General features: G+C 46.2%; 1 protein-coding gene across 1 annotated transcript; it reads left to right on the top strand.

Annotated features, from left to right (window-relative positions):
* Positions 1-672: 672 nt before the first annotated feature.
* EEF1AKMT3 (EEF1A lysine methyltransferase 3) lies at positions 673-57,389 on the top strand. Its single transcript, XM_069758606.1, has 3 exons — positions 673-988; positions 11,883-11,994; positions 56,806-57,389. Exons 1-3 carry the CDS (start codon positions 776-778, stop codon positions 57,186-57,188), a joined length of 708 nt encoding a protein of 235 aa, XP_069614707.1. The 5' UTR covers positions 673-775; the 3' UTR covers positions 57,189-57,389.
* Positions 57,390-63,328: the final 5,939 nt, after the last annotated feature.

Here is a 63,328-nt window from a genome sequence, read left to right on the forward strand (position 1 = left end):
TTTTCCGCTCCTCTCATATGTCCGTAAAACACGCTAGTGTGACGCCGGCCTAAGGATGAAATTCATCTTGCATCTCCGCAAGATAAATAGACATGCTGTGGTCTGTAGAGTCGCGCCGCATGTCCATCTCCATGGGTGAGCTGCGGGCGTCTGTGAACACCTAATGAGCATGGGATTTCTTGAAATCCCATCCACAATGCTGTAGCATCTGGATGCAGTGGGTTGAACGCTGTGCAAGTAGGTAGCGTTTAGGCTACGTTCACATTTGCGTTGTGCGCCGCTGCGTCGGCGACGCAACGCACAACGCAAATAAAAACGCACCAAAACGCATGCAAAAACGACGCATGCGTCGTTTTTTGCAGAAATTTGGACGCAAGAAAAATGCAACTTGTTGCGTTTTCTGCGCCCGACGCTTGCGGCAAAAAAAAACGCATGTGTCGCACAACGCATGTCCATGCGTCCCCCATGTTAAATATAGGGGCGCGTCGGGAAACGCTAATGTGAACGTAGCCTGACCGCCAGCACATACCCATATAGGCCGCAGCTGTCGCCTGACAAGTGTCACACATCTGTCCAAAATATTCATCTGGCAGTGACCGGTTGCCTTGACGACTGTACAGCCCATCATGGCTTTGCCTGTAAAACCCCTCAGTAACTAAACCACGTTGTCTCAATAAGGGGTTAATACATTCTAAATAAACCTGCAAAAAAAGAACGTTGCAGCCTCCCTGTAGTGCTCGCAGCTCCGCCACCTCTCACCTGCGAGGCTCGGCCTATGGGGCACCGCACAGCAGGCACAACCAGGAAGCCGCAGTCTGCAGCCATGGAGGAGGAGAGCGGCCTGGCTGACGAGCTGCCGCGGGATGTCTGCGCGCTCTTCTCGGACACATACACAGAGGAGAGCGGCTATGAGTTCTGCGGCCGAGAGCTGCGGATCACACAGCACTTTGGCGCCAATCTCGGGGTAGCTGCGCCGGTGTGGGACGCGGTGAGTACACAGTACAACGTGGAGGCGGCGAGCGCCACATGCGGGGGACGGAGGCGCGCTCTGCCTGCGCCACATGCGAGGAAAGGAGCCGCGCTCTGCCTGCGCCACATGCGGGGGACGGAGCCGCGCTCTGCCTGCGCCACATACGGGGGACGGAGCCGCGCTCTGCCTGCGCCAAATGGGGGGAAAGGAGCCGCGCTCTGCCTGCGCCACATGCGGGGGACGGCCATAGGGACGGAGCCGCGCTCTGCCTGCGCCACATGCGAGGAAAGGAGCCGCGCTCTGCCTGCGCCACATGCGGGGAAAGGAGCCGCGCTCTGCCTGCGCCACATGCGAGGAAAGGAGCCGCGCTCTGCCTGCGCCACATGCGGGGAAAGGAGCCGCGCTCTGCCTGCGCCACATGCGAGGAAAGGAGCCGCGCTCTGCCTGCGCCACATGCGAGGAAAGGAGCCGCGCTCTGCCTGCGCCACATGCGGGGGACGGAGCCGCGCTCTGCCTGCGCCACATGCGGGGAAAGGAGCCGCGCTCTGCCTGCGCCACATGCGAGGAAAGGAGCCGCGCTCTGCCTGCGCCACATGCGAGGAAAGGAGCCGCGCCCTGCCTGCGCCACATGCGGGGAAAGGAGCCGCGCTCTGCCTGCGCCACATGCGGGGAAAGGAGCCGCGCTCTGCCTGCGCCACATGCGGGGAAAGGAGCCGCGCCCTGCCTGCGCCACATGCGAGGAAAGGAGCCGCGCTCTGCCTGCGCCACATGCGGGGAAAGGAGCCGCGCTCTGCCTGCGCCACATGCGGGGAAAGGAGCCGCGCCCTGCCTGCGCCACATGCGAGGAAAGGAGCCGCGCTCTGCCTGCGCCACATGTGGGGAAAGGAGCCGCGCTCTGCCTGCGCCACATGCGGGGAAAGGAGCCGCGCTCTGCCTGCGCCACATGCGGGGGACGGAGCCGCGCTATGCCTGCGCCACATGCGGGGAAAGGAGCCGCGCCCTGCCTGCGCCACATGCGGGGAAAGGAGCCGCGCTCTGCCTGCGCCACATGCGGGGGACGGAGCCACGCTCTGCCTGCGCCAAATGGGGGGAAAGGAGCCGCGCTCTGCCTGCGCCACATGCGGGGGACGGCCATAGGGACGGAGCCGCGCTCTGCCTGCGCCACATGCTGGGGACGGAGCCGCGCCCTGCCTGCGCCACATGCGGGGAAAGGAGCCGCGCTCTGCCTGCGCCACATGCGAGGAAAGGAGCCGCGCTCTGCCTGCGCCACATGCGAGGAAAGGAGCCGCGCTCTGCCTGCGCCACATGCGAGGAAAGGAGCCGCGCTCTGCCTGCGCCACATGCGGGGAAAGGAGCCGCGCTCTGCCTGCGCCACATGCGGGGAAAGGAGCCGCGCTCTGCCTGCGCCACATGCGGGGGACGGCCATAGGGACGGAGCCGCGCTCTGCCTGCGCCACATGCTGGGGACGGAGCCGCGCCCTGCCTGCGCCACATGCGAGGAAAGGAGCCACGCTCTGCCTGCGCCACATGCGAGGAAAGGAGCCGCGCTCTGCCTGCGCCACATGCGAGGAAAGGAGCCGCGCTCTGCCTGCGCCACATGCGAGGAAAGGAGCCGCGCTCTGCCTGCGCCACATGCGAGGAAAGGAGCCGCGCTCTGCCTGCGCCACATGCGAGGAAAGGAGCCGCGCTCTGCCTGCGCCACATGCGGGGAAAGGAGCCGCGCTCTGCCTGCGCCACATGCGGGGGACGGAGCCGCGCTCTGCCTGCGCCACATGCGAGGAAAGGAGCCGCGCCCTGCCTGCGCCACATGCGGGGAAAGGAGCCGCGCTCTGCCTGCGCCACATGCGGGGAAAGGAGCCGCGCTCTGCCTGCGCCACATGCGGGGAAAGGAGCCGCGCCCTGCCTGCGCCACATGCGAGGAAAGGAGCCGCGCTCTGCCTGCGCCACATGCGGGGAAAGGAGCCGCGCTCTGCCTGCGCCACATGCGGGGAAAGGAGCCGCGCTCTGCCTGCGCCACATGCGGGGGACGGAGCCGCGCTCTGCCTGCGCCACATGCGAGGAAAGGAGCCGCGCCCTGCCTGCGCCACATGCGGGGAAAGGAGCCGCGCCCTGCCTGCGCCACATGCGGGGGACGGAGCCACGCTCTGCCTGCGCCAAATGGGGGGAAAGGAGCCGCGCTCTGCCTGCGCCACATGCGGGGGACGGCCATAGGGACGGAGCCGCGCTCTGCCTGCGCCACATGCTGGGGACGGAGCCGCGCCCTGCCTGCGCCACATGCGGGGAAAGGAGCCGCGCTCTGCCTGCGCCACATGCGAGGAAAGGAGCCGCGCTCTGCCTGCGCCACATGCGAGGAAAGGAGCCGCGCTCTGCCTGCGCCACATGCGAGGAAAGGAGCCGCGCTCTGCCTGCGCCACATGCGGGGGACGGAGCCGCGCTCTGCCTGCGCCACATGCGGGGGACGGAGCCGCGCTCTGCCTGCGCCACATGCGGGGGACGGAGCCGCGCTCTGCCTGCGCCACATGCGAGGAAAGGAGCCGCGCTCTGCCTGCGCCACATGCGGGGGACGGAGCCGCGCTCTGCCTGCGCCACATGCGAGGAAAGGAGCCGCGCCCTGCCTGCGCCACATGCGGGGAAAGGAGCCGCGCTCTGCCTGCGCCACATGCGGGGAAAGGAGCCGCGCTCTGCCTGCGCCACATGCGGGGAAAGGAGCCGCGCCCTGCCTGCGCCACATGCGAGGAAAGGAGCCGCGCTCTGCCTGCGCCACATGCGGGGAAAGGAGCCGCGCTCTGCCTGCGCCACATGCGGGGAAAGGAGCCGCGCTCTGCCTGCGCCACATGCGGGGGACGGAGCCGCGCTCTGCCTGCGCCACATGCGAGGAAAGGAGCCGCGCCCTGCCTGCGCCACATGCGGGGAAAGGAGCCGCGCTCTGCCTGCGCCACATGCGGGGGACGGAGCCACGCTCTGCCTGCGCCAAATGGGGGGAAAGGAGCCGCGCTCTGCCTGCGCCACATGCGGGGGACGGCCATAGGGACGGAGCCGCGCTCTGCCTGCGCCACATGCTGGGGACGGAGCCGCGCCCTTCCTGCGCCACATGCGGGGAAAGGAGCCGCGCTCTGCCTGCGCCACATGCGAGGAAAGGAGCCGCGCTCTGCCTGCGCCACATGCGAGGAAAGGAGCCGCGCTCTGCCTGCGCCACATGCGGGGAAAGGAGCCGCGCTCTGCCTGCGCCACATGCGGGGGACGGCCATAGGGACGGAGCCGCGCTCTGCCTGCGCCACATGCTGGGGACGGAGCCGCGCCCTGCCTGCGCCACATGCGAGGAAAGGAGCCACGCTCTGCCTGCGCCACATGCGAGGAAAGGAGCCGCGCTCTGCCTGCGCCACATGCGAGGAAAGGAGCCGCGCCCTGCCTGCGCCACATGCGGGGAAAGGAGCCGCGCTCTGCCTGCGCCACATGCGGGGAAAGGAGCCGCGCTCTGCCTGCGCCACATGCGGGGGACGGAGCCGCGCTCTGCCTGCGCCACATGCGAGGAAAGGAGCCGCGCCCTGCCTGCGCCACATGCGGGGAAAGGAGCCGCGCTCTGCCTGCGCCACATGCGGGGGACGGAGCCACGCTCTGCCTGCGCCAAATGGGGGGAAAGGAGCCGCGCTCTGCCTGCGCCACATGCGGGGGACGGCCATAGGGACGGAGCCGCGCTCTGCCTGCGCCACATGCTGGGGACGGAGCCGCGCCCTGCCTGCGCCACATGCGAGGAAAGGAGCCGCGCTCTGCCTGCGCCACATGCGAGGAAAGGAGCCGCGCTCTGCCTGCGCCACATGCGGGGAAAGGAGCCGCGCCCTGCCTGCGCCACATGCGGGGAAAGGAGCCGCGCTCTGCCTGCGCCACATGCGAGGAAAGGAGCCGCGCCCTGCCTGCGTCACATGCGGGGAAAGGAGCCGCGCTCTGCCTGCGCCACATGCGGGGAAAGGAGCCGCGCCCTGCCTGCGCCACATGCTGGGGACGGAGCCGCGCCCTGCCTGCGCCACATGCGGGGGACGGAGCCGCGCCCTGCCTGCGCCACATGCGAGGAAAGGAGCCGCGCTCTGCCTACGCCACATGCGAGGAAAGGAGCCGCGCTCTGCCTGCGCCACATGCGAGGAAAGGAGCCGCGCCCTGCCTGCGCCACATGCGGGGAAAGGAGCCGCGCTCTGCCTGCGCCACATGCGGGGAAAGGAGCCGCCCTCTGCCTGCGCCACATGCGGGGAAAGGAGCCGCGCTCTGCCTGCGCCACATGCGAGGAAAGGAGCCGCGCTCTGCCTGCGCCACATGCGGGGAAAGGAGCCGCGCTCTGCCTGCGCCACATGCGAGGAAAGGAGCCGCGCTCTGCCTGCGCCACATGCGAGGAAAGGAGCCGCGCTCTGCCTGCGCCACATGCGAGGAAAGGAGCCACGCTCTGCCTGCGCCACATGCGGGGAAAGAAGCCGCGCCCTGCCTGCGCCACATGCGGGGAAAGGAGCCGCGCTCTGCCTGCACCACATGCGGGGGACGGCCATAGGGACGGAGCCGCGCTCTGCCTGCGCCACATGCTGGGGACGGAGCCGCACCCTGCCTGCGCCACATGCGGGGAAAGGAGCCGCGCTCTGCCTGCGCCACATGCGAGGAAAGGAGCCGCGCTCTGCCTGCGCCACATGCGAGGAAAGGAGCCGCGCTCTGCCTGCGCCACATGCGAGGAAAGGAGCCACGCTCTGCCTGCGCCACATGCGGGGAAAGAAGCCGCGCCCTGCCTGCGCCACATGCGGGGAAAGGAGCCGCGCTCTGCCTGCACCACATGCGGGGGACGGCCATAGGGACGGAGCCGCGCTCTGCCTGCGCCACATGCTGGGGACGGAGCCGCACCCTGCCTGCGCCACATGCGGGGAAAGGAGCCACGCTCTGCCTGCGCCAAATGGGGGGAAAGGAGCCGCGCTCTGCCTGCGCCACATGCGAGGAAAGGAGCCGCGCCCTGCCTGCGCCACATGCGGGGAAAGGAGCCGCGCTCTGCCTGCGCCACATGCGGGGGACGGAGCCACGCTCTGCCTGCGCCAAATGGGGGGAAAGGAGCCGCGCTCTGCCTGCGCCACATGCGGGGGACGGCCATAGGGACGGAGCCGCGCTCTGCCTGCGCCACATGCTGGGGACGGAGCCGCGCCCTGCCTGCGCCACATGCGGGGAAAGGAGCCGCGCTCTGCCTGCGCCACATGCGAGGAAAGGAGCCGCGCTCTGCCTGCGCCACATGCGAGGAAAGGAGCCGCGCTCTGCCTGCGCCACATGCGAGGAAAGGAGCCGCGCTCTGCCTGCGCCACATGCGGGGAAAGGAGCCGCGCTCTGCCTGCGCCACATGCGGGGGACGGCCATAGGGACGGAGCCGCGCTCTGCCTGCGCCACATGCTGGGGACGGAGCCGCGCCCTGCCTGCCCCACATGCGAGGAAAGGAGCCACGCTCTGCCTGCGCCACATGCGAGGAAAGGAGCCGCGCTCTGCCTGCGCCACATGCGAGGAAAGGAGCCGCGCCCTGCCTGCGCCACATGCGGGGAAAGGAGCCGCGCTCTGCCTGCGCCACATGCGGGGAAAGGAGCCGCGCTCTGCCTGCGCCACATGCGGGGGACGGAGCCACGCTCTGCCTGCGCCACATGCGAGGAAAGGAGCCGCGCCCTGCCTGCGCCACATGCGGGGAAAGGAGCCGCGCTCTGCCTGCGCCACATACGGGGGACGGAGCCATGCTCTGCCTGCGCCAAATGGGGGGAAAGGAGCCGCGCTCTGCCTGCGCCACATGCGGGGGACGGCCATAGGGACGGAGCCGCGCTCTGCCTGCGCCACATGCTGGGGACGGAGCCGCGCCCTGCCTGCGCCACATGCGAGGAAAGGAGCCGCGCTCTGCCTGCGCCACATGCGAGGAAAGGAGCCGCGCTCTGCCTGCGCCACATGCGGGGGACGGAGCCGCGCCCTGCCTGCGCCACATGCGAGGAAAGGAGCCGCGCTCTGCCTGCGCCACATGCGAGGAAAGGAGCCGCGCCCTGCCTGCGCCACATGCGGGGAAAGGAGCCGCGCTCTGCCTGCGCCACATGCGAGGAAAGGAGCCGCGCTCTGCCTGCGCCACATGCGAGGAAAGGAGCCGCGCTCTGCCTGCGCCACATGCGAGGAAAGGAGCCGCGCTCTGCCTGCGCCACATGCGAGGAAAGGAGCCGCGCTCTGCCTGCGCCACATGCGAGGAAAGGAGCCGCGCTCTGCCTGCGCCACATGCGAGGAAAGGAGCCGCGCCCTGCCTGCGCCACATGCGGGGAAAGGAGCCGCGCTCTGCCTGCGCCACATGCGAGGAAAGGAGCCGCGCTCTGCCTGCGCCACATGCGAGGAAAGGAGCCGCGCTCTGCCTGCGCCACATGCGAGGAAAGGAGCCGCGCTCTGCCTGCGCCACATGCGAGGAAAGGAGCCGCGCTCTGCCTGCGCCACATGCGAGGAAAGGAGCCGCGCTCTGCCTGCGCCACATGCGAGGAAAGGAGCCGCGCTCTGCCTGCGCCACATGCGGGGGACGGAGCCGCGCTCTGCCTGCGCTACGTGAAAGATAGATACAAATATTTGTTATCGCTGCATTAGGAAAAGACCAGTTTATCAAAGTATAAAAGTGAAAGGCGTAAAGAGGAAAAAATCCATACTAGCTAATTAAAAATTGTTTTAGAGCAGAACTCATTTAAATATCTCAAGCCATGGATGAATTCTGTGTCGGAACATCAACCTTGTGAAAGCTTAGATGGCTCCACCAGGGTCTTTCCCGATGTTTTCTTGATAGTATCAAGCCATCGGGGTGCTGGTCTTTCGCTTCACCTTGTTCCTTTTATTCTTGCGACCCTCATGTCGTCCAGTGATTGTTCTATTCATATGATGTGTCCAAAGTAGGCGAGTCGTAACTTGGTTTGATTGTTTGTTCTTCTAGCCACCCATGGTATTGATAATTACTACAGAAAAGACCAAACTATGTACGAGCCGTGTCTTCGTCGCCAGTGAAAAGTTTCTCAATTTGAAGGCCTTGTCCAGTGACTTCATTGTTAATTTTATCATAGCTCTTCTATTGACTTCTGATGTCATTACTGCATCTTGAGTGATGATTGATCCGAGTAGCTTGAAGTCCTTTACAACTTCCAGTTCATCGTTGTCCATCTCAAATGTTTCCTGGTCATACCTGGCATTAGTCCATATCTTCGTCTTCCTTGTGCTAAATCTTTATTTCTAGTTTTCAGTAAGGGCTCATACCCATTTGCAAGAAAGAAAATGAACGAGTGCCATGCGAGTGTCTTGCGAGCACAATGCGATTTTTCTCACACAGCATCCATATGATATCCGTATGACATGCGTAAAAACATCAGTTCAGGGTGCAAAAAATAATTCCCTCACACAGCCCCATATCCCGAAAATTGAAAGCGTTATGGGTCTTGGAAAATGGCGACACAAGAAAAGTTGTTGTTTTTTATTAATTAAAAAAAATGTACTTAAAAAAAAAAGAAAACTACACGTTTTCTATATTGTTGGGCCTATGTTACCGTATTGGTTAAAAAAAAACCCATCCCTTGAAGAAAAAAACCCAAATTGCACTTGGAAGTTTTTTCCTGTTTTCCAATGCATCACATGATAAAATGAATGATGTCATTCAAAAATATAACTTGTCCAGCAAAACCAAGCCCTCATACAGCTATGTGGATGGAAAAATAAAAAAGTTATGGCTCTTAGAAGAAGGGGAGGAAAAAATGGAAAATCGCCCTGGGGTGAAGGGGTTACAGTTATATTTGATGAAACGGTTAAAACTAAAATTTGGAAAAGCTACATTGTTGAAGAAAACAGAAAATTAACCAAAAGACAAAAGGTGCCAATGGCTTGAATTTGTTACAAATTAAAAAAGATCACGATTTGAGAGTTATTCACACCAAAAACTGGTGGAAATTCAGTAAGGCTACGTTCACATTATCGTTTCCCGATGCAGCGTCGGGAAACGCTGCGGCGACGCATGCGTCATGCACCCCTATATTTAACATGGGGGGCGCATGGACATGCGTTGTGCTGCGTTTTGCGACGCATGCGTTTTTTTGGCCGCAAGCGTGGGGCGCAGAAAACGCAGCAAGTTGCATTTTTTTTTGCGTTCCAATTTCGTCAATAAAGGACGCATGTGTCGCAAAACGCAGCGTTTTAGCGTGCGTTTTGTTGCGTTTTTGTTTGCGTTGTGCGTTGCCGATGCAGCCCCGCACAACGCAAATGTGAACGTAGCCTAAATTGGACTCTTGGTGATTTTCCTCCGGTCTTTGTCAGTTTGCGCCAACTGTTTGAAAAATGAGCAGAGCTTGCCTGGGAGGTTGTGTTACGATATGGAATATCCTAATTTATGCCACAACCCCTCCCGGGCATTTGACAGCCCCAGCCAGTCAATGTACCGGAGAGTGATCCGCCCCTGCACCATCCCAATGGCGGGAAGCGAGGGAGACTATAAGTCCATTTTATCCCTGTAGCCACTCTTACAGGCAGCCAGCCTCACAGCATTATTTTGCTACAAATTAACCTACATGTGCAGGTAAATAGCGTTTTTGTACCTTTTTAAGCTTTTTTCACTGCCAAAGACCTATATAATACATCCCGACTTCAGTCATTGCCAGGCCTTCATGGCTAGCGATAGAGATCTTGGTATCGCAATAAATGAAATGACCACATTGCTATCACCGCTGAGCCCAGCTCTATGATGAGACCTCACCAATGCATGGAAACACCAAGGTATGGGGAAGTACAGGGCTGGGCCATATGTTCCTTAATTCTTCACACGCAGGACTATAATCTAGTGTAAGCCGAGCGGTTGTTACAGAAGAATTCATTCACATGGGATTTTTTATACTGAAAACTGTCTACAAGTCATCTCTCGTTATTTTCAGTGAGACATCTACATTGCCATCCATACAGCCACAGATTTTTCTTCGACAGTTTGTAAAACTGATTCAATAAGTGACATATTAAAGTATTTCCCACTTAGATTCTGTCCAGGAAAGTGCAGCGGGTAACCGTCTGTACGTGGAACAGCCCCTCTACATTGGGCTAATCTGTGCGAGTACCTGTGCCAGTGTGGAACAGGTGAACATGGCCTAAAAACTCTCTGCCTAAACATATTAAATCAGAGCACCCAGCCAAAGGTCTCATTCAGGCTTCCATTTTTCATAAAATGCTATAGCTGTGATGTTCGCTGTCATCACATAGTCTATGGGCATGTTCACATTTCTGTTTTGTATGCGGACAGTTAGTGCCCCCCCCCCCCCTCCAAAAAAAAAAAAAAAAGGGACGCACTTTGCAATTGACTCACTTCATGGAAAAAATGCTAGCACTCGGATGATGTCCATGTGGTGTTCAAGTTTTTTTATTATATTGTAAATGGGTAGAAGTATTGGGAAAAAAAAATTGTATAAAAGTAATAATAGTTGACACATTGTTGGCAAAAGTTAACACGGATCAAAAATCAGATGCAGCAAAATAATGACATTTTTTTCCTCCTTATTCGCAAAAACAACTGATCTGAATTGGGTCATTCAAGGACAACCCTGAGCTGCTATCTGGCCTCAAATTGGCAGTCATTAATGGGACTCTGTCACCAGGTTTTTTCCTAAATGAATCTGAAAACAGCTTGATGTAGGGGCAGACACCCTGATTCCAGTGATGCCACTGCTTGCTGCAACTTTGATAAAATCACAGTTGCAGAGCTCTGTATTACACCACCCACACCACTGATTGTCAACTTCCCGGGTACACTGAATATAGGTTTACTAGTCCGCTAGAGATAATCTGATAAAACTGATTTTATGAAAACCACACTAAGCAGCTCAGTAAGTGACACATCACTGGAATCAGGGTCTCTTTCTCAGCTTCATGCTACTATCAGATAAAGGTGGCAAAAACTTGGTGACCGATTCCCTTTAATGCTTAGGATATATTAGAAGCTGATGAACCCTGCATGTAACTCTTCAGGTGGGTCACACATTATTAATAAAGCAGCATATTTAGGCCAGTTTGCCGTGAATTAGTGGCTCACAAGATTTCTAATTTTTTTTTTTGTATAACTAATTTCCTGTAATTTAATCTGTGAATAAAATAAAAAAAATCAAAATAAAAAAACTACTTTTTTTTTTTTTAATTATATTTTCATTAAAATATAATTTAATTTACTAGTAGATCGCCCATCCCAGGACGGTGACTGTAATAGAAAATGCATCCACTTCACGGCCGTCTTCTTGTCATGAAAATGATTGGCGTAGGTGTGCGCAGAAGATGGTGAGCTCTGCCCCTTCTGCCAGCTTGGTGCCGCACACATCATCCTGCTTCATTGTGGGTGCTGGTTAGTGTTTCAGGAGCCGCTCTCCGCCACACTGCTGAGTACAGGGAACAGTGGAGTGAGTTTGGGTGAGACATCTTCCTCTCTTTTCAGTGACATCACGCTGGCCTTTCCTGACTGATTTCTGCTGACTCTGATTCTGAGTGCTGACTCTAAGGCTATGTGCACACGTAGAATGGTCCACTGCGGATTTTTCCGCAGCGGATTCGATAAATCTGCAGGGCAAAAACGCTGCGTTTTTTTTCTACAGATTTATCGCGGGTTTACCGCGGTTTTTCTGTGGTTTTTACTGCGGTTTTACAACTATAGTAAATATTATAGTAAATGGTCCTTTCGGTGCAAACGTCCGAATCACATCTTGTAGGGGCTTTGGACACAAGCCTTGACAGGACCACTGAACATGAGCAAAAATACAATGTGAATTGGGCCTTAGGCTAAAAACTGCGTCTTTAGGGGGTTAAGACCTCACAGTGCTATCCCTGTTATCAGTTGTGCCACATCCTATTGTGCAGAGAACACCCAATATTTCTCATTTTTCTCTTTCAGGCTTTGTATCTTTGCACCTACTTTGAAGAACAGAAACTGAATTTCCAAGGAAAAAAAGTCATTGAGCTTGGTGCCGGGACTGGTATAGTGGGCATACTGGTATCATTACTTGGTATGTACAGTATAAGTGATGAGAACAAATGAACATCCGACTTGTTATACAGTCATGGCCAAAAGTATTGACACCCCTGCAATTCTGTCAGATAATACTCATTTTCTTCCTGAAAATGATCGCAAACACACATTCTTTGGTATTATTATCCTCTTTAATTTGTCTTAAATGAAAAAACACAAAAGAGAATGAAGCAAAAAGCAAAACATTGATCATTTCACACAACTTCAAAAATGGGCCAGACAAAAGTATTGGCACCCTCAGCCTAATAATTGGTTGCACAACCTTTAGCCAAAATAACTGCGACCAATCGCTTCCGGTAACCATCAATGAGTTTCTTACAATGCTCTGCTGGAATTTTAGACCATTCTTCTTTGGCAAACTGCTCCAGGTCCCTGATATTTGAAGGGTGCCTTCTCCAAACTGCCATTTTTAGATCTCTCCACAGGTGTTCTATGGGATTCAGGTCTGGACTCATTGCTGGCCACCTTAGAAGTCTCCAGTGCTTTCTCTCAAACCATTTTCTAGTGCTTTTTGAAGTGTGTTGACCCAATGACCCACATTGTCCTGCTGGAAGACCCATGACCTCTGAGGGAGACTCAGCTTTCTCACACTGGGCCCTACATCATGCTGCAAAATTTGTTGGTAGTCTTCAGACTTCATAATGCCATGCACACGGTCAAGCAGTCTAGTGCCAGAGGCAGCAAAGCAACCCCAAAACATCAGGGAACCTCCGCCATGTTTGACTGTAGGGACCGTGCTCTTTTCTTTGAATGCCTCTTTTTTTTTTCTCCTATAAACTCTATGTTGATGCCTTTGCCCAAAAAGCTCTACTTTTGTCTCATCTGACCAGAGAACATTCTTCCAAAACGTTTTAGGCTTTTTCAGGTAAGTTTTGGCAAACTTCAGCCTGGCTTTTTTATGTCTCGGGGTAAGAAGTGGGGTCTTCCTGGGTCTCCTACCATACAGTCCCTTTTCATTCAGACGCCGACGGATTGTACGGGTTGACACTGTTGTACCCTCGGACTGCAGGGCAGCTTGAACTTGTTTGGATGTTAGTCAAGGTTCTTTATCCAACATCCGCACAATCTTGCGTTGAAATCTCTTGTCAATTTTTCTTTTCCGTCCACATCTAGGGAGGTTAGCCACAGTGACATGGGATTTAAACTTCTTGATGACACTGCGCACGGTAGACACAGGAACAGTCAGGTCTTTGGAGATGGACTTGTAGCCTTGAGATTGCTCATGCTTCCTCACAATTTGGTTTCTCACGTCCTCAGACAGTTCTTTGGTCTTCTTTCTTTTCTCCATGCTCAATGTGGTACACACAAGGACACAGGACAGAGGTTGAGTCAACTTTAATCCATGTCAACTGGCTGCAAGTGTGATTTAGTTATTGCCAACACCTGTTAGGTGCCACAGGTAAGTTACAGGTACTGTTAATTACCCAAATTAGAGAAGCATCACATGATTTTTCGAACGGTGCCAATGCCCTTGTCCACCCCTTTTTTATGTTTGGTGTGGAATTATATCCAATTTGGCTTTAGGACAAGTCTTTTTTTTTTTTTCATTTAAGACAAATTAAATGAAGATAATACCAAATAATTTGTGATTGCAATCATTTTCAGGAAGAAACTGAGTATTATCTGACAGAATTGCAGGGGTGTCAATACTTTTGGCCATGACTGTATATTGTATAAGACTTAATATGAAGTGATACAAATATGACTAGAGTTGGGGGAAAAAAAGTAAAACCACACTCACACTGTGCAATTATGACCCCAATTTAGTTTTTTTTTTCTGTTGAGGCAAAGCCAAATATATATATATATATATATATATATCTCTTTTTGTACTTTAATGTTCACTTCTTACTTTGGGTGAAAAATAAACAGAAAAACATCATCAAACTGCTTTGTACGGCCTGGATCTAAGTCTGTTCACATCAGCACTGGGCGCTCTGTTAGATTTGCAGTTCAATCATTTTTGACAGACTCCTTGACAAAATGGGACAGATCCTACTATGAGTCAGAAGTGTTAAGGTACCGTCACATTAGACGATATCGCTAGCGATCCGTGACATTGCAGCGTCCTGGCTAGCGATATCGTCCAGTGTGACAGGCAGCAGCGATCAGGCCCCTGCTGTGATGTCGCTGGTCGGGGAAGAAAGTCCAGAACTTTATTTCGTCGCTGGATCTCCCGCTGACATCGCAGAATCGGCGTGTGTGACGCCGATTCAGCGATGTCTTCGCTGGTAACCAGGGTAAACATCGGGTTACTAAGCGCAGGGCCGCGCTTAGTAACCCGATGTTTACCCTGGTTACCATCGTTAAAGTAAAAAAAACAACCACTACATACTTACCTACCGCTGTCTGTCCCCGGTGCTCAGCTTCTCTGCACTCCTCCTGCACTGACTGTGAGCACAGCGGCCGGAAAGCAGAGCGGTGACGTCACCGCTCTGCTTTCCGGCTGACCGGCGCTCACAGCCAGTACAGGAGGAGTGCAGAGAAGCAGAGCGCCGGGGACAGACAGCGGTAGGTAAGTATGTAGCGGTTGTTTTTTTTTACTTTAACGATGGTAACCAGGGTAAACATCGGGTTACTAAGCGCGGCCCTGCGCTTAGTAACCCGATGTTTACCCTGGTTACCGGCATCGTTGGTCGCTGGAGAGCTGTCTGTGTGACAGCTCTCCAGCGACCAAACAGCGACGCTGCAGCGATCCGGATCGTTGTCGGTATCGCTGCAGCGTCGCTTAGTGTGACGGTACCTTTAAGAAAACATTGATGGTTTCTGAAGCTTCTGCCAGCAAGCAATCAGTTAAACAAAAGGTCAGCACACAAAGGCAGTCTGTGTGTTTTTTCCATATTATTTTTACTGACCCATTAATTTTAAAGGGTGAGTTCTGTTCAGCCCAGTGTAGGAAGCGTTTTGTTTGTCCTTTGTTGGCTATCAGTCAGAGAAAAACCTTAACATTTAAAGGGAACCTGTCACCCCCCTCAAGCGTTTGTAACTAAAAAAGCCAACTTGTGCAGCACTAATGCTGCATTCTGACAAGGTGGCTCTTTTAGTTACAAATGTCTGCACACGCTGAAATAAACACTTATAAAATGTGCCTCCACATATCCTGAAATCGTCCCGGGGACGGGACTTTCCTTCCTAATTAGACGCAGCACAGCCGTCACTCCGCAGCTCTGCGCGCCGCCTTCTCTTGCTGCATTATCGTCCTCAGCGCCTGCGCTATAAGTTTTTTCTTTTGTTTTTTTTTTTCCGGGCATGCGCAGTTGCGCTACCCTTTGTACTTACAGCACAGGCGCCGGGACGATAATGCAGCAAGAGGAGGCGACGCGCAGAGCTGTGGAGTGACGGCTGTGCTGCGTCTAATTAGGAAGGAAAGTCCCGCTCCCGGGACGATTTCACGGTATGTGGGGGCAAATTTTATAAGTGTTTGTTTCAGCGTGTGCAGGCGTTTGTAATTAAAAAGGCACCTTGTCAGAATGTAACATTAGTGCTGCATAACGTGGCTCTTTTAGTTGCAAACGCCTGAGGGGGGTGATAGGTTCCCTTTAAGTAGCCCCCTAGGAGTATCGTTTCTCCTTGCAGAGAGTGACATGTTAAGCATGCCGAGGTGAGGAGACTTGAAGCCGCAATGCTCCTCTGGGAAATATGCAAATTGTCTCTTCAGAGAGGAAGAGGACTAGAACTCTAGTGCCACCTACTGGAAGTAGTGATCCTAACAGTCAATGTCGACCCTTTAACGAGCCTTGTCACATGACAAGGGTCGACATTGAGCTGGCCTGTGAAAATGTTATTTATGATCTTCATCTACAGGTGCAGCTCACAAAATTAGAATATCATCAAAAAGTTAATTTATTTCAGTTCTTCAAAACAAAAAGTGAAACACATATATTAGAGTCATCACAAACAGAGTGATCTATTTCATGTGTTTTTTTCTGTTAATGCTGATGATTATGGCTTACAGCCAATGAAAACCCAAAAGTCATTATCTCAGTAAGTTAGAATACTTTATAACACCAGCTTGAAAAAATGATTTTAACATCCGACATGTTGGCCTATTGAAATGTATGTTCGGTAAATGCACTCAATACTTCGTCTGGGCTCTGTTTGCATCAATTACTGCATCAATGCGGCGTGGCATGGAGGCGATCAGTCTGTGGCACTACTGAGGTGTTATGGAAGCCCAGGTTGCTTTGATAGCAGCTTTCAGCTCGTCTGCATTGTTGGGTCTGGTGTCTCTCATCTTCCTCTTGACAATACCACATGGATTCTCTATGGGGTTTAAGGTCAGACAAGTTTGCTGGCCAATCAAACACAGTGATACCGTTGTTTTTAAACCAGGTATTGGTACTTTTGGCAGTGTGGACAGGTGCCAAAGCCTGTTGGAGAATTAAATTTCCATCTCCAAAAAGCTTGTCGGCAGAGGGAGTCATGAAGTGCTCTAAAATTTCCTGGTAGACGGCTGCGCTGACTTTGGTCTTGATAAACCACAGTGTCCCTGATACCAGCAGATGACATGGCTCCCCAAACCATCACTGATTGCGGAAACTTCACACTAGACCTCAAGCAGCTTGGATTGTGGCCTCTCCACTCTTCCTCCAGACTCTGGGACCTTTATTTCCAAGGTCTAGTATGAAGTATCCACAATCAGTGATGGTTTGGGGAGCCATGTCATCTGCTGGTGTAGGTCCACTGGAGCAATATCCGAGCTACCAGGATGGTGAGCGGACTGCAAACTGTGTCCTACAAGGAACGGTTGAAGGATCTGGGAATATTTAGCTTGCAAAAAAGAAGACTAAGAGGAGACTTAATAGCGGTCTACAAATATCTGAAGGGATGTCACAGTATAGAAGGATCATCTTTATTCTCACTTGCACATGGAAACACAAGAAGCAGTGGAATGAAACTGAAATGGGAGAAGATACCGATTATATATTCAAAAAAACTTTTTGACAGTGAGGGTGAATCAGTGGAACAAGCTGCCACGAGAGGTGGGGAGTTCTCCTTCAATTGAAGTCTTCAAACAGAGGCTGGACAGACATCTGTCTGAGATGGTTTAGTGAATTCTGCATTGAGCAGGGGGTTGGGCATGATGACCCTGGCTTTGTCTTCTAACTATCATTCTATATGATTCTATGAAATCTCTCACTTTCTCAACCACTTTTTTTAAGGATCCATGACCTCTATATTTTTTAGTCTTATTTCAAATGGGTGTAATTTAGTTGTCATTCGGAGGCTAATAACCTCACCTGCTGTGGTTATAGTGGTATGGAATATTGCTTATGAGCGATTGGTAAATTCATGTTGATGCAGTGCTTATTTGTTTAATAGCCTACTTCAGGTACAAAACCTTCACCTAAGGCTTCTTTCACACTTCCGTTTTTACAATCTGCACAGGATCCGTCAAAATGTTGAAATGACCGATCCTGTGCAGACTGTACAACACGGATGCACTGGGCCCTTTTTTTGACATACCCGTCGAGGCTATGTGCACCTGTTGTGAAAACGCATACACAACAAAACCCAGGTTAAAAATAATTTAAAAAATTTAAAAATCGCAATTCTTACCTTCCGGTGTCCCGCGCAGTGTTACTGATGCTCCAGGCGTTCCCAGTAATGCCTTGCGTGCAATGACCTCTGATGACGTGCGGTCTCGCGAGACTGCGACGTCATCGGGTCATTTCGCAATACATTACTGGGAACGGCAGCTGCCGGGAGCATCGGTAACGCTGCGCGGGACGCCGGAAGGTAATAATAATAATAATCTTTATTTATATAGCGCCAACATATTCCGCAGCGCTTTACAGTTTAACAGTTTCAAACACAAAAGTCATAAGTAACAACGTTAACAATACAATAATTAAAGCAAAATAAGATGACCCTGCTCGTGAGAACTTACAATCTACAATGAGGTGGGGGAGATACAAAGTACAGGTGTGTATTTACAATGATGTATTTACAGTAAGAATATTGCGATGTTTTTGTTTTTTTTCATACTATCTTGTTACTATAATAGTAAAGAGAGTGCGAGAGAGAATTTCCCTGACTGGAAATTCTTCCACGCATGCTCAGTTTCAAAAGAAGGAACCCGTGCTGGATTCCTGCTTTTGACAGTGACTGATCTTGTGCCCATAGGCTTCCATTATAGCCAACGACGTGCAGGGCAGGACCCATCACTGAGCGATTTTCCGACGTGCAGAAAAAATGTTGCTCTGAACGTTTTCTCTGCCTGACGGACAGCGATTTTCCGACAGATCCAGTGCACGACGGATGAAACTGATGGCAATCCGTCGCTAATACAAGTCTATGGGAAAAAACAGGATCCAGCAGAAAAATTTGCTGGATCCTGTTTTTCAAAAATCGAAGGATTTCGACAGGAGCTAAAAGATGAAAGTGTGAAAGAGGCCTAATTTAAGACTTTTCAGGCACTAAGGCTACATTCACACTTGCATCGCTACAGCTTCGTCGCTAAGCGTCAGCGCGACGTACTGACGCACGTTGTGAAAATTTTGCACGACGTGGGCAGCGGATGCATTTTTTTCAACGCATCCGCTGCCCATTCTGAAGTCCGGGGAGGAGGGGGCGGCCTTCCGGCTGCGCATGCGCAGTAGGAAATGGCGGACGCGACGTACGAAAAAAACGTTACATTGAACTTTTTTCGTGCCGACAGTCCGCCAAAACACGACGGATCCAGTGCACGACGGACACGACGTATGGCCATACGTCGTGATCCGTCGGCAATACAAGTCTATGGGCAAAAAACACATCCTGCAGGCACATTTGCAGGATCCGTTTTTTGCCCAAAACGATGAATTGTGACTGTGACGGAAGCGTAAAAACAAGTGTGAAAGTAGCCTAAGAGTAATGTAAATGTACAGTGGTTACACTTTCTACAGGGACTGAACAACTTCCTTCAGATGTGCAGTTTTTGTAAGGGAAAGTAAAAATTGAAACCAGCAGAAATCCTTTTCCTTTCTTTCCAATTCGCTTTTAATCCACTGCTTTAGATCATAAAGCTGGCTGGCGTCACGGTCTCCGCCTTCGGACAAATCGAACATGAAGAGGACGTCCGGGCTGCAGCTGCTTTCTGACTTCCTCTTCGTTATCAATTGGACAGGAGGCGGGTGCAGTGATGCCAGCGCTGACTGAAGGCCAATGTCACAACAGCATGGGAGCCCCGGGAGAGCTAGCATGGGAGGCGAGTATAAGATTTATTATTTTATGGGCGCCAAGCGAGGGGTATGACAAGAAGTTGTCATAGTAGTGGACAACTTCTTTTAAGGGGTTCTGTCACCATAGCAATCATGGTAAAATAGGAAGTATATGAATAACATTCAAATTTTAATAGTGTCCTCACAGAGATTGAGGTTTGCTACCACCAGTCTAGTTAAACATTTCACGCACAAAGCATGGGGCTCAGTACCCCTTCAAAAGCAGCTTATAAATTTCACCCACAGTGCACAGTACCACACAGCTCCAAAATGTCAGCTTCATTAGGCTTCTTTCACACTTGCGTCAGTACGGGTCCGTTGCTAAGCGTCGGGCCAACGTACGTTGTGAAATTTCAGCACAACGTGGGCAGCGGATGCAGTTTTTCAACACATCCGCTGCACATTCTAAAGTCCCGGGGAGGAGGGGGCGGAGTTCCGGCCGCACATGCGCGGTAGGAAATGCAGGACCCGACGTACGAAAAAACGTTCCCTTGAATGTTTTTTCGTGACGACTGTCCGCCAAAACACGACGCATCCAGTGCACGACGGACGCGACCTATGGCCATACGTCGCGATCCGTCGGCAATACAAGTCTATGGGCAAAAACCGCATCCTGCATGCACCTTTGCAGGATCTGTTTTTTGCCCAAAACGACGACTTGTGATGGAAGCGTGAAAACGCAAGTGTGAAAGTAGCCTAAGAGTAATGTAAATGTACAGTGGTTACACTTTCTACAGGGACTGAACAACTTCCTTCAGATCTGCAGTTTTTGTAAGGGAAAGTAAAAATTGAAACCAGCAGAAATCCTTTGCCTTTATGTTTCCAATTCGCTTTTAATCCACTGCTTTAGATCATAAAGCTGCTATAAAAGTTGCATATGATTCTAACCTCATATAGACCTGTCACCCGCAACGCACCTCTTCACCTTTATGGTTAAGACAACATAGTGTAGCTGACCACACTGCCGAAACTCAGCCCATTGTATGGGCCAATGGCCACATGATTATGAAACAAAATCATGTCAATTTGCCACCATAATTGAGTGCGTTTTGTGGTCTCCCTCTAAGGGCTCATTCATGCACTTGTGCAAATTGGACCGTAATGCACATAAATGTATGTTTTTGAAGCTGTCAGGAGTCGGAGAGCTGCAGCCAGTTTGTGAATTGCGGTCTGATCGCTGACACATTTGCACGGACGTCTGTATGAGCCCTAAGATGCATCAAGTTGTCTATGGAGTCTGAGCACACACCTGTGTTTTAATGCAAACTTGTCTAGAATAGTAACGTATTTAGCTTAGTAAATCTCTGTTTTTTGGACAAGTTACTGCTCTTTTGTTTTTACAACAAGGTGCAGGTATCATCTTTTCTTTTAAACCAGCTTTCTGGCATCATAAAGTTGCCAACTTTCTGCAAGTGTTATTTACATACTTTTTATAAAAAGGGAATGAGCTTGGCTAAAGGATGTGGGCTACTACTGCGTGACACATTTACTATACTGTACACCAGAAAACTGATGTACGGTATATTGTGGCTGAAAACGCCACCTCATAGCCAGCATAGGCTTCATTTTCGGGTGCATAGGCTGCTGAAATGATCAGCCAAATTTACTAAGAAGCTGCTTAATAAAACTTCCACACCTAACTTTAGCAGGCTTTTGGTACAAGATTGGACTATGAAACACTAAGTTTTGTTAAATTTCCCCCTAATGAGTATAAACAAATAAATAATCAGAAAAATAAACATTTCCGTCACTACCTTGGTGCTTATGTAAAGAGCCCAGGCTGCGATAACAAATACGATTTGAAAGAAATAAAAGCCTAAGACTACAGCGCACATCTTGGCAACGCTCTGCAGCATGGAAGCACCGCTGTGGTCCCGCTATATTAGCCGTAACAAGCCTGAGAGCTGCCTCCCCTCTTTTGAACCTGTTGGTGAGCGGATGAGAATTTTAAGTGGCACTTAGCTGAAGGTACTGCTGTCTTTGCCATTCCCATTCCTTCTTTTAAAGCTTGAACAGACCTGTTCTTGTTTGATGCAAGTAATGGACCCATTAACATTTTCCATCTGGTTTATGGGAGATTTTCCCACGTGTTGTATTACTCAGAGCATTGAACATTGGAGAATTGAAGTGACATAAAGAGATGTTAACAAGAGATGTCTACACAGTTTACCCTTGTAGCGTGCCTTTATATTACCCAGTATTGCTAGAATGTGATTGTGAAGAGTCAGCCATATTGGGCTGGTTAACTCCATGTTATCCATCATCTCTGGTAGCAATAGCGCTCTTCTGTTCCCTACAGGATGACTTTGGCAAAAGTTGTTTTCTTATTATTATTTTTGCATTTAGCTTAGTCGCGTCTCATGTCCCGGTTAGGGATGATTTGTAAAGGTTGTGTTCGGTCAGGCATCTGGCAGACAGTGTCACCTGTTTTACTAGGGTGTTTGCAGTAATGGGCTTAAAGATTACACTGTCGTGGTAAACAAGCTGCTTATGTGACATGACAACTGGATAACTTTTTTTAAAGTGTTTTTTTTTAAAAGGGATTTTCCCATAAACTATTTAATCATTTCTAGGATTCTAACCCCCCGGAACCCCAAATAAATAACTACAACGGGTATCCCGTGTGAATGGACCATTAGTAGGCGTGCAACCACTGGCTCCATCCACTGTCTGTAGGAGTGGTGACCACACATGTTCACTACCACCCCTCTCGCACACAATTTTGGACTTTGGGCCACTTGCTCCCGGCAGCCAGAGTTTTGGATAATTGATACATTTTGTTTATAGGATTACCCCTTTAACTAGAAGAAGAAATACTGTTACAGATGATGATGATGTCTATAAAGTGCTGCTTAATTAATGGAGCCATATAAGCATGTAAAATAAATATAATAAAACATAAATTTGTGTTAGGAGATATCTATGTATATGTTGGAAATGCCTTTTTACCACTTCAGCCTCCAAGCCTGTTTTCACTTTTATAATCAGGCTAAATTTTACAATTCTGACCACTGTCACTTTATGATGTAATAACTCTGGAACGCTTCAGTGGATCCCACTGATTCTGAGAAGTTTTTTTTTCATGACATATATATATTTTTTTATCATAGTGGTAAAACTTGTTCAATATAGCTTGCATGTATTTGTGAAAATAATGGAAATTTTGAAAACTTTCAAACTTTTACTTCATATGCCCTTAAACCAGAGCGTTATGTCACACAAAATGGTTGATTACTAACATTTACCACATGTCTACTATACATCTGCATCATTTTTAAGCATAATTTTTGTTAGGAGGTTAGAAGGGTTAAAATTTGATTAGCACTTTCAAATTTTTTTCAGCAAAATTTACAAAACTATATATTTTTTTTTTTTTAGGGACCACATCACATTTGAAGTGACTTTGGGGGGTCTATATGACAGAAAACAACTAAAAGTGACACCGTTCAAGTCTACACCCTCAAAGTGCTTAAAACCATATTCAAGAAGTTTATTAACCCTTCAAGTGCTTCACATGAATTAAAGCAATTTGGAAGGGAACAAAAGGAACATTTTACTTTTTTAGCATAATGTTACTTTAGCCCTTTACCCTTTCATTTTCACAAGGGTAACAGATGAGAATAAACCCCAAAATTTGACGTGCAATTAATTTTGAGTAAGCAGATACCCGATATGTGGGGGAAAACTACTGTTTGGGCGCATGGCAGGGCTCGAGCACCGTTTGACTTTTTGAACACAAAATTGACTGGAATCGAGAGCGGATGCCATGTTGCGTTTGGAGAGCCCCTGATGTGCCTAAACAGTGGAAACCTCGCATAAGTGATCTCATTTTGCAAACTACACGCCCCCATTAAATTCATCCATTAGTGCAGTGAGCATGTTGACACATGTGCCTCACAGAATTTTATACCATTGTGTGTTGAAAAAAAAGAATTACATTTTCACTACTAAAACGTTGTTTTAGCCCCAAGTTCTACATTTTTCTAAGGGCTAATAGGAAAAAATGGACCTCAGTTTGTTGGTGCATACAGGAGAAATTGCACAATACCCTAGATGTAATTGGGAACTTCTTTTCAGGCGCAGTGCTAATATCAAAAGAGAAGGAGCTCTATATTAGTGCAGATTTTACTCTTATGGTTTGCGGATGCCAGGACCCAATGAGAGAGCCCCTGAGTTGCCACAACAGCAGAACCCCCTTTAGAGATTTTACTCATGTGGGTACGTTTGGATGCAAAATGGGAAGCGTTTCCATTTAAATGTCCATGGTGGTTTATTGCTGCTTCATAAACCTTGTCACAAGCAGAGGAAAAATAAACAACCTTCAGTGGAGGCGAAACAAAGTAAACGGTTCCTTTTGATAAAGTCTGGATATACCACACAGGAGGCCTTCTCCACACACAACCATGTGCCAATAAGGAACTCAATTTTAATATGTTAACCACACCCTGAGGTGAGGTATGTGGGCAGCCAGACCTGCCTGTCTATCAGGCTGCCCGTAAAACCTGGCCCAGATGCACCACACAATCCTCATATTGCTATGTGCACTAGAGCAATACTCCAGGATTATATCACAGATGACCACCAATTCTGTGATGCATACCTCCAATCAGCTACGTGTCCAATAGCTGCCTTACAGCCCCCATAAGTAACCTCATTTTACAATCTACACCTCTCAATGTATTCATCTAGGGGTGCAGTGATCATAGTGACACCACTGGTATGTCACATAATTTTATACGATTGGCCTTTGAAGAAAAAATTACATGTTTGCCACAAAAAAAAATTGTTTTAACCCCAGATTTTATATTGTGACATGGGGAACTGGGTAAAAATGGCACCAAAATTTGTTCCACAATTTCTTCTGAACGTAGAAATACCCTATATGTAAATATTTGTACAGTACTGCTTAGCCACAAGGTGAGACTCAGGAGGGACTGAGCGCTATTTGCCTCCCAGAGCACAGATTTTCCTAGACTAGTTAGCGGACACCACATATAGAGACCCTAAGTAGTACAAAACTACAGCCACCCTTCAAATGACCCCATTTTGGAAATTATATCCCTTTTGGAATTCGACAGGTGCAATGATGATTTGACTCCATGGGTGCTTTTCAGAAACTAGCAGCAGTGGATGTTGCTGAGTACAAATTGCAAATCTGCTATTGTAGTGCTCATACATTGTAGTGCCCAGTACATTATGCCCAGCTCATTCTTCTGGAGACATGCACTCATAAATTAGGTGAGCTCTCACTGCTACAGAAATGCCAATTATGTTGTCACTGGTTTACTGCAACAGAAGACCGCAGCATCTGATTCCTCCTTCTCCTGTGCTGAATAGAAGCACTTCACCTTCATATTAAATGCTGTGAATTTCTTTGGGCAGTGCAGGGGTTAATCTCTGAGTTCTTGGAGCTAAGGCTCTTAGCTGTGCACTGTTAGCCACTCCCATCTCCTATATAATCTGGGCCCTGGCTAGTACTCCTTGTCATAGCTAGCTTTAGCTGCATGTCTGGGAGGCTGTTGCTGGTGGTTATCGTAGAAAGCGGTTGGTGGATTAATCTGTGACTGTTGCTTGGTTTTGAGTGTGTGATAATTCCCTTTCTTCTCTTACTTAGGTAAACACAGGGGAGTGGAGGATGGGGTTAAACCTCTGTTGTTTATGTATGTATATTTGTATGTTTAGTATTTTCCTCTACCCCTGTTCGTATTACCTTGTTAAGTCTGGTTGGTGTATTGCGGTACACTATTACTCCCCTTTTCCCTTTTGTGGGGTAAGAAAACAGACGGAGGGCAGATTCAGGAGTTAAGGCAAGGTACGTGGCCCTGGCGTGTTCACCATCAGAAGTAATCTGGGAAGCAGGGAGAGCTAGGGCGCCCCTAGTGTTAGGGACAGGGACGGAGCCCCTAGTCCCTGGACACCCGAGGACAGAGTTGTGACACATGTGGACGATAAATGTGTGGTCTGCGCACACTGGAGCATTTGGATGTGAGAGTGCAGAATTTGCTGAATTTCTGTTATAGGCGAGAAGCCATTTTGCTTTTGGAGAGCCTTTGTGCTACCAGTAACATGGAAACCCACTAGATTTCCGTTAACAGATGAAGGACCTGAGTTTTTGTGGATTGATTTGAAGCTTTTGGGCACATTTTACATAATTTGGATCACATTTGTCCTGTCATCTACACTGAGCACTTACATCTGCGTTTCCATCTAAATCTCCAAGTAACATGATTCAGATGATGACAAGCACAGATTGAGACCGCGCATAAGGGATAGAGTGAGATGCCTGAATACCAACTAAGAAGACATATGGTAAAAAACAACAACCCTCGGGAGCCGTGGATGCCTACAATCAATATATACCCTAGACAGAAAAAAATCGCAACACAAAATCCAATAGAACAGGTACTGCTAGTGTATGCTGGTATAAGAGCAGTGCTATAACAATGGTCCCGTCAGGATGGGTGGTAAACGTACCTGTAGTCCGTGCTTATGTACATAAGAGGCCGCGGATATACTGCGTGGGTATGAAGGTACGCAGCCGGGGTCCGGACACTACGGTGCCAGATACAAAGTGGAATATAGAGCTGTCCGATGGAGTGTCCGGCGTCGGATGAGTAGATGCAGCAGTGGGTCAGCAAGCGTGGAGGTGCGCCGCACAGAGTGCAGCAGAAGGCTACGCAGAGCCAGGGAAAGCCCCGGCCGGTGGCGTCCCTGGATACGAGCGCAAAAGAAAAGATGGCCGACAAAGGACTGAGCGTGTGGCGTCACAGCTGGGGAACTACGGAGCGGCACTGGGACAAAGTTGTACCAACGCGTTTCGAAGGAACAGCGTCCTTCTTCGTCAGGGTTACCCGCCCCATTAACTCCGAAGATTCTAAGCTGGTCCTCTGTCAATCACCCCAGGGAGACCCCGCCCATCCACTCAATACACCGGGAAGACAAATACATACTCATAGAAGTGTATTATGTATCACAGAGCGGAACTTTACAGCAAATGTACTAATAATGTTAGAAAAGGGGGGTAATTACCACATAACAAATGGTCGTTGTAGAGAATAGTGAAACTTTATCTGAAAAGTACATAAAAAAGAAGCATGCATGTAAAAAGAAAAAAATATAAATATATTTCTTTGATTCAGGTCTGACGTCCACCTGTCTTTGATTCCAGCAGCTAAGGGTATTGTTCTCGTGATTTAGCGCTGGTGTGTTTATTATAATGATTCAGATGATACCCCCTAGAGATCCACTCACTACAATGAGACATGAGAGTTACTCTGGACTCTGTCTGACCTCTTTTATGAAGTAAACAAAACTGTGGTTCACCGCACTTTTATGCATGCTTCAAAAGACAGACACCACCGTATCACAGGTCAGACGTCGTCCACATTGTTTGTCTGCCTCATTATAGGGAATCTTCCTCCGGGGGATCTGTGTGAATTGCGGACTTTAGAGATTTACACGGAAACCCCAGTGTAACCACTCATTGTAGAGCGAAAGATAAATGCGAGCCGAGCCTTAGGCCGCTGTCACACTTGCGAGTTTTACGGACGTAAGAGCGCAGAAACTACGTCCGTAAAACTCGCAAAAAATACGGCACAATTATTCTCTATGCCCCTGCTCCTATCTGCCGTATTAAACTGATCCGTATTATACGGCTTTCTACGGCCGTAGAAAATCGCAGCATGCTGTGTTTGTCACCGTATTGCGCAAATAAAACGTCAATGAAAGTCTATGGAAGCCCCAAAAATACGGATTACACACGGACCAGCTGTTGGAGAGAAAAGCCGGTAATGCAATTACCGGCTTTTGCTTTCTCCTTCCTAAACCCGACATGATATGAGACCTGGTTTACATACAGTAAACCATCTCATATCCCCATTTTTTTTTTGCATATTCCACACTACTAATGTCAGTAGTGTGTATGTGCAAAATTTGGCCGTTCTAGCTAGTAAAATAAGGGGTTAAATGGCGGAAAAAATTGGCGTGGGCTCCCGCACAATTTTCTCCGCCAGAGTAGTAAAGCCAGTGACTGAGGGCAGATATTAATAGCCTGGAGAGGGTCCACGGTTATTGGCCCCCCCCCTGGCTAAAAACACCTGCCCCCAGCCACCCCAGAAAAGGCACATCTGGAAGATGCGCCTATTCTGGCACTTGGCCACTCTCTTCCCATTCCCGTGTAGCGGTGGGATATGGGGTAATGAAGGGTTAATGCCACCTTGCTATTGTAAGGTGACATTAAGCCAGATTAATAATGGAGAGGCGTCAATTCTGACACCTATCCATTAATAATCCAATACTAGTAAAGGGTTAAAAAAACCACATTATTAAAAATTAATTTATTGAAAAAATCACAAAGGCTGTTGTATTAATTTATTCTACTCTCAATCCACTCACTGAAGACCCTCGATCTGTAAATAAAAAAAAAATAATAAACCAAGAATATACATACCTTCCGAGGATCTGGCACGTCCAACGATGTAGATCCATCTGAAGGGGTTAAAATATTTTGCAGACACGAGCTCCGCTAATGCAGCAGCTCATGTCTGCAAAACCCCGGAGAATGTAGGTAAAGTAGGTCAATGATCTATATTTACCTGCATTTGCGGTGAGGCGCCCTCTGCTGGCTGTTCCTAGATCGTGGGAACTTTCCTAGAAAGCTCCCTGGCTCGAGATCATAAGAGGCGCCCTCTGCTGGTTGTCCTCATATGAACTCGAGCAAGGGAGCAATATGTGTGTGACATTACCGCTGTGCTCTGCTTTACGGCCGGCGCTGACAGTCAGTGCGGGAAGCTGACGGCGGGGGACGTGACAGACATCGGAATGTGAGTATGTACTGTTTTTTTTTTTTTTTTTAACTTTTACAATGGTAACCAGGGTAAATATCGGGTTACTAAGCGCGGCCCTGCACTTAGTAACCCGATGTTTACCCTGGTTACCGGGGACTTCGGCATCGTTGAAGACCGTTTTCATCGTTGAAGTCGTTCCCCTGATCGTTGGTCGCTGGAGAGAGCTGTCTGTGTGACAGCTCCCCAGCGACCACACAACGACTTGCCAACGATCATGTCCAGGTCGTATCGCTGGTCGTGATCGTTGGTAAGTCGCTAAGTGTAACCTTAAGGGCTAGCTGAAAGCTTTCATGTTAGCTGAACACCCGGTGGCGATCATCCAAGTTTGGGAACCTCTTCCCAGCCAGGATGTATGGATAAGTCTAAGGTCATGAAGGGGTTAAAAGGATTTTCCTCGCAAACAGAGTACATTTTAATTAGTAGATCTTAGAATAAAATGTATGATGTGGTATGATCAGACCATGTTCCTGCACAATCAGACACAGCAATTACACAGTACATAGCAGGGACACATTCATAAGATTAGCTCGGCACAGGAACCTTTTCTTTTTTTTTTTTTAAACACATCCAATTGTGGAACTTATTATTATTCAAAAATCTATCAATTGACTTGTTAATTAAAATTAACTTTGTTTGTAGTGTTGGTAGATCACCTGCACATGGAGGTACACAGGAACACTGTCTCTTTAAGACTCACTGGTTTATTAATAGTGCTGCATAACCCAGTGAAGAGGTAGCAAAAATAAACAAGGCCTTGCTGGCCTAAGGAGAAAACAGAACATACAACACAGTCCGTATGGTTGCGGGGATTCGCCCGTTAAGAAAATTCACATATGGTTCAGCTTCCTTGTCAGGACACATAGCGCTTGAGTTCCACTCTACAGACACACTGAATGCCTCTGGAGTCGGTCTATTTAAAACCCCAGACCGCACCCTTTTGTGGAGATGAGGTGGACAACCTCCCACCCGCTATATGGTTGTCCACAAAAACCCAGATCATAAAATGGCAGATTAACCCCTCTCAACACAGTGTGCTGGAGGAGGCTAATGGCCTCAGTGAAACGTATCTCTCCCCTAGCACTATGCCAGTGATTTTGTCACAATGGGAAACCCCCTTTCAGCATTAACCGTATTAGTTTTCTTGTCTATGATTCTAAAATGTTAGTGAACACTGCAAGTTAATTTTAAAGGGGTTTTCCCATAATCCCAATGTATCGCCTTTCCACTGCTGGAGCCCCACTGATGACGAGACGTCCCAAGTCAGCCATTTGAATGAAGCAGATGTTGAAAGTGTGCGCCGAAATGACAGGTGCGGGAGTACAGCACTTGGCTCTTTGTCAATCCCAAACATTATGAATTAAGTAGTATTTGCGCAAGCACACTAATGTCCCATTGAAATGGTGAATACAGGTACCATGTTCTCGTGATTGGCATAGGTCCGGGGCACTGATCACCTATGTAGTGTTCATGGGGAAACCCCTTTATTGAAACTTGGGCCATATTAATGTTTTTGGGTTTTAAAAAACTTTTGACAATGACAAGTGTGCAGCATCGTGGTGCTAGATAGATAGTTTTAGTTTTGTAAATTCTAGGTTGTTTTAAGTAATTTCCATAACAAATTAAGAGAAAAATTTAAATTTAAAAAAAAAAAAAAAAAAAAAAGGGGGGAAAAATACATTAAAAAAACTTTTTGGATTACTCCTCCCTTGACTCTTTCACTTATACTGCTACATCCACCTCTTCCTCCACTTGGACCTATGTCTTCTGGTTATAGATTGCTAGTTTTAGTTTTGTAAATTCTAGGTGGTTTTAAGTCGTTTCCAGAAAAAAAGCAATAGACAACGAAAAAGAAAAAAAAAAAACACATAAAATAGTGTTGTATTACTCCTCCCTTGACTCTATTTATTTTACTCAGTTATATAGCGCCATTAATTCCACATCGTTTACAGACATTATAGGCACTGTCCCCATTGTGACTCACAATCTAAATTTCTTATCAGTTTGTCTTTGCAGTGGTTTCCCCTGGGTTCTCCAGTTTCATCCCACACTCCAAACACTGGGAAAAGATACTAAAGGTACCTTCACACTCAGCAACTTTACAACGAGAACGACAACGATCCGTGACGTTGCAGCGTCCTGGATAGCGATCTCGTTGTTTGACACGCAGCAGCGATCTAAATCCCGCTGTGCCATCGCTGGTTGGATCTAGAAGTCCAGAACTTTATTTGGTCGGCGTGTATCGTCGTGTTTGACAGCAAAAGCAACGATGCCAGGAACGTTTTACATGGAGCTAACAACCAGCGAGAACGATAAGTGAGTCGCCGTTACGTCACTGGATCGCTCCTGCATCGTTCTGGAGTTTCTGTGTTTGACGTCTCTACAGCGACCTAAACAGCGACGCTCCAGCGATCGGCTCGTTGTCTATATCGCTGCAGAGTCGCTGAGTGTGACGGTACCTTTACTCTTTGCAGATGTTGTCCTTGGTGGGATTTGAACCCAGGGCCCCAGCGCTGTTGTGCTAACCACTGAGCCACCATTCTTCCCTGCTTCTTCCACATCTACCACCTGGTTCAAGATTCATATTTTTTATTGTGCGTAACCAACATTTTTTTTGTATAAATCAAGTTTATTGAAGCAAATGAACAATACAGAAATGGAACAACGCTGAAACAGTTAGTTAAAACATTAGGATACAACCCATAATTCAGACATGAAGATGAGGTCCCAGCGGTTTCCGAATGCTATTGGCCAATGCCAATGTTATCACTTTCGATACAATAATAAAAGTTATTATTATTATTATAACACGTAACCAATAACAAAGAAAACTAATCATTACTCACTATATTGAGTCATTTATTTTAAAAGAGAACGACACTAAGTAGAAAAGGCAATTAGAAAGGGAGAAAGTTAAAGGAAAGAAGAAAGGAAGGGGATAGAGGGTAATGCGGGTAAAAATAGAAGGGTGCAATAAATATGGGGAATGCGGTCCCTCCCCCAGGTGGGTCCCAGTCCCCTTGAAGCAATGGAGAAGCCAATATAATGTTGACATTGATTTCAAGCCATGTTGGCAAGTTGGGGTAAAGGGGCAGCATCCACATTATGGACGCATCTGGAGCGGTTTCGAATGTAGGTTAGAATCCGGATAGCCACGTGTACAGCTCTGGGGTCTCCCTAAATACAATCCATGGAGCCCAAACGTTATAAAAATTTTCAGGATCCCCAGTGGAATGGTTTATCAATTGTTCCATTCTGTAAATATCGTTCAGTTCCGCAACAAAATCTGAGGGGTAACAATCCTGCTTCCAATATCGGGGGATCAAGTTCCTGACTGCTGTGAGAAAATGTCTGAGAAGACTCCTTCTAAACCCAGAGATCGATAGGTCACACAGAGACAAAAGGGCTAGTTCTGCCTTGGGCTGTATTTTGCGAATAGATAATTTATTATAAAGATCAAAGACTAACGTCCACAGTTTCTTTATTAGCGGGCATTCCCACCAGATATGGACATATGTCCCCTTTTTACCCCTCGCCACGACAGCACCCTACAGGAGAGAGGGATCCGCCCCACAGGAACAGGAAACCTACAGAAAGATAAAAGGGGGCGGTCCGCATTTCCTCCTCAGTTTAGGTTTCCTGTTCCTGCGGGAACGACAGGACTCTAAGAAGCTACGGAAGTACCTGGGCATGCACGCCGCCTGTGCAGTCTCTTCGGAACGGCAGGGGCTGCAGCCTGGAAGCAGCGTCGGGGGAGTTCCGCTAGACGGCTCCCTCCTCGTCTGGGAGGCATACAGATGCCCGGGTCCGGAGAAAGCCGCCCGGCATCTGCCTTATGCGGCGGCTTCAGCGTGGGAGTTCCTCGCCCGGCAGAAGGGGTGAGTGAGAGGAGCTTCCTGCATGGAGGTCCGGGGACTAGAGGCCGCTCCGCGCACGCTGACCGCCATTAGTAAGTTCACCCCGGAAGTAGATGCTAAACATCCGGGGTAAGCAGGCCGAGATCAGCGGTGGGGGTAGTGCGAGTTCGCGCATGCGCAGTACCGCTTAAAAAAAAAAATAAAAAAATGGCGCTCTATATAAACTGGCTAACCACTGTTACCTGCGATGCAAGATGTCATCTCCAGGTGCCATGGATCCTGCAGCAGGAGACTCAGTTCCCTCCAAGGACCGCTCCAGCAGAGGATCATCAGATGCCGGTCGGAAGAGCGACACAGTGGATAAATCCAAAGGATCTCGGCCGTCTGATCCGGTAATAGAAAGCTTCACTGGGTGAGTTTATAACTCTGCCTATTAAGCTGACGCCGTCTCCCCTCCTTTCTCTCTCTTTCTCCTCCTCTCGCTATGTCTTATCTGGACCAGGCCAAAAAACGACAGAAAACCAAACATAAAGAATGCGCCTTATGTAGCCAGCCCCTACCAGACTCATACCCCAAAAAACTCTGCAAAGATTGTATAGCAGAAACCACACAAGGAGCAGCGGTGTCTATTACGGACTTACGCGCCATTATAAGAGAGGAGTTAAAGGCTATGTCACACGATAAACCACAAAAAAGTAAATCCAAAAAGCCAACACCTTTATCAGATTCTGATAGTGAGCAAGCCGTACTCTCAGATATCTCTATAGCCTCTTCATCATCGTCATCATCATCTTCAGAAATTGAGGGGCGTTCATGTTTCCCCTTAGATAGTGTGGATAATCTAGTGAAATCAATAAGAGACACTATGGGGTGTGAGGAAACAAAGGGCGCACAAACCACGCAAGATATAATGTTTGGCGGAAAGGAAAAGGAAATGCTTTCCAGTCATTCCAGCAGTGAAGGCATTAATAAAAAGAGAATGGGAGAAACAAGATCAGAGAAGTTTTTTGCCCTCAGCATCAAAACGGAAATACCCGTTTAGTGATGATGAGTTACTTACGTGGACCAAAATCCCTAAGGTTGACGCAGCTGTTGCCTCTACCTCTAAACCGTCCACATTGCCTGTTGAAGACGCGGGGTTACTCTCAGACCCTCTAGATCGCAAAGCCGAGTCGTCCCTTAAAAGATCCTGGGAGGCAACTACAGGCATATTTAAGCCAGCAATAGCGAGCACTTGTACCGCCAGGTCAATGCTCATCTGGATTGACCAGCTAGACCAAAGCATTGAGAATAAAATGTCACGAGAAAAACTACGAGCTGCTATTACCTTAATACGAGGTGCAGCAGCCTTTATGGCGGACGCGTCTGCAGATTCTCTCCGCCTAGCGGCTAGATCCGCAGGTCTGGTAAACAATGCAAGAAGGGCATTATGGATGAAAAGCTGGAGAGGGGACGCACAATCAAAATCTAAGATATGCGCAATCCCATGTGAGGGTGAGTTCCTCTTTGGAAAAACCTTAGACGACATACTCAAGAAGGCAAAAGACAGGAAAAAGGCTTTTCCTGATACCTCTATTCCCTTTTATAGGAGAGCCTTTAAGAGAAGGCCATTCGGCAAGAGAAGGCAGACGGACAGGTCGGCAACATGGTTCCCTAAGGAAGATAAACAAAGAGGTACCATGTTCAGAAGACCCAACCCCCCAAAAGACAGCAAATTCTGAGGATATAACCATTCCAGTAGGGGGCAGATTAAAATTTTTCACTCCCCAGTGGGAAAATATTACAACTAGTTCGTGGATTTTAAATATAATCAGAGATGGAATAAAATTACAATTCTCTCGCTTTCCCCACGAATCATACATTATAACATCTCTCAGCTCGCCTATACAACAGGAGGCCCTGGAGAGTGAAATCCAAACCCTATTATCAAAAGGGGTTTTAGTCCAAGTTCCGGAAGGACAAGAGACTAGGGGATTCTATTCTCCTCTATTCTTAATTTCCAAACCCGATGGTTCATTCAGAACAATCCAAAACCTCAAAAAGCTTAATTCATTTATTAAAAATGATACATTTAAAATGGAGTCTATAAAATCCACCATAAAGTTACTTTTTCCAAACTGTATGATGGGGGGCATTGATCTAAAAGATGCTTACTACCATCTCCCTATTCATGACAGATACCAGAAGTTCTTCAGGGTAGCGGTGGCAATCAAAGGCAAGATTTGTCATTTCCAGTATGCAGCCATGCCCTTCGGCCTTTCTACAGCGCCAAGGATTTTCACCAAAGTGATTCTAGAGGTGATGGCTTATCTTCGCCAAAAAGAGACATTAATTGTGCCCTACTTAGATGACTTTTTAGTCATCGGAAATTCAGTTTCTCAGTGTGCTGACCGTTTAGCTCATGCAGTTTCATCTCTACAGGATCTAGGTTGGATAATCAATGTCGACAAATCCAGACTGACTCCACTGTCACTTCAAGCGTTTCTGGGGTTCCATCTAGACTCCATAACTCAAAAATGTCTGCTCCCTCAGGTAAAAATCTCACTCATCAGACATAAAGTCACAACAGCAATAAATAATCCTCACATGACCCTAAGAAAAGCCATGTCATTACTGGGATCTCTTATTTCCTGTATACCTGCAGTCCAGTGGGCACAATACCATACCCGGACACTGCAGCACCAAATCCTCCAAGAGGAAAGACGGCTACTTAGCTTAAATGCAAAGATAACGTTGTCCCAGGAAGTTTTATCTTCTTTAACGTGGTGGCTGGATTCTAACCATTTGATGAGTGGTGTTCCATGGGTAATAACACCATCTCATATTATAACCACTGACGCCAGTCCTCATGGATGGGGCGCTCATATGGGGAATGATTTTTGCCAAGGGTTATGGGACACTGAAGAATGCCACAACTCATCTAATCTGAAAGAACTAAATGCAGTAAGATACGCCTTATGTCATTTTCTCCCACAGCTCCGGGGGAAAAGACGTTCGAATCCTTTCAGACAACACCACCACAGTGGCTTATATAAACAGACAAGGAGGTACTCAATCAGAGACTCTGATGTCTTCCGCTGGGAAAATTCTGGATTTGGCAGAAAAACATCTATTATCCCTCACTGCAGTTCACATAAGGGGGAAAAACAACCAGCAGGCAGACTTCTTAAGTCGACATACCCTAAGGCAGGGAGAGTGGTGCCTAAACCATCATATCTTCCAACGGATAGTATCCCTATGGGGTTGTCCGCAAATAGACCTCTTTGCCACGAGAAAAAACAGGCAAGTCCAGAAATTTGCATCCCTATCGTTAGCAGATCATCCGGACATTCTAGACGCTTTCCAAACCCCTTGGCAATACAGTCTAGCGTACGCCTTCCCTCCGATAATATTGTTACCACAGGTCATTCGGAAGATCAGGGAGGATGGAGCGAGAGTTGTACTAATAGCACCATTCTGGCCCAAAAGGCCATGGTTCTCATGCCTACAAGCCATGTCGGTTTCGGACCCTTGGGTCCTCCCCTCGACACCCAACCTTCTCTTCCAGGGTCCGTTTCTCCACCCCCAGGTGGACAATCTCCATCTGACGGCCTGGAATTTGAGAGGCAGATGCTAAAATTAAGGGGATTTTCCGAGGGACTAATTGACACACTCCTCCAAAGTAGAAAACGCTCTACCACAAAAATTTATACAAAAATCTGGAAAAAATTCCTACAGTTCCATAAATCTCCCAACACATCAGAAATTCCGGTACAATCTATATTGGAATTCCTTCAAAAAGGGAGGGAACTAGGTTTAGCTGTAAATACGTTAAAAGTTCACGTATCAGCACTGGGAGCCCTCTATGGCCATAATATTGCAGGAAATAGATGGGTATCCCGATTTATCACGGCTTGTGAAAGGATAAATCCTGTTAATATACCTAGAATTCCACCCTGGGATCTAAATTTAGTTCTACAAGCCCTAACAGACTCTTCATTTGAACCAATAGATTCAGTATCCATTAAATATTTATCACTTAAAACTGTCCTCTTGGTAGCACTGACTTCAGCTAGGAGAATCAGTGACATCCAAGCTCTTTCTATAGATCCACCTTTCCTGCTAACTTTTCAGGATAAGTTGATTCTTAAATTAGACCCTTCCTATCTCCCCAAGGTAGCGAAGAAATTCCATAGGTCACAAGAAATAGTCCTACCCACCTTTTTCAGTAACCCTTCCACTCCTGAGGAACGTAAATATCACACTCTAGATGTTTAAAAGAGTAGTTTTAAAATACATTGAAAGGACCAGTAGCTGGCGACAGTGTAGGGCTCTGTTTATATCCTTTCAGGGTCACAAGAAGGGTCATGCAGTCACAAAAAGCACCTAATCCCGGTGGATCAGGGAGTCTATCACACTGGCTTACTCCGCGAGGAAAGAAAACCCTCCGGAAGGCATAACTGCACACTCTACCAGAGCTATGGCATCCTCCTGGGCCGAAAGAGGAGACGTCCCAATAGAAACCATATGTAAGGCGGCAACTTGGTCAGATCCTTCTACTTTCTATAACCACTATAGGCTTGACCTATCGTCAACTTCTGACCTAGACTTTGGCAGGACTGTCCTCAGCACGGTGGTCCCCCCCTAGGTGATGGTCTCTGAAAGATCTCCTGTAGGGTGCTGTCGTGGCGAGGGGTAAAAAGCCGGATTACTCACCGGTAATACTCTTTTAGTGAGTCCACGACAGCACCCTATTACATCCCTCCCTAGGTTAATATAGTACTTACTATTGAGTAAAATTCTTTTAATCATACATGAGCAAATAAGTTTGAAAATGAAATAAATTATATTTGCCTAATACTGGCGGTCCTCCGGGTACTCTGAAATCAAAACTGAGGAGGAAAGGCGGACCGCCCTCTTTTATCTTTCTGTAGGTTTCCTGTTCCTGTGGGGCGGATCCCTCTCTCCTGTAGGGTGCTGTCGTGGACTCACTAAAAGAGTATTACCGGTGAGTAATCCGGCTTTTCTGTTGCACATCTCCAACAGATATCTGGGATCACCGGGAACATAGCATGAACCTGGCAAGGGCATCTATACCACCTCGACAGAATCTTGTAGCTCCTCTCCTGTGACACAGTAGACAACGAGGTCCTAAAAGTAAATAATAAAATCTTGTCCCTCTCCTCTTGAGACAAAGATATCCCCAAGTCACTCTCCCATCTCGAAAAAAACATTGGAAAATCATGTGTTGGGGTTTGACTCTCCTGAAAAAGATTATACAACAAGGAGACCTTGCGGGTCGGGTGCTCCCCAGCAAGACAAATTTTCTCAAAAGGGGTCAGTGTTCCCATGGACTTATTATGTTTGAATGTCGCGCCTATAAAGCTTTTTAACTGCTCATAGTAGAACCAGGAGCCCTCAGGAGGCTCCTCCCCCTGGTAAATTTCATGTAGGGGCTTAATACCAGTCTGATTTATGAAGTCATGTATGATAGGCCTTGAAGCCCTGTTCTTGCTCAGGTAGGTCTCCCTACGAAGTCCTGCAGGAAAGTGAGGATTGTCATATATTAGGGTTAGTGGTCCCGGGGATGTAGAGTTTATGTTCCTGCCACTTATCTGCACCAAAACGGTATCCCTAAAAACGTCGGCTCGACGCGAAAAAAATGAGCCCTCACCTAACCCCAGATCACGAAAAATGGAGACACTACGGGTATCGGAAAATGGCGCAATATTTTTTTTTTTTTTTTTTTTTTAGCAAAGTTTGGAAAAAAATTTTCACCACTTAGATAAAAAATAACCTAGACATGTTTGGTGTCTATGAACTCGTAATGACCTGGAGAATCATAATGGCAGGTCCGTTTTAGCATTTAGTGAACCTAGCAAAAAAGTCAAACAAAATACATGCATGGGATTGCACTTTTTTGCAATTTCACCGCACTTGGAATTTTTTTCCCCATTTTCTAGTACACAACATGGTAAAAACCAATGATGTCGTTCAAAAGTACAACTCATCCCGCAAAAAAAAATAGCCCTCACACGGCCATATTGATGGAAAAATAAAAACGTTATGGCTCTGGGAAGGAGGGGAGCGAAAAACGAACACAGAAAATCCCAAGATCATGAAGGGGTTAAAAGACAAAATATCCTTGTGTAGTTGTTTCAAAGAGTCTTCAAAGGCTGTCTGAATATGGAAAGCATTGGATATTGAAAATTTGTTTTGGTCTTGAATATTTTCCGTTATTTTTGGTGAGTTCGACATTGAGACTAGGATGTTGTAAGGGTTTGTGTCAGTACCTTTGCATGTAATGGAAATGGTTTATTTCATAATTTCTTTTATATAATTCTCTGAAGCTTTATTCTTGTTTATTGGAGAATGTCCAGATGATATTGCATTAGTCTCTGTTCTCCTCTCTCTCGGTTCCCAAAGTTGTCCTGAGGAATGCTGAAAATTGTTAAAAAAAAAAATGTATCAGATATTTGTTATAAACTCTTCCGAAGGTGAATCGTCAGGGGCCACTATATTGTCGACCAAAGAAATACAATCTTGGTTTATTATGCTCCGGCTAAAGGTGCACTCAATACTGTCTTGTGAATTCTCCCTGTCAGAACTATGTGTTGATGAAATCTCAGAATAATCCAATGTTTCTGAACCTTCCCGATTTGAATCAAAAGAAGAACTTACGCTGTGGTTTTCATCATATGGCAATTTGTCCCTTGTATGATAGCCAATGTATATAGAGTTATCGTCAAGTGGGTGAGTATAATTTAACTTGTTTCGCTTATCTTTCAGGTTACATCGGGGGGTTTATCTACAGCATTACAGAATGCTGTAGATAAGCCCCTGATGGCGGTGTCCTTAGCTTATAGGCCAAAAATGGGGTGACAGATTCCCTTTCATGGAGATTTTTTGAGCTTCCCACATCAGTCCCAGTCTCCTTAACATATGGTATAAGTGTACCAAATCGTGAAAAATCAAAAGATGCGGTAGCAAAGGAATTAGAGATCCTTTGTTCTATTACGTCCATTACTCTATTGGTGAACTCTGTGCCATCTTGCAATAAAAAGATGTCCCCAAAAGTGGTTCCTGTAGATTTAGTTTCCAGACTAAAATGCTTAGAGATGATACATTTCTCCTTTTATAAAACAAGCTTGACAGGTCAGGTGAATTATCTAAGGGACTTGTGCATGGTCCCTTCTAGCAGTAAAGACCATGGGCTGTGATCCCCTTAATTCCTAGTGTACTATTTAATGATTTAGGGGTGGCACAAGCCTTTTATAAAGTTTGGTTATGTGAGCCACTGTTCCATTCTCTCCGGTCTGGGGAATGGGGGGAGGTATATCTCTGTAACAGGTCAGGCGATTTATTTGAGGGACTCGAGTCCCTTCTTACAGTTAGGACCTGTTATGTTTGCTAATGACAGGTGTTATGAAGGCAATCCAGAAACACAGTGTGCTTAGCGATCAGAGCGCACACAGTGATCTGACAAATACCCAAAAATACAAGAACGAGCTCTGAGACGTGGAAACTCTGTAGACTGCACACCTGATCCTATCCTAAACACAACTAAAAGCGGCTGTGGATTGCGCCTAACAACTACCTAGGCAACTCGGCACAGCCTAAGAAACTAGCTAGCCTGAAGATAGAAAAATAGGCCTGACTTGCCCCAGAGAAATTCCCCAAAGGAAAAGGCAGCCCCCCACATATAATGACTGTGAGTAAGATGAAAAGACAAAACGTAGGGATGAAATAGATTCAGCAAAGTGGGGCCCGATATTCTAGGACAGAGCGAGGACAGTAAAGCGAACTTTGCAGTCTACAAAAAACCCTAAAGCAAAACCACGCAAAGGGGGCAAAAAAAAACCCACCGTGCCGAACTAACGGCACGGCGGTACACCCTTTGCGTCTCAGAGCTTCCAGCAAAACAAAAGACAAGCTGGACAGAAAAAAAGCAACAAAAAAGCAAAAAGCACTTAGCTATACAGAGCAGCAGGTCACAGGAACAATCAGGAGAAGCTCAGATCCAACACTGAAACATTGACAAGGAGCAAGGATAGCAGCATCAGGCGGAGTTAAGTAATGAAGCAGTTAACGAGCTCACCAGAACACCTGAGGGAGGAAGCTCAGAAGCTGCAGTACCACTTGTGACCACAGGAGTGAATTCAGCCACCGAATTCACAACAAGGACCCTGGGCTGTGATGTACGATGATTTAGGGGTGGCACACACCCCTGATGGGGAATGGGAGCCATTATGCATCATTGTTCCTGGTCTGAGAGGGGGGAGGAGGTAAATTCTTGCTGTGACAGGTTCGGGGCTACGTCTGAGGGACTCCTGCATAGTCCCATCTTGTGGCCCGGGCCCAGCACTAGGTTTGTCAATTTTTGTACAAATCCCTGGTGATCTAGGGGTGGCACAAGTCTTTATTAGAAAAGGGGGAAGCTGTGCGTTGCCGCGCTCCTGCAGCTGAGACTCACTCCCTGCCTCTTTTTGTGTCCCTGCCTCTTCTTCTCTACCCATCAGCTGATGAGGATGGAGTGTTAACAATAAGGGTCTCCAGTCCCTGCCCCCGGTGCACTGGCAAAGCTTCATAAGGCTCTTCAGGCATCGGGACAGGAGTATGCTGCAGTGGTGACTCATTCCTGGTCACCACCACATTATGCTGATGTCCGTCATTTTCTTCAGCACCTGGAGAGGAGGCACTGCTCTTATTAAGAAGCCTCGCTCCCGGGTGCCCCTGGTCCAGGGTATCCCTGTTGGCCTTCCCTGTTAGCCTCCCGAATGCTGAGACAGGAGCGGGCACCCCGCAGTGTTCTGCAGAGGTGACCCGCCACCAGTAAAGGCAGCACTCTCTCGGCATCTTCTCTGTGCCCAGCAAGGGGGCATAAGAAATCCTCACTGGTGTGGGGTAACCCCGGAGGGTTCCCCTGTCATCTGATCAGCGGTGCTTCTCCGCTCAGGATCCTGCGGCTGCGATGTGCTCACCTGCACTCAAGCTGATGTCCTGGCCGCATTAACCCGGCGTTACCCCCGCTCTCCTTCGGCTGATGTGGAGATTGCAGTGCCCTTGCCATTTCTTCTACCTGGTGTCAGGCGTGCCGGCGACGCCCCAAAAAGCCTCGCCACCGCAGGAATAGATAGTATTTAAATGTTTACAAGGCTTTTAAAGGGACTCTGTCACCTGAATTTGGCAGGAATGGTTTTGGGTCATATGGGCGGAGTTTTCGGGTGTTTGATTCACCCTTTCCTTACCCGCTGGCTGCATGCTGGCTGCAATATTGGATTGAAGTTCATTCTCTGTCCTCCATAGTACACGCCTGCGCAAAGCAATCTTGCCTTGTGCAGGCGTGTACTATGGAGGACAGAGAATGAACTTCAATCCAATATTGCAGCCAGCATGCAGCCAGCGGGTAAGGAAAGGGTGAATCAAACACCCGAAAACTCCGCCCATATGACCCAAAACCAGTCCCGCCAAATTCAGGTGACAGGTTCCCTTTAAGAATGAAAGCCAGGTCTCTGAGTATTTGTCTTTTCAACTCCAGTGAAATAGGAGCCTCCATGGCCATTTCCATTGGAATCTGCATGCTTCTCCCTGCATGCTGATGACATCCCAGCAGCAGACAAAGGAGATGAGCTACCGGCTCTAACACCTCCATTCTTCCTCCATTTAAAGTCCTTTTTCTTCAATAAATCCACTTGTTTCTTGTCCATCATTCCTGACATGGTCCAGAAGTTGTTGCAATGCTATATATCCCAAGAAAATCCAATTTTCTTGTATGCTAAAGTTGCTTTTTTAGGGGAATTACATGAGCTTTGTAAGGACACGTCTGCTTCTGTCCTCTGCAAACTACCCTCGGTGGCATTTGTAATGAAGGCTAAGGCTACTTTCACACTTGCGTTGTTTGACCTCCGTCGCAATGCGTCGTTTTGGGGAAAAAAACGCATCCTGCAAATGTGCCCGCAGGATGCGTTTTTTCCCATAGACTTGTATTGCCGACGGATCGCGACGTATGGCCATAGGTCGCGTCCGTCATGCACTGGATGCGTCGTGTTTTGGCGGACAGTCGTCACGAAAAAACGTTCAAGGGAACGTTTTTTCATATGTCGGGTCCTGCATTTCCGATCACGCATGCGCTGCCGGAACTCCGCCCCCTCCTCCCCGGGACTTTAGAATGGGCAGTGGATGCTTTGAAAAACTGCATCCGCTGCCCACGTTGTGCCAAATGTTCACAACGTACGTCGGTCCGACGCTTAGCGACGGACCCGTACTGACGCAAGTGTGAAAGAAGCCTAATGAAGCTGACATTTTGGAGCTGTGTGGTACTGTGCACTGTGGGTGAAATTTATAAGCTGCTTTTGAAGGGGTCCTGAGCCCCATGCTTTGTGCGTGAAATGTTTAATTAGACTGGTGGTAGCAAACCTCAATCTCTGTGAGGACACTATTAAAATTTGAATGTTATTCATATACTTCCTATTTTACCATGATTGCTATGGTGACAGAACCCCTTAAAAGAAGTTGTCCACTACTATGACAACTTCTTGTCATACCCCTCGCTTGGCGCCCATAAAATAATAAATCTTATACTCGCCTCCCATGCTAGCTCTCCCGGGGCTCCCATGCTGTTGTGACATTGGCCCTCAGTCAGCGCTGGCATCACTGCACCCGCCTCCTGTCCAATTGATAATGAAGAGGAAGTCAAAAAGCAGCTGCAGCCCGGACGTCCTCTTCATGTTCGATTTGTCCGAAGGCGGAGACCGTGACGCTAACGCTGATTGGGTGCCGGGGTCTCATGTCACAACAACCGCATGGGAGCTCCAGGAGAGCAAGTGCCAACACCGCGGGAACAGCGCTGGCACTGGAAGCGAGTGTACGCTTTATTATTTTATGGGTGCCAACACTTTAACCCCTTTCTGCCATTAGACGTACTATTGCGTCCATGTGGGGTGGGCTTTACTTCCCAAGGACGCAATAGTACGTCATATGCGATCGGCAGCGCTCACGGGGGGAGCGCCGCCGATCGCGGCCGGGTGTCAGCTGTTTATCGCAGCTGACATCCGGCACTATGTGCCAGGAGCGGTCACGGACCGCCCCCGGCACATTAACCCCCGGCACACCGCGATCAAAGATGATCGCGATGTGCCGGCGGTGCAGGGAAGCACCGCGCAGGGAGGGGGCTCCCTGCGGGCTTCCCTGAGCCCCCCGCAGCAACGCGATGTGTTCGCGTTGCTGCGAGGGTCTCACCTCCCTCCCTGCTCCCTCCAGCCCCGGATCCAAGATGGCCGCGGATCCGGGTCCTGCAGGGAGGGAGGTGGCTTCACAGAGCCTGCTCAGAGCAGGCACTGTGAAGGCTGCAGCGCTGCATGTCAGATCAGTGATCTGACAGAGTGCTGTGCAAACTGTCAGATCACTGATCTGTGATGTCCCCCCCTGGGACAAAGTAAAAAAGTAAAAAAAAAAAATTTCAAATGTGTAAAAAAAAATAAAAAAAAATATTCCAAAATAATGAAAAAAAAATAAAAATATTATTCCCATAAATACATTTCTTTATCTAAATAATAAAAAAAAAAAACAATAAAAGTACACATATTTAGTATTGCCGCGTCCGTAACGGCCCGACCTATAAAACTGGCCCACTAGTTAACCCCTTCAGTAAACACCGTAAGAAAAAAAAAAAAAAAACGAGGCAAAAAACAACGCTTTATTATCATACCGCCGAACAAAAAGTGGAATAACACGCGATCAAAAAGACAGATATAACTAACCATGGTACCGCTGAAAACGTTATCTTGTCCCGCAAAAAACGAGCCGCCATACAGCATCATCAGCAAAAAAATAAAAAAGTTATAGTCCTGAGAATAAAGCGATGCAAAAATAATTATTTTTTCTATAAAATAGTTTTTATCGTATAAAAGCGCCAAAACATAAAAAAATGATATAAATGAGGTGTCGCTGTAATCGTACTGACCCGAAGAATAAAACTGCTTCATCAATTTTACCAAACGCGGAACGGTATAAACGCCTCCCCCAAAAGAAATTCATGAATAGCTGGTTTTTGGTCATTCTGCCTCACAAAAATCGGAATAAAAAGCGATCAAAAAATGTCACGTGCCCGAAAATGTTACCAATAAAAACATCAACTCGTCCCGCAAAAAACAAGACCTCACATGACTCTGTGGACCAAAATATAGAAAAATTATAGCTCTCAAAATGTGGTAACGCAAAAAATATTTTTTGCAATAAAAAGCGTCTTTCAGTGTGTGACGGCTGCCAATCATAAAAATCCGCTAAAAAACCCGCTATAAAAGTAAATCAAACCCCCCTTCATCACCCCCTTAGTTAGGGAAAAATAAAAAAAAATGTATTTATTTCCATTTTCCCATTAGGGCTAGGGCTAGGGTTAGGGCTAGGGTTAGGGCTAGGGTTAGGGCTAGGGCTACAGTTTGGGTTGGGGCTAAAGTTACAGTTAGGGTTTAGATTACATTTACGGTTGGGAATAGGGTTGGGATTAGGGTTAGGGGTGTGTCAGGGTTAGAGGTGTGGTTAGGGTTACTGTTGGGATTAGGGTTAGGGATGTGTTTGGATTAGGGTTTCAGTTATAATTGGGGGGTTTCCACTGTTTAGGCACATCGGGGGCTCTCCAAACGCGACATGGCGTCCGATCTCAATTCCAGCCAATTCTGCGTTGAAAAAGTAAAACAGTGCTTCTTCCCTTCCGCGCTCTCCTGTGTGCCCAAACAGGGGTTTACCCCAACATATGGGGTATCAGCGTACTCAGGACAAATAGGACAACAACTTTTGGGGTCCAATTTCTCCTGCTACCCTTGGGAAAATACAAAACTCGGGGCTAAAACATATTTTTTGTGGGAAAAAAAAAGATTTTTTATTTTCACGGCTCTGCGTTATAAACTGTAGTGAAACACTTGGGGGTTCAAAGTTCTCACAACACATCTAGATTAGTTCCCTGGGGGGGTCTAGTTTCCAATATGGGGTCACTTGTGGGAGGTTTCTACTGTTTAGGTACATTAGGGGCTCTGCAAATGCAATGTGACACCTGCAGACCATTCCATCTAAGTCCTCATTCCAAATGGCGCTCCTTCCCTTCCGAGCTCTGCCATGCGCTCAAACGTTGGTTTCCCCCAACATACGGGGTATCAGCGTACTCAGGACAAATTGGACAACAACTTTTGGGGTCGAATTTCTCCTCTTACCCTCGGGAAAATACAAAACTGGGGGCTAAAAAATAATTTTGGGGGGAAAGATGTTTTTTTTTAATTTTCACGGCTCTGCGTTACAAACTGTAGTGAAACACTTGGGGGTTCAAAGCTATCACAACACATCTAGATGAGTTCCTTAGGGGGTCTAGTTTCCAAAATGGTGTCACTTGTGGGAGGTTTCTACTGTTTAGGTACATTAGGGGCTCTGCAAATGCAATGTGACACCTGCAGACCATTCCATCTAAGTCCTCATTCCAAATGGAGCTCCTTCCCTTCCGAGCCCTCCCATGCGCCCAAACAGTGGTTCCCCCCCACATATGGGGTATCAGCGCACTCAGGACAAATTGGACAACAAATTGTGGGGTCGAATTTCTCCTGTTACCCTCGGGAAAATACAAAACTGGGGGCTAAAAAATAATTTTTGTGGGAAAAAATTTTTGTTTTATTTTTACGGCTCTCCATTATAAACTTCTGTGAAGCCCTTGGTGGGTCAAAGCGCTCAGCACACATCTAGATAAGTTCCTAAGGGGGTCTACTTTCCAAAATGGTGTCACTTGTGGGGGGTTTCTACTGTTTAGCCACATCAGGGGCTCTCCAAACGAAACATGGCGTCCCATCTCAATTCCAGTCAATTTTGCATTGAAAAGTCAAATGGCACTCCTTCGCTTCCGAGCTCTGCCATGCGCCCAAACAGTGGTTTACCCCCACATGTGGGGTATTGGCATACTCAGGACAAATTGTACAACAATGTTTGGGGTCCATTTTCTCCTGTTACCCTTGGTAAAATAAAACAAATTGGAGCTGAATTAAATTTTTTGTGAAACAAAGTTAAATGTTCATTTTTATTTAAACATTCAAAAAATTCATGTGAAGCACCAGAAGGGTTAATAAACTTCTTGAATATGGTTTTGAGCACCTTGAGGGGTGTAGTTTTTAGAATGGTGTCACACTTGGGTATTTTCTATCATATAGACCCCTCAAAATGACTTCAAATGAGATGTGGTCCCTAAAATAAAATGGTGTTGTACAAATGAGAAATTGCTGGTCAACTTTTAACCCTTATAACTCCCTAACAAAAAAAAATTTTGGTTCCAAAATTGTGCTGATGTAAAGTAGACATGTGGGAAATGTTACTTATTAAGTATTTTGTGTGACATATCTCTGTGATTTAATTGCATAAAAATTCAAAGTTGGAAAATTGCGAAATTTTCATAATTTTCGCCAAATTTCCGTTATTTTCACAAATAAACGCAGGTACTATCAAATAATTTTTACCATTGTCATGAAGTACAATATGTCACGAGAAAACAATGTCAGAATCACCAGGATCCATTGAAGCGTTCCAGAGTTATAACCTTATAAAGGGACAGTGGTCAGAATTGTAAAAATTGGCCTGGTCATTAACGTGCAAACCACCCTTGGGGGTAAAGGGGTTAATCAAGAAGAGGTTGTCCTAGTAGTAGACAATCCCTTTAAGTAATTTCCCTATCCACATTTGGTTGGAGAGCAATTGTCCTGCTCATTCCCCCATTTCTCTTCTTTTTGCAGCCTTCTTGCAAGTCTATGGGTGCGTTAGTATGTCCGTTATATTGCGTTTTCACTACTTAAAAACGTGTCCGTTAGACGGACTCACCTAGCGCAATGTGAACCTAGCCTAACTCCGACCATTTTACAGCACTGAAGTTCAGGTCCCCATTGACTTATATTGGGTTCGGTGTGCGGGATCAAGTTTAAGTCCTGAACCAGACTTTTTAAACAATCCGTCCGAACCCTGCAAACCTGAGCATACACAGGTCCACACATCGCTACTGCTGACGACCCTTCTCTAAATTGTCTCCATATTACAGAATTACATGGTAAATAACCGTATAACATATTACCCACATATGCCATAGAACTCCAGTGAGTGGCATTAACCCCTATCTGACCTTAGACGTACTATCCCGTCGAGGTGAACTGGGCTCACGGAGGGAGCGCAGCCGGGTGTCAGCTGACTATCACAGCTGACATCCGGCACTATGTGCCAGGAGCGGTCACGGACTGCTCCTGGCACATTGATCCCCGGAACACTGCGATTAAACATGATCATGCTCAGAGCAGACGCAAGCCTCCTGCAGTGCCTGTCAGATCGCTGATCTGACACAGTGCATTGCAAAGTGTCAGATCAGCGATCTGACACTTTACCATGATGTCCCACACTGGGACGAAGTTAAAAAATTTTTTTTACATGTGTAAAAAAAAAAAAATCCTCAATAAATAAATACAAAAAAAAATATTATTCCAATAAATACATTTCTTTATGTAAATAAAAAGCAAAACCATAAAAGTACACACATTTAGTATCGCCGCGTCCGTAACGACCCGACCTATAAAACTGTCCCACTAGTTAACCCCTTCAGTGAACACCGTAAAAAAAAAAAGAGGCAAAAAACAATGCTTTATCTTCATACTGCTGAACAAAAAGTGGAATAACATGCGATCATATATAAATAAACCTTGTACTGCCGAAAATGTCATCTTGTCCCGCAAAAAACGAGCCATACAGCGTTGTCAGCTAAAAAAAAAAATTATAGTCTTATAGAAAAAATAATTATTTTTGCATCGCTTTATTCTGAAAAGTTTTTATTGTATAAAAGCGCCAAAAAAAAAATAAAAAAATTTATAAATAAGGTTTCGCTGTAATCGTACTGACCCAAAGAATAAGGGCCCCTTTCCACTTGCTAGGAAAACGGACGAGTGCAATCCGATTAAAAATCGGATTGCACTCGGACCAATGTTAATCAATATGTGACACTCCATTTGCGATTTTTTTTTTTTTTTCCCAGCCGAAATCGGACTGAGAAAAATCTGTGTCGGCTGAGAAAAAAATCGCAGCATGCTGCGTATTGCTGAGATTCTCGGACGAGACTCGCCAATGCAAGTCAATGGGTGCGAGAAAAAAAACGCACAGCACTCGCACCATGCGAGTGCTGTCCGATTTTTACGCACCCGTGTCCTTAGAAAAGCCGGCAATTCAGCGCAGAGTACAGTAAAATCACACTGACAGGTTAGATGAGAGTAGATATATACACATAGAATAGGTATATATACATATATATATGTCAGGGAGACACCTATATATATATATTTATATTTAATGCAGCGTGAGATAGCTTTAAAGCTGGTAATTCAATTACCGGCTTTTGCTTTCTCCTTCACAAACCCGACATGATATGAGACCTGGTTTACATACAGTAAACCATCTCATATCACCAGCTCCCAGGCTTTCTAGGAAAGTTCCCACGATCTATGAACAGCCAGCAGAGGGCGCCTCACCGCAAATGAAGCTAAATCTAGCTCATTGATCTATATTTAGACTCATTCCCCGGGGTTTTGCAGCGAGGAGTAGCATTGCATTAGCAAAGCTCCTGGCTGCAAAATGTTTTAACCCCTTCAGAAGGATTTACATCGTTGGACTTTACAGATCTGTGGAAGGTAAGTATATTGTTGGTTTATTATTTTTTTTTTGTCACAGAACGAGGGTCTTCACTGAGTGGATTGGGCGTTAAATAAAAAATTACAACAACCTTTGTTTTTATTTCATTAAAATAATTTTTAATAATGTGTGTGTATTTTTTTAACCCTTTCTTTCAATTGGATTAATAATGGATAGGTGTCATAATTGACGCCTCTCCATTATTAATTAGGCTTAATGTCACCTTACAATTGCAAGGTGGCATTAACCCTTCATTACCCCATATCCCACCGCTACACGGGAATGGGAAGAGAGTGGCCAAGTGCCAGAATAGGCGCATCTTCCAGATGTGCCTTTTCTGGGGTGGCTGGGGGCAGGTGTTTTTAGCCAGGGGGGGGCCAATAACCATGGACCCTCTCCAGGCTATTAATATCTGCCCTCAGTCACTGGCTTTACTACTCTGGCGGAGAAAATTGTGCGGGAGCCCACGCCAATTTTTTCCGCCATTTAACCCTTAACCCCTTAATCCCATATGACGTACTATCCCGTCCAGGTGACCTGGGACTTAATTCCCATGGACGGGATAGTACGTCATATGCGATCGGCCGCGCTCACGGGGGGAGCGCGGCCGATCGCGGCCGGGTGTCAGCTGCCTATCGCAGCTGACATCCGGCACTATGTGCCAGGAGCGGTCACGGACCGCTCCCGGCACATTAACCCCCGGCACACCGCGATCAAAGATGATCGCGGTGTGCCGGCGGTGCAGGGAAGCATCGCGCAGGGAGGGGGCTCCCTGCGGGCTTCCCTGAGACGATCGGTACACGGTGATGTGCTCACCGTGTACCGAGCGTCTTCTCCCTGCAGTCCCCGGATCCAAAATGGCCGCCGGGCTGCATCCGGGTCCTGCAGGGAGCACTTCCGGGTCAGGATCAGGCTGCAGCTGCAGCTCTAATCCTGCCCGGCTGTATGTTAGATCACCGATCTAACAGAGTGCTGTGCACACTGTCAGATCGGTGATCTGTGATGTCCCCCCCTGGGACAAAGTGAAAAAGTTAAAAAAAAAATTTCCACACTTGTAAAAAAAAATAAAAAAAAAATTACTAAATAAAGCAGAAAAAAAAAAATATTATTCCCATAAATACATTTCTTTACATAAAAAAAAAACAAAAAAAACAATAAAAGTACACATATTTAGTATCGCCGCGTCCGTAACGACCCGACCTATAAAACTGGCCCACTAGTTAACCCCTTCAGTGAACACCGTAAGAAAAAAAAAAAAAAAACAAGCCAAAAAACAACGCTTTATTATCATAATGCTGAACAAAAAGTGGAATAACACGCGATCAAAAAGACGGATATAAATAACCATGGTACCTCTGAAAACGTCATCTTGTCCCGCAAAAAACGAGCCGCCATATAGCATCATAACCAAAAAAATAAAAAAGTTATAGTCCTGAGAATAAAGCGATGCCAAAATAATTATTTTTTCTATAAAATAGCTTTTATCGTATAAAAGCGCCAAAACATAAAAAAAATGATATAAATGAGGTATCGCTGTAATCGTACTGACCCGAAGAATAAAACTGCTTTATCAATTTTACCAAACGTAGAACGGTATAAACGCATCCCCCAAAAGAAATTCATGAATAGCTGGTTTTTGGTCATTCTGCCTCACAAAAAATCGGAATAAAAAGCGATCAAAAACTGTCACATGTCCGAAAATGTAACCGATAAAAACGTCAACTCGTCCCGCAAAAAACAAGACCTCACATGACTCTGTGGACCAAAATATGGAAAAATTATAGGTCTCAAAATGTGGAGACGCAAAAACTTTTTTGCTATAAAAAGCGTCTTTTAGTGTGTGACGGCTGCCAATCATAAAAATCCGATATAAAAAACTCGCTATAAAAGTAAATCAAACCCCCCTTCATCACCCCCTTAGTTAGGCTAGGTTCACATTGCGTTAATGGGTTAACGCTAACGGACAGCGTTGCACGGCGAAAATGTCACAATTAACGCCGTGCAACGGGTCCGTTAGCACAACCATTGACAGCAATGTGATTTTCGGGTGTAGCGCATCGCTAGAGCGTGCCATTTTCGGCTCGCGCTAGCAAGGTGCCGTTCTTTTGTGGCGCGCCTCAGACGCTGCTTGCAGCGTCCGCGGCGCGCCCGAGGTCCGATCCCCGATCTTCCAGAGCGGGGACGTTAACGCGACCACTAAACACGACACCTAAAAAGACATTGCGTTAGCGCAATCCGCTAGTGCTAAACGGATTTCCCTAATGCAATGTGAACCTAGCCTTAGGGAAAAATAATAAAATTAAAAAAAATGTATTTATTTCCATTTTCCCATTAGGGTTAGGGTTAGGGCTAGGGTTAGGGTTAGGGTTTGTATTACATTTACGGTTGGGATTAGGGTTGGGATTAGAATTAGGGGTGTGTCAGGGTTAGGTGTGTGGTTAGGGTTACAGTTGGGATTAGGGTTAGGGGTGCGTTTGGATTAGGGTTTCAGTTATAATTGGGGGTTTCCACTGTTTAGACACATCAGGGGCTCTCCAAACGCGACATGGCGTCCGATCTCAATTCCAGCCAATTCTGCATTGAAAAAGTAAAACAGTGCTCCTTCACTTCCGAGCTCTCCCGTGCGCCCAAACAGGGGTTTACCCCAACATATGGGGTATCATCGTACTCGAGACAAATTGGACAACAACTTTATGGGTCCAAGTTCTCTTGTTATCCTTGGGAAAATAAAAATTTGGGGGGCTAAAAATCATTTTTGTGGGAAAAAAAAGGATTTTTTATTTTCACGGCTCTGCGTTGTAAACTGTAGTGAAACACTTGGGGGTTCAAAGTTTTCACAACACATCTAGATAAGTTCCATGGGAGGTCTAGTTTCAATATGGGGTCACTTGTGGGTGGTTTCTACTGTTTGGGTACATCAGGGGCTCTGCAAATGCAACGTGACGCCTGCAGACCAATCCATCTAAGTCTGCATTCCAAATGGCGCTCCTTCCCTTCCGAGCTCTGCCATGCGCCCAAACAGTGGTTCCCCCCCACATACGGGGTATCAGCGTACTCAGGACAAATTGAACAACAACTTTTGGGGTCCAATTTATTCTGTTACCCTTGTAAAAATACAAAGCTGGGACTAAAAAATCATTTTTGTGAAAAAAAAAAAGAATTTTTATTTTCACGGCTCTGCGTTATAAACTGTAGTGAAACACTTAGGGGTTCAAAGTTCTCACAACACATCTAGATAAGTTCCTTGGGAGGTCTAGTTTCTAATATGGGGTCACTTGTGGGGGGTTTGTACTGTTTGGGTACATCAGGGGCTCTGCAAATGCAACGTGACTCCTGCAGACCAATCCATCTAAGTCTGCATTCCAAATGGCGCTCCTTCCCTTCCGAGCTCTGCCATGCGCCCAAACAGTGGTTCCCCCCCACATATGGGGTATCAGCGTACTCAGGACAAATTGGACAACAACTTTTGGGGTCCAATTTATTATGTTACCCTTGTGAAAATACAAAACTGGGGGCTAAAAAATAATTTTTGCGAAAAAAAAAAATAAATTATTTTAACGGCTCTGCGTTATAAACTGTAGTGAAACATTTGGGGGTTCAAAGCTCTCAAAACACATCTAGATAAGTTCCTTATGGGGTCTAGTTTCCAAAATGGTGTCACTTGTGGGGGGTTTTAATGTTTAGGCACATCAGGGGCTCTCCAAACCAACATGGCGTCCCAACTTAATTCCAGTCAATTTTGCATTGAAAAGTCAAATGGCGCTCCTTCCCTTCCGAGCTCTGCTATGCACCCAAAAAGTGGTTTACCCCCACATATGGGGTATCGTCGCACTCAGGACAAATTGCACAACAACTTTTGTGGTCTAATTTCTTCTCTTACCCTTGGGAAAATAAAAAATTGGGGGCGAAAAGATCATTTTTGTGAAAAAATAAGATTTTTTATTTTTACGGCTCTGCATTATAAACTTCTGTGAAGCACTTGTTGGGTCAAAGTGCTCACCACACATCTAGATAAGTTCCTTAAGGGGTCTACTTTTCAAAATGGTGTCACTTGTGAGGGGTTCCAATGTTTAGGCACATCAGGGGCTCTCCAAACGCAACATGGCGTCCCATCTCAATTCCAGTCAATTTTGCATTGAAAAGTCAAATGGCGCTCCTTCCCTTCCGAGCTCTGCCATACGCCCAAACAATGGTTTACACCCATATATGGGGTATCAGCGTACTCAGGACAAATTGGCCAACAATTTTTGAGGTCCAATTTCTTCTCTTACTCTTGGGAAAATAAAAAATTGGGGGCGAAAAGATCATTTTTGTGAAAAAATATGATTTTTTATTTTTACGGCTCTGCATTATAAACTTCTGTGAAGCAATTGGTGGGTCAAAGTGGTCACCACACATCTAGATAAGTTCCTTAGGGTGTCTACTTTCCAAAATGGTGTCACTTGTGGGGGGGTTTCAATGTTTAGGCACATCAGTGGCTCTCCAAACGCAACATGGTGTCCCATCTCAATTCCTGTCAATTTTGCATTTAAAAGTCAAATGGCGCTCCTTCCCTTCCGAGCTCTGCCATGCGCCCAAACAGTGGTTTACTCCCACATATGGGCTATCAGCGTACTCAGGACAAATTGGACAACAACTTTTGGGGTCCATTTTATCCTGTTACCCTTGGTAAAATAAAACAAATTGGAGCTGAAATAAATTTTGTGTGAAAAAAAGTTAAATATTCATTCTTATTTAAACATTCCAAAAATTCCGGTGAAACCCCTGAAGGGTTAATAAACTTCTTGAATGTGGTTTTGAGCACCTTGAGGGGTGCAGTTTTTAGAATGGTCTCACACTTGGGTATTTTCTATCATATAGACCCCTCAAAATGACATCAAATGAGATGTGGTCCCTAAAAAAAAAATGGTGTTGTAAAAATGAGAAATTGCTGGTCAACTTTTAACCCTTATAACTCCCTAACAAAAAAAAATTTTGGTTCCAAAATTGTGCTGATGTAAAGTAGACATGTGGGAAATGTTACTTATTAAGTATTTTGCGTGAGATATCTCTGTGATTTAAGGGCATAAAAATTTAAAGTTGGAAAATTGCAAAACTTTCTAAATTTTCGCCAAATTTCCGTTTTTTTCACAAATAAACGCAAGTTATATCGAATAAATGTTACTACTAAAATGAAGTACAATATGTCACGAGAAAACAATGTCAGAATCGCCAAGATCCGTTGAAGCGTTCCAGAGTTATAACCTCATAAAGGGACAGTGGTCAGAATTGTAAAAATTGGCCCGGTCATTAACGTGCAAACCACCCTCGGGGCTTAAGGGGTTAAATATAATAGCTAGAACGCCCAAATTTTGCATATACACACTACTAACATTAGTAGTGTAGAATATGCAAAAAAAATGGTGATATGAGATGGTTTACTGTATGTAAACCAGGTCTCCTATCATGTCGGGTTTGTGAAGGAGAAAGCAAAAGCCGGTAATTGAATTACCAGCTTTAAAGCTATCTAGCGCTGCATTAAATATAAATATATATATATAGGTGTCTCCCTGACATATATATATATGTATATATACCTATTCTATGTGTATATATCTACTCTCATCTAACCTGTCACTGTGATTTTACTGTACTCTGCGCTGAATTACCGGCTTTTCAAAGGAGAACCGTGCGTAAAAATCGGACAGCAATACGGATGTCATACGGATGTTGCGATAAAAAAATCGCATGACACTCGCATGGCACTCGCAGACGTTACATCAGTTTTTTCGGTCTGTAAATCGGACCGTTTTTTTCTCACACAAGTGGAAAGGGGCCCTAAAACTGCTTTATCAATTTTACCAAACACGGAACGGTATAAATGCCCTCCCCCCCCCTCCCCCCAAAGAAATTCAGAAATTGCTGGTTTTTGTTCATTCTGTCTAACAGAAATCGGAATAAAAAGCAATCAAAAAATGTCATGTGCCTGAAAATGATACCAATAAAAATGTAAACTTATCCCGCAAAAAACAAGACCTCACATGACTCTATGGACCAAAATATGGAAAAATTATAGCTCTCAGAATGTGGTAAGGCAAAAAATATTTTTGCAATAAAAAGCGTCTTTTAGTGTGTGACAGCTGCCAATCATAAAAACTCTTTATCACCCCCTTAATTAAGGAAAAATAATAAAATAGAAAATGTATTTATTTCAATTTTCCTATTAGGGTTAGGGTTGGTGCTAAAGTTAAGGTTTGGATTACGTTTACGGTTGGGTTAGGGGTGTGGTTAGGGTTAGGATTAGGGTTAGGGGTGTGTTGGGGTTAGGGTTGGAGTTAGAATTGGGAGGTTTCCACTGTTTAGGCACACCAGAGGCTCTGCAAACGCAACATGACGTCCGATCTGAATCTATACAATTCTGCGTTGAAAAAGTAAAACTGTGCTCCTTCCCTTCCGAGCTCTGCCGTGCGTCCAAACAGTGGTTTACCCCCACATATGGGGTATCAGCGTACTTGGGACAAATTGGACAACAACTTTTGGGGTCCAATTTCTCCTATTACCCATGGGAAAATACAAAACTAGGGGCTGAAAAATCAATTTTGTGCAAAAAAAAAAAAAGTTTATTTTCACGGCTCTGCGTTATAAACTTTAGTGAAACACTTGGGGGGTTCAAAGTGATCACCACAATCTAGATAAGTTCCTTTGGGGGTCTAGTTCCAATATGGGGTCACTTTTGGGGGTTTCTATTGTTTAGGTACACCAGGGGCTCTGCAAACGCAATGTGACGCCCACAGACCAATCCATCTAAGTCTGCATTCCAAAACACCACTTCTTCCCTTCCGAGCTCTGCCATGCGTCCAAACAGTAGTTTTCTTCCTCATATGGGGTATCAGCGTACTCAAGACAAATTGCACAACTTTTGGGGTCCAATTTCTCCAGACCCCCTTGGGAAAATAAAAAATTGGGGGCGAATAATCATTTTTGTGATAAAAAAAAAAAAAAAGATTTTTTATTTTTACGGCTCTACATTATAAACTTCAGTGAAGCACTTGGGGGTTCAAAGTGCTCACCACACATCTAGATAAGTTCCTTAGGGGGTCTACTTTCCAAAATGTCACTTTTGGGGGGGTTTCCACTGTTTAGGCACATCAGGGGCTCTCCAAATGCAACATGGCGTCCTATCTCAATTCCAGGTAATTTTGCATTGAAAAGTCAAATGGCACTCCTTCCTTTCCGAGCTCTGCCATGTGCCCAAACAGTGGTTCCGCCCCACATATGGGGTATCGGCATACTCAGGACAAATTGTACAACAACTCTTAGGGTCCAATTTCTCCTGTTACCCTTGTTAAAATAAAACAAATTGGATCAGAAGTACATTTTTTTGTGAAAAAAGTTAAATGTTCATTTAAAAAAAAAAAACATTCCAAAAATTCCTGTGAAACACCTGAAGGGTTAATTAACTTCTTGAATGTGGTTTTAAGCACCTTGAGGGGTGCAGTTTTTAGAATGATGTCACAAGTGACTTCAAATGTGATGTGGTCCCGAAAAAAAATGGTGTTTTAAAAATGAGAAATTGCTGGTCAACTTTTAACCCTTATAACTCCCTAATAAAAAAGAAAATTTGGTTCCAAAATTGTGCTGATGCAAAGTAGACATGTGGGAAATGTTACTTAGTAAGTATTTTGTGTGACATATCTCTGTGATTTAAGGGCATAAAAATTCAAAGTTGGAAAATTGCGAAATTTTCAAAATTTTCACCAAATTTTCCGTTTTTTTCACAAATAAACGCAGGTAATATCATCAAATAAATGTTACCACTAACATGAAGTACAATATGTCATGAGAAAACAATGTCAGAATCACCGGGATCTGTTGAAGCGTTCCAGAGTTATAACCTCATAAAGGGACAGAGGTCAGAATTGTAAAAATTTGGCCCAGTCATTAACGTGCAAACCACCCTTGGGGGCAAAGGGGTTAACCTTTCCACTACCTGAGACTACTATGGAAGGTTTTCTTACTATACACACCTGTACTTTGTATCTCCCCCACCTCATTGTAGATTGTAAGTTCTCACGAGCAGGGTCGTCTTATTTTGCTTTATTACTTATTGTTAACATTGTTACTTATGTCTGTTGTGTTTGAAACTGTTAAACTGTAAAGCGCTGCGGAATATGTTGGCGCTATATAAATAAAGATTATTATTATTATCTGTTGTTTAACCCCTTTCTTTGTGCTCTTAAAGGTGGCGATGTAACAGTGACAGATCTTCCACATGCGCTTCCACAGATCCAGAAAAATGTATTGGCCAATGTTCCCCCGGATCACATTCCTAATGTCTGTGCATTGTCATGGGGAATTGATCAAGTACACTTTCCCCAAGACTACGACTTTGTCTTAGGAGCGGACATTATATATTTGAAGGAAACCTATGATCTTCTGATCCAGACATTGCTGCATCTCTGTGGCCCTCGGACAACCATATTATTGTCTTCCAAAATGAGAAAGGAGCACGGCACCATGGACTTTTTCCAGAACCTCCTGCCTCAGTATTTCAATGTGGAGATTGTTAAGAGAGATGCCAAAGATGACCTAAATATCTACAGAATGACTTGCTTCCAGAACTGATCTAGAGCCGTATTTTATCTACATGAACAGTGAATGCAGACCACGTCCATGGATGATGTGAATTCCTCTTCTGGTTTCTGCTTCTTCTTTATTACATTCCATTTTTATAAAAGTTCTTGCTCTTTTTCATAGCACAAAAGATAAAGGCTACACCATGGCCCCGAACTGTATGTAATAATAAAACTAACTCATAGAAGTGAATGGATCTCATTTTTTTTATTACGTGATGATGTATGGATTTGTATATAGTAGCTAGTAGACCAGTGTTCCCCAACCTTTAGAGACACAAGCAGCTCTGAGACAGGGTCTCAAGACACATCCAGCCCCCTCTCCCTGCCCCCACTGTAGTGACACACAGAGCTCCACATTAGCAGTGTACTGACACCCAAAGCTTTCCTTCAGAATGCACAGACCTTGTGCCCCCTTCTCTTACAGGCACTATACCTAAACCCATAGTCTTACTTTATTAATAATTTTATATAGAGCCAAAACATCTTGCAGCACTTAACAATTGTGTTGTGATATACAGACAATAAGGATATTAGCGAAACAAAAAAAAGTTATTTCTTAATAACAATTTTTATAAGCTGCAAAATAAATATTTTATACGAATGTAGTAACTGTTGATCTCTGTATGTTCAGCATTTTTACATAATTCAAATAAAAATTATTTTCTTTCTAGCTCTGTGTTAATTATGGTGTGACACAGAGGTATACTGGTTAGTGATGAGCGAATATACTCGTTACTCGAGATTTCTCGAGCATGCTTGGGGTTCCTTCGAGTATTTTTTTAGTGCTCTGAGATTGTTTTTCTTGCCGCAGCTGAATGATTTACATCTGTTAGCCAGCATAAGTACATGTGGGGATTCCCTAGCAACCAGGCAACCCCCACATGTACTTATTCTGGCTAACCGATGTAAATCATTCAGCTGCGGCAAGAAAAACAATCTCCGAGCACTAAAAAAATACTCGAAGGATCCCCGAGCATGCTCGAGAAGTCTCGAGTAACGAGTTTATTCGCTCAACACTAATAAGGGTATGTGCACACGCTGAGGATTTTGGTGCGGATCTGCAGCAGTATTCCATGAATTTACCATGTAAACCTATGGAAAACCAAATCCGCAGTGCACATGCTGCGGAAAAAAACACGGAAACGCAGCGGTTTATATTCCGCAGCAGTTTACACCTGCTCCTCAATAGGAATCCGCAGGTGTAAAACCGCTGGCGGAATCCGCACAAAAACAGCAGAAAAAACGCGGCAAATCCGCAGTGCAGTTTTCCTGCAGATTTACCAAAATCAGTGTGGAAAAATCAGCACACCATTCCGCAACGTGTGCACATACCCTTAGGGTATGTGTCCACGTTCAGGATTGCATCAGGATTTGGTCAAGATTTTACGCAGGTAAACTCCTGACCAAATCTGCACCTGAGGTCACTGGCAGGTCACGTGCGTTGTTCTTGCGTTATTTCAGCATTGTAAGGACATGCTGCGTTCTGAAAAGACGTGCCGCATGTCCGTTTCCGCGGGTCTGCCGCATGCGTCTTTTAATGCATAGTGGAGACAGGATTTCATGAAATCCCCCTCCACTATGCTGTAACATCTGGACGCTGCGTGTTTGACGCTGCGGCACTACGCAGCGTCAAACACGCAGTGATCCTGAACATGGAAACATACCCTAAGTGTTATTATCTCAACAAGACCATAGGTCAGATCTTCTGTTGTGTGTCTCGGTTGTAATCCTCGCTCCCACTTGCTTATAAAATCGTTGAGTCTAATGCAAGAAAACATTGCATTACACTCGCACCAATATTATTAAATGAGTCCGTGCTCGTTTGCGAGTTTTTCCTCAGCTGTAATTGGACTGAGGAAACAAATTGCAGCATGCTGCATATGGCCATGTATATCGAACGATACTCGCCAGTGCAAGTCAATGAATGTGAGAAAAAAAAAATCTGACAGCACACGGACCATGCATGTGCTGCCTGTTTTTTTTTTTTTTTTATTTATGTACCCATCTCAAAGGAAACCCAAAATGTCATCAGCCAAGTACAGTAAATTCACAATAAGAACCATGAGGATAAATAGATTTCCTGTAGCTATTTAATATCACAAGCCCCCTAACAATAAATAAATTAACACCTTTAGTGCCTTTCATGTATTTAGCCTTATTTAACCTGTAAAAAATGACTTTGGGTTCCCCCTAGTCTTCATAACCAGCCAAGGTAAAGCAGACAGCTGCAGTATAATATTATCAGGCTGGGAAGGACCACTATTCACAGGCACCAAGTAGTAACTTCAACTCTCATTGTCGTCACTGGCTCCTGCTGAGCTCAACGAGACTCTGCGGCTCTAAGTGCTGTCATTACCCGGCGTCTGTGAAGAGCATTAACAAGTGCGGAGGAGAATATGTAATACCTATATTTTCCATGTGTTTTGTTTTCAGTATGGAAAAAGAAGCATCAAGTCTATTCTAGAGGTGAAAAAATAAATTAAGGCAAAAGAAAAAACTATCACAAAAACCAAGTTATAACCTGCAACAAAAAATCCTGTGTGAGCACACTTTTAGGCCTCTTTCACACGTCAGTGTCTCCGGTACGTGTAGTGACAGTTTTCTCACGTACCGGAGACACTGACACACGTAGACCCATTAGGATCTATGTGTTTCTGCACATGTGCGTGTTTTCACACGGACTGTGTGTCCGTGTGCATAACACGTAGACATGTCCGTTTTTTTACCGGCAGCACGGACCACAATATGGACAGCACACGTGCACACGGAAAACAGTGTGCACGCTCCTCCGTGTGCACGTACCACCCGCAGGAGAGACAGCGCTACAGTAAGCGCTGTCCCCGCTGCGTGCGGTGCTGAAGCCGATATTCATCCCTTCTCCCCAGCAGCGTTCGCTGGAGAGATGGAATGAAAAATCAATGTTTTTTTAATTTATTTTCCCTTAAAAATAAAGTTTGTGTCCCCTCCCGCCTCCCATTCCCTGTGCGCCGCCCCGCCCAACTCCCCCCCCCCCCCCCCCCCCCGCTTGCCTGCCGGGAAATACCCAGCTCTTGCGATGTCTCCTCTCAGCGGCCGCTCGCAGCAGGTCCTGTATGAGCGGTAACATGGTCCCGCTCATTACAGTGGGAAATATATGCACAGGGGATGGGAGGCGGGAGGGGACGCACAAACTTTATTTTTAAGGGAAAATAAATAGAAAAAAATTGATTTTTCATTCCTTCTCTCCAGCGAACGCTGCTGGGGAAATGGGATGAATACCGGCTTCAGCACCGCACGCAGGGGACAGCGCTGAACTGTAGCGCTGTCTCCTGCACGGTCCGTGTGGTCCTCAGTCGGCACACGGCTGCCGCACGTGTGCCACACTGATGTGCTACGTGAGCATACTGACACGGATAATTCCGGTACCGGAATTATCTGGACGTGTGAAAGAGGCCTTAGGCTGTGCGCACACGTTCCGGATTTTTTGCTGTTTTTTCGCTATAAAAACATAAAACCTAAAAAACCACATCCATTAAGCGTCCTATTAACCCCTTACCGACCTCCTCCATACTATTACTGCGGAGGTTGGATCCCCTGCTTTGACGTGGGCTCCGGAGCTGAGCCCACCTCAAAGCAGGGACATGTCAGCTGTTTTCGCATGCGTTTTTCCCGTGGCAGGGAGTTCCGGAATCGCCGCGTAAATTTCGGACGTGTGCACATAGCCTTACAGCTGCTTGCTAATGGGGTGCAGTTTTGCAGCATTTTTCTGCTCAGTGCATAAATTAAATGATCCCCTTCTTGTCTTGTGATCTGCTCTCCGGACTTGAACTGATGATTTCATGTGTGCAGGTAGCAACTCTAGTGACGAGCCACAATGATGTAGATAGGAGAATTTGGTATCTTGAGATGTATTGCAGTCAGTGAACCGAGAAACAGATTGTACATGTAAATAGAGATACATTCTATACAGCAGTGCATTTCTATATATTCGTATTGTACAGGTTATGAAAAAGTCAGATTTTTTTTTGCTCCTATACTACTAAAAAAAATGAAAATCAATTGCAAAAAAGTAATTTTCCCTTTTTTGTGAGCCTCCCCAGAACTTGAACCAACAACATCTATAAAAGGCTGGAGTCACACTAGCGTTGAATACGGACAAGTGCTATGCAATAAAACATCGCATAGCACTCGGACCAGTATTAATCTATGGGGAAACTCAGATCACCATTTTTTTTCCTCATCCATATTGTACGTACGAGAGAAATCGCAGCATGCTGCGATTTCCCGCGTATGTCAGCCGAGTCTCGCCAATGCAAGTCTATGGGTGCGAGAAAAAAATCGGATACCACATTGACCATCAGTGTGACTTGCGAGAAATACGCTCACATTTTCCTCATTTCAGCCCATTGAGCCATTAAATTCATTGGGGAAAAGCAGTGAGAAATGTAAAGCCATACGGATGTCACACAGATACTTAGATGCGAGGAAATCGCATCATCGCATTGAAAACGGATTACATATGGATCACCATACAGAGAACATGTGCGTGATTCTCAGCCATCAAAATCAGACCGATTTTTTTTTTTTTTTTTTCTTTATACATTGAGTGTGAGTCCGGCCTAATGCTCAACAACAAGGACTCCCATATGTGGTAAATGTGGGAGAACACTAAGCGATCCAATGCAGATACTATTAAAATACAACTTTATTAAATATATGTTAAAAAATAAAGTATAAAAAGAGCAAAATGCCGCCAAGGGACAGAAAAATGAGGGGAATATTGCACCAAAATATTAATAATTGCAATTATATTGGGTATAAAACACACATGTAATAGCCCACCCTATAAAATAGCAAAAAAAAATCTCAGAACTATAGGACTTAATGTAAACAACGCCTCTATGTAATTACCCCTTATATGTGGCACAATCAGAGACCGGAAAAATCAGTAAACATGAGACAATATTGATCACAATCTCTTAGCAACAAACAGATATAATAATAACAACGCTATAATAGCTATAGTTAGGCTGTATACTGCGTGCTAGATTTGTTGTACTAATACAGGCTACATTACCGGTAACAGGTGGCCACAGTGATCTGCTCGGCGTCCCGTCACCCTGACGCGCGTTTCGCCGCCAGCTTCTTCCAGGGGCCGCATATATGGGAATCCTTGTTGTTGAACTTTGTTGAAGTGCCTTCTTTATTTTGGATGATTTTTTATTTAATTAACCTCTATAAGGGCCCCTTTCCACTTGTGTGAGAAAAAAATGGTCCGATTTATGGACCGAAAAAACTGATGTAACGTCTGCGAGTGTCATGCGAGTGTCATGCGATTTTTTTATCGCAACATCCGTATGACATCCGTATTGCTGTCCGATTTTTACGCACGGGTCTCCTTTGAAAAGCCGGTAATTCAGCGTACAGTAAAATCACACTGACAGGTTAGATTAGAGTAGATATATACACATAGAATAGGTATATATACATATATATATATGTCAGGGAGACACCTATATATATATTTATATTTAATGCAGCGTGAGAGAGCTTTAAAGCTGGTAATTCAATTACCGGCTTTTGATTTCTCCTTCCTAAACCCGACATGATATGAGACCTGGTTTACATACAGTAAACCATCTCATATCACCATTTTTTTTGCATATTCCACACTACTAATGTCAGTAGTGTGTATATGCAAAATTTGGCCGTTCTAGCTATTATATTTAAGGGTTAAATGGCGGAAAAAATTGGCGTGGGCTCCCGCGCAATTTTCTCCGCCAGAGTAGTAAAGCCAGTGACTGAGGGCAGATATTAATAGCCTGGAGAGGGTCCACGGTTATTGGCCCCCCCCTGGCTAAAAATACCTGCCCCCAGCCACCCCAGAAAAGGCACATCTGGAAGATGCGCCTATTCTGGAACTTGGCCACTCTCTTCCCATTCCCGTGTAGCGGTGGGATATGGGGTAATGAAGGGTTAATGCCACCTTGCTATTGTAAGGTGACATTAAGCCTAATTAATAATGGAGAGGCGTCAATTATGACACCTATCCATTATTAACCCAATTGAATGAAAGGGTTAAAAAAAACACACACACATTATTAAAAATTATTTTAATGAAATAAAAACAAAGGTTGTTGTAATATTTTA

Source organism: Ranitomeya imitator, chromosome 3, assembly GCF_032444005.1.
Source record: "Ranitomeya imitator isolate aRanImi1 chromosome 3, aRanImi1.pri, whole genome shotgun sequence".
Lineage (NCBI taxonomy): Eukaryota > Metazoa > Chordata > Amphibia > Anura > Dendrobatidae > Ranitomeya > Ranitomeya imitator.

Bases quoted from the DNA above. Each gene is read 5' to 3' on its own strand.
- EEF1AKMT3 (XM_069758606.1), top strand. From the start codon at position 776: ATGGGGCACCGCACAGCAGGCACAACCAGGAAGCCGCAGTCTGCAGCC. The intron at 989-11,882 runs GTGAGTACACAG...TTTCTCTTTCAG, and splicing joins CTGCGCCGGTGTGGGACGCG to GCTTTGTATCTTTGCACCTA. The intron at 11,995-56,805 runs GTATGTACAGTA...GTGCTCTTAAAG, and splicing joins CATACTGGTATCATTACTTG to GTGGCGATGTAACAGTGACA.